The 60,948-nt window shown below is 44.5% G+C and overlaps 1 protein-coding gene and 1 long non-coding RNA gene across 2 annotated transcripts in view; one reads left to right on the top strand and one right to left on the bottom strand.

Moving 5' to 3' along the window:
* The window catches only part of LOC148002828 (uncharacterized), a 29,831-nt gene extending 25,062 nt beyond the window's left edge, over positions 1–4,769 (bottom strand). The window contains exons 1-2 of the long non-coding RNA XR_015631199.1: positions 4,652–4,769; positions 3,059–3,195 (exon numbers count right to left, since the gene is read on the bottom strand). This is a non-coding gene — a long non-coding RNA (uncharacterized LOC148002828). The remainder of the gene's footprint in view (positions 1–3,058; positions 3,196–4,651) is intronic.
* Positions 4,770–42,556: 37,787 nt separating this feature from the next.
* On the top strand, positions 42,557–57,587 carry Il12b (interleukin 12B). The gene is given in 8 exon segments (NM_022611.2): positions 42,557–42,612; positions 46,783–46,870; positions 50,430–50,696; positions 51,073–51,190; positions 52,955–53,172; positions 53,764–53,942; positions 55,458–55,582; positions 56,157–57,587. Coding segments are annotated over 7 exon segments (1,008 nt in total). The 5' UTR covers positions 42,557–42,612; the 3' UTR covers positions 56,170–57,587.
* The last annotated feature ends 3,361 nt before the right edge of the window (positions 57,588–60,948 follow it).

The raw sequence follows: 60,948 nt of genomic DNA on the forward strand, positions 1-60,948 counted from the left end.
TGATAATGAATGCCACCACAATTAAAACAATAACCTCTGCAGATTCTATGCCTGCACTCGTAGGACTGTGGAAGCCATTGTTGTACACGACAAAGGGGATTTTATAAATGAGGTTCAGTCTGGAGAACTAGAGATGATCCCAGAAGATCCAAATTAGCCCAATCAAGTCACACAAGTCTTTAAAAGTAGGGGACTTCGGGTGAGGGTTAAACTCTTTGCCATAGAGAGCTTGAGTTCCTGCTCCCCAACACTCACATAAAAATAGAACACGTTGGCACATTATATATATTTTATATAGAATATGTTGTATATTATATAGATAATGTATTGATATACAATAAAATATAGGCACACACCTATAACTCCAGGACTAGGGGGGCAGAGAGTGGTAGACCTTGGTGACGAGCCATTCCAACCCAAAGGGCAAGGTCCAGCTCCGAGCTTCAATAAGAGCCTGTCTAGGAGAATAAGCTATAGAGGAACCAAGGAAGACATACAATATTGACTGCCATCTATCAAACCCAACCTCTGCCCTACATGCATATATATGCAAGCACTTACACACACACACCCACACACACACACACATACACCACCACCACCACCACCACCACCACCACCACCACACCACACCACACACACACACACACACACACACACACACACACACACATGCACATGTGTGTTTCAGCTGCCTACAGAGGTTGAATTCAAGGCTTCAAGTTCTACAGAGAGAGACAGAGACACAGGCAGAGAGAGAGAGAGAGAGAAGAGAGAGAAGAAGAAGAAGAAGAAGAAGAAGAAGAAGAAGAAGAAGAAGAAGAAGAAGAAGAAGAAGACAGAGAGACAGAGAGACAGAAAGACAGAGACAGAGACAGAGAGAGGAATTAGAAAGCCCACTTGGCATCAAGGACCTCCATATCAAACCAGATACACTCAAACTAATAGAAGAAAAACTAGGGAAGCATCTGGAACACATGGGCACTGGAAAAAATTTCCTGAACAAAACACCAATGGCTTATGCTCTAAGATCAAGAATCGACAAATGGGATCTCATAAAACTGCAAAGCTTCTGTAAGGCAAAGGACACTGTGGTAAGGACAAAATGGCAACCAACAGATTGGGAAAAGATCTTTACCAATCCTACAACAGATAGAGGCCTTATATCCAAAATATACAAAGAACTCAAGAAGTTAGACCGCAGGGAGACAAATAACCCTATTAAAAAATGGGGTTCAGAGCTAAACAAAGAATTCACAGCTGAGGAATGCCGAATGGCTGAGAAACACCTAAAGAAATGTTCAACATCTTTAGTCATAAGGGAAATGCAAATCAAAACAACCCTGAGATTTCACCTCACACCAGTGAGAATGGCTAAGATCAAAAACTCAGGTGACAGCAAATGCTGGCGAGGATGTGGAGAAAGAGGAACAGTCCTCCATTGTTGGTGGGATTGCAGACTGGTACAACCATTCTGGAAATCAGTCTGGAGGTTCCTCAGAAAATTGGACATTGAACTGCCTGAGGATCCAGCTATACCTCTCTTGGGCATATACCCAAAAGATGCCCCAACATATAAAAAAGACACATGCTCCACTATGTTCATAGCAGCCTTATTTATAATAGCCAGAAGCTGGAAAGAACCCAGATGCCCTTCAACAGAGGAATGGATACAGAAAATGTGGTACATCTACACAATGGAATATTACTCAGCTATCAAAAACAATGACTTTATGAAATTCGTAGGCAAATGGTTGAAACTGGAAAATATCATCCTGAGTGAGGTAACCCAATCACAGAAAAACACACATGGTATGCACTCATTGATAAGTGGCTATTAGCCCAAATGCTTGAATTACCCTAGATGCCTAGAACAAATGAAACTCAAGACGGATGATCAAAATGTGAATGCTTCACTCCTTCTTTAAAAGTGGAACAAGAATACCCTTGGCAGGGAATAGAGAGGCAAAGATTAAAACAGACACAGAAGGAACACCCATTCAGAGGCTGCCCCACATGTGGCCCATGCATATACAGCCATCCAATTAGACAAGATGGATGAAGCAAAGAAGTGCAGGCCTACAGGAGCCGGATGTAGATCGCTCCTGAGAGACACAGCCAGAATACAGCAAACACAGAGGCGAATGCCAGCAGCAAACCACTGAACTGAGAATAGGACCCCAGTTGAAGGAATCAGAGAAAGAACTGGAAGAGCTTGAAGGGGCTTGAGACCCCATATGTACAACAATGCCAAGCAACCAGAGCTTCCAGGGACTAAGCCACTACCTAAAGACTATACATGGACTGACCCTGGACTCTGACCTCATAGGTAGCAATGAATATCCTAGTAAGAGCACCAGTGGAAGGGGAAGCCCTGGGTCCTGCTAAGACTGAACCCCCAGTGAACTAGACTGTTGGGGGGAGGGCGGCAATGGGGGGAGGATGGGGAGGGGAACACTCATAACGAAGGGGAGGGGGGAGGGGGATGTTTGCCCGGAAACCGGGAAAGGGAATAACACTCGAAATGTATATAAGAAATACTCAAGTTAATAAAAAAAAGAAAAAAGAAAAAAAGAAAGCCCACTTGGCTGTTTTCACAGCTGTGAGGCATTACTCTTACATATAGCAATGCAAGCTCTTTGAGACTGGCTAAAAAAGTCATGCAGACTAAGCGATGCAGCTGGACTTTTGAAATTATGGTTGAAAAAAAAGCAAACATATAACATAAAATCTGCCCCCTTAGTCGTCATTTAGCATGCTTCAGTGTCTGTCCACGGTATTGTGCAACCATCTCTAGGCTGCTTTGTGTCTTGTGAAAGTGAAACTCGGCACCCATTACACAGTTCATTTCTCCCCAATTCCAGACCCTAGTAACTCAATTCTACTTTTGGTCTCAGTGAACTTGACTCTCAAGGTTCATCCCGGTCTCAACATATATCAGTGCTCCCTTCATTTTTGAACCTGAACAATACTCTGTTGCCTTAAGGCATCCATTGCAGTGATAAAACGTCGTGGCAAAAAGCAACTTCAGGAGGAGAAAAGGTTTTCCTCTGCTTACCCTTCCACATCAAAGTCCTTCACTGGAGGAAGTCAGGAAAAGAACTCGAAGCAAGGCAGGAAGCTGGAGGCAGGAACTGAAGCAGAGGTCGTGGAGGAGCACTGTTCATTGGCTCTCCCCTGATGTTCTTGAGTCAACTGATAAGAAAAGAGTTAATAGTGTTAAGAGTTGTGACTTCTGTCTAGTTCTTCAAAGACATCACCATACTCCCTGCACAAGGCCTCTGTGCTTGGCCTGGTCTCTTCTCCCTTAGTCACGTGTTGGCTCATCATTGCTGTCTGAACTCAAATGCCACCACCTCAAGATGATCTAGGCTCCCACACTCACCATCTTCATTTTCCTATTTACCGATATTCATTTGATTTTGTTGTCTTTTAGCTTAACAGTCTCTCACACAAGAATGCATGTTATACGTTATACAACCATTACCTGTTTATTATCCCCAACACCCCCCACCCCCACCATGCACAGAATCATACCTGACACTGTTGGTGCTTACTACATGTGTGTAGATAAAAGCATCATTTATTGTATCTAGAAAATAGAAGTCAGGGGCCATCAAGATGGCTCAGCAGGTAAAGGAGCTTGCCATCAACCCTGCAGATCTGTGTTCAATCCCTGGGACTCTCCAAGTTGTCCTGTCACCTCCACACATGTGCCTTAGCATGCATGTTTACAGCTACACCAAAGATTATATATATATATATATATATATACATATATATATATATGTTATTTAGTTCAAAAGTTGGAAGTGATGTCTACCACTAAGACAACATTAAACGAAGGTGTATAGTGTGGAAAATCCTACACTCCTTTTAAAGAGATTCAGATCACTTGTGGTTATCTACAGGAAATAACGCCTTCAGAGGAGGGTTGAATTTTCCAAAGATAAAGTGGAAAAACAATTAATGTGCTATAATTTCAACTTTACAGTGCATCAAAGATAGCCAGGAGTGATAGCTCACACTTCTGATCTCAGAATTAGGGAGGCAGAGGAAGTAGAAGCACCTCGAGTTCAAGGCCAGCATGGGGTACAGGTAAGACTCTGCCTCCTGGGAAAATACAGATTAAATACATGTATTTAGATGGCTGTTGGGAAGCACAGGCACCAGCACTTAATACTGAAGATAAGACTGCAGAGAGAGAAGAGAGACTCCACCTTTCACTTCATGCATCAGAGATTGTCAAAACGTATTGCAATTGGCTCTGACTACTTTCTCAGTTGGGGTGGGGGGAACTCACTATATTATCTGAAGGGTGTTTGTGGGAATAGTAGCCTGGTGTTTTCTGTTTACTTTGAAATTTATAAAGCTAAGAATGGATTAAAAGATGAAAAGACGATTAGGTAATTACATGGAAATGTGAAGAAGTTACTATGGCAAGATACTCTGTGGACTCCCAGTATAACATATCACAGGGGTTCACGTGAAAGGGAGGCCAAAATGTCAACTAATCGGCAAGGGTACAAGTTCCAGCAAAATCCAACTAGCACACTCCACAGGGATGGCTGAAGATTCGATCAAGATAGCACCGAACCCCAAGAAGTAAGACATCACTCAGGTAGGAATGAACAATGTCCCCAGAGCTTACCTCCATGGACGCCACAGGCATAAGAAGTCTTTACACACAATAGTTCAGCAAAGACAACAGCAGGATTAGCACCCTAGTGCTCTCTTTGTCAATAACCCCAGCTTCTGCCCTTGCCACCCTGAGAAACAAGACAGAAATATTGGTCATGTGACCATCTGTGGAGATCAGAAACCCAGGTCACCGGTGACAAACTAGGAGAAGAAGCTAGGGATGAGAAAGGACAGAATATGACAGTGGGAGCTAACTCTCAGCAAATCCATCTCATCATTGATCATTTAAAACAAGTCACATAGGGAGTGAAATAAATTATTAATGATTAAATTAAGTCTCCATGTGGCCATAACCCCAGACAGTATGGTACCTCTACCTTTATCAATTCATACCCCTTCAACTTGACCTGAGGCGACTAAAGAGACACAGAGGGGCAGGGTGACTTGGTGATGGTCCACAGCGAGGTAAGGACAGAGATGGATGGACAAGGCCATGGCCACTGGCGTGATGATTAGTCACTGTTTGGTCTCTCTGAGGCTGCCGGGTCTTCCTCACTTTTGGTTATGAACTCCCCTCCTTCTGCATTCCACAGGCTTATTCGAACTCCACTCCCAGTGGGCTCCCGCGGTCCTGTCACATGGTTTTGAGGGAAGTCCTTTTCTCTCCTAGGAAGCATGGGATCAGGTACACCTTCTCCTCTGTTTGTTCTTCCTCTTCTGTGATGAGATGCTGGACCAGATGGAGGAGAAGGACCTACGCACCCCTGGGGTTTCTCTGCTGTTTTATGATATAAACAAAAGCCTGGTGAAAAATGGAATCCAGAGTAGAGCATGTGACAAAGGTCCCACCTGGTCTCACAGGGGCTCCAGGCTGCCTCAGTCACCCTCCCTAGCCTATCTTATCTCTGGGGGTGGCTTTTGAAACTCCCAGGAAATACCCATCTGGAGAGCTAGTTCCTCTTACACCGCTTATTATTTGAGTGTCTCTAAGGTGGCACACATCATGCTAGGCAAACAATGTATCAGAACAAAGGAGAAACATGTGGCTACTCTCTTGGGGAAATTCTCTTATATAAGGGGGTAGATGTCAGATAATAGACAAACAAATCAATTTACTTCATAAATGAAGGAGGATGATCTGACAAACAGCAATGACAGACAACATCTACTCTTGCTATAATCTTCCCAACTGGTACAAAGGTACAAGGCCTTCCTTTTGCCTATTAGACTCTTAAAACAGTGGGTTCCAAGGAATTGGAATTTCCTGAGGAATCTCACTAGACAAGAAAAGTCTAGGTAGGGCCCTGGTACTAACCAGGTCAGTTAACTTTTCTCCCACAGTTCTAACAATTTGTCAGACTACTCGTAAGAGATATTGGAGTCAAGACAATGATTGGCTATGGGCAGGACCATGTCTTGATCAGGACTCCATAGTTAATGTGCACATGTTTGCTTTCTGTTTTAAGCCACTTAGAGGTAATGAATACTGGATCTTCTTCTTCTTCCTTTCCCCCCCTCCTCCTCCTCTTCTTCCTCCTCTTCCTCTTCCTCTTCTTATTCTTATTCTTATTCTTATTCTTGTTCTTGTTCTTGTTCTTGTTCTTATTCTTATTCTTATTCTTATTCTTATTCTTATTCTTATTCTTATTCTTCCAGTGTGGCTACATTGACTAAACCTTTGACAGAGGGGGAGACAGCTGAGAGTAAGACTTGGACTTACAGATATTTATGGCTGCTGTATAATAATAGAACGTTTACCTGTCTTAGTCTAAGTCACTTCAGTAGCCGAGCTGCCTTCTGTGAGTTCCTCCCCAGGTGAGAAACTGTTTAGCTCTCATCATAAAACAACAGGGGATTAAATGAAAAGATTTATTGCTGGTGCTCCTTCCTCTAGTGAATCAGCCAAAAGCCTCTCTGGCAAAGCTGGTCAACTCTAAAGAGCAGGAAAGGAAAAGAATTAAGATGTTGAATGCAGGTAAATATGCACAGACACACATACATTCAAACACTCACACACCCACACTCTGGCTAGGCCTGACCATTGGTGCCAATCAACTCCACAAGTATGCATGCATGCTTACATACATACACATATACCTACACACAAACATATAGATAGACAGACATATACATTTGGGTGGATGGATGGGTAGATGGAGCAAAACTCCCCAAGCCAAACCATTCAACCAACAACTTCATTTCTTTTCTCTACTCGTCTTTTTATGCCTTCTTAGATAAAAAGCTCTTTAGAAAACTATTTCAGAGATAAAATACTACATAAAATTGGGGTTACAGAAAGATGTTGATATTAAGTTCAACGCAGTGTTTTGTTATAACATATTCATTAAAAGTTCAAACAACAATTTTTACACGGCCTTGCCTTATCATCATGCACACCAGTGACTTTATCCTTGGACCTAAATGTTTTTCCTTGAACACAAAATTGTCCCAAGTCTATTTCTCTTTTTAGGGTGATTATGAAAGCCCATTGTATTTCTTATTAGGCAGCCTTTACTTACTATTCTGAGGAGTGGGCACATTCTATTCCAGCTTCTAACTTCTTTACATCTTTCTAGCAACTAAGACCATCTCTAAATAATTCCTTCCTAAAATTATTTGAATCAAATCAGGAATTCTATAGAATTATTATCTATTTGTCTATATTGCAGCACTACAACATAGTATGTCTTGGTAGGTCTGCAGAGATCACAAAAGGGTGAGCTAATATCTAGTGATTGTTATATATGTCTAATAATATATTATTATTATTATTATTATTATTAAAAGCCTATTAATATCAGGAATCTTTCCAAAAATGGATTTCTACTGGGCTTTGCCTGATTTGGGAGCAAAACTGTCATAGATTTTTAATTCAAGATGGACCCATCTCAGGAAGATCACCTGCTAGCTATTAGCTTCTCCTATGATGGCTCCTGACGAACCTCCTTTAGAAGTTCTTCACTAGCATGTATCTCTTTGATTGATATACCGAGAGCTGGTGGTAAAGCTTACATTGTTAGGTCTACTAAGGGCCAGGCTCTGAGCCCAACAATCTCAGTAACAGGCTCCTCTTTTCTCTTACAACAACCCTCTGAGAGGGATACTGTTACCACCTCTGTCTTACAGATAGATGGGAAAACAATGGCACAAAAAGGTTAACTAGTTGCCAAAGTCGGTCAATATGTGTGAGATCCACACTTGGAGCTGAGAAATTACATTTCAGAGCTGATGTACATCACTAGCTAGACTGGGGAGTGATGTCAAGGAAAGCCTTTCTGAGAAGATGGCCTAGAAGCTGAGGCATGTAGGTCAAGGGGATAATTATCTATGAGAAAAAGGAAACAGAGTGTGTCAGTGTGTGTGGGAACATGTGAGGTGGGAGAGCCTGCATGGTCTATGATCCTTTAGAAGGCCTGGGAGGGTGGGGAGAGTTTTATATTATTCTTGGTATTCTTTAGAAAGCCCCGAGACACCCTGTTTATGCTCATCTGATAGTTAAACAGTCTGATAATAGCAATTGAGTAGATGTTATGACCCATATCTTGGAATCAGCGTATGTTTCCAGGAACTTATGAATGGAGATGAGTCTGGACTGTGTCAAGTGCTCTCTCTATTCAGGCTCTCTGCTGAGAAGCAACTTGCCACTTCATTATTGTCCCTGGGGTTGGGTATTCTAACATATCACTATGCACCCCCAGACTCTCTTATTTTCCTCTCTTCTTCTTCTCCCACGTCGGGATGTATCACTAAAGATGCCTCAACAACTTCACTCTTAGCGAAGTGTAGTAATCAAGTTTCCCCTCATCCTCTGAAGTGATAAAGCGGTATTGGAACTGTAGCCAACTTGTCTTTACTTCCCTGTAAGAACTTCCAACTGTTTCCCCTTCCTCCACTCACAAGACTGCCTCAAGCTACTAGCCTTGCCTTCTCTGCCAAAGCTGAAGTCATTAGTTGATTAACGAATGGCATGTTCCCAAAGGAGTCTAGCCACAGTTGGAGCCTGGGGCCCTTGGTTAACAGGTAGAGGTTTGCAGAGGCAAAAAAAAAAAAAAAAAAAAAAAAAAAAAAAAAAAATCTTATCTGTGGAAATGATCTCACTTGCCTTGGAAAGCAACTCTGGGAGAGTGGAGCAGTAAATCCAGTTTCCCCAGAGCTATCAAGTCCTCATCGTGAGCTTCAAACAGTGCCTCTCTGCATCAGCTTGTTGCTTCCCTGCTCTGACCTTGGCTTCCACAGCTATCGTAGCCTCCACAGCTCAGAGCTCACCGTGCAGTCTCACAGACCCATGTTACCTCTCTACATCAGGCTGACCCCCTCCCTGATGTCCAAACAACTCAGACACCACCAGCCCAGGAAGCTATCCATGCCCGCCCACATCTCACTAAGCCCATTAGACTCTTCTCAGTTTCCATAGCTACAATGAATAATAGTCTGTGTGTCCACAACACAACAAAATCACTTAACCCCTCTACATGGATCATCTCAGTCTGAAAACGACTCAACTGGGCGCCGTCTAAAATCCTTCCCAGTGAGAAAATAAACAGGATCGTAATGTTGCAAAACTTGGGGTCACAGTCTGTACCCCAGGAACCCAAATTTCACCACCAGTCCTCAAAAAGCCAACAAATTGCCCAAATTAATAGCGAAGAACAGAAAAAGAAAGATTTGTTCAATGTAGCTTGTGGTGGTTTGAATGAGAATGCCCTCCCTCGCCCCCTGTCAAGCTCAGATATATGAAAACTTGGTCTCCAGGTGATGGCCCTGTCTGGAGAGGTTGTGGACCCTTTAAGATGTAGAGCCTTGTTGAAGGAAGTGCGTCACTAAGATATGGGCTTTTGAGTGTTTAACCTCCTTCCATTTTCAATTCATACTCTGTACTTGCTTGCGTCTTGGAGATGTAAGCACTCAGCTTTCTGCCTCTGCCTCCCCTGCCTCTGCCTCTGCCTCTGCCTCTGCCTCTGCCTCCCCTGCCTCTGCCTCTGCCTCTGCCTCTGCCTCTGCCTCTGCCTCTGCCTCTGCCTCTGCCTCCCCTGCCTCTGCCCCTGCCTCTGCCTCCCCTGCCTCTGCCTCCCCTGCCTCTGCCTCCCCTGCCTCTGCCTCCCCTGCCTCTGCCTCCCCTGCCTCTGCCTCCCCTGCCTCTGCCTCCCCTGCCTCTGCCTCCCCTACCTCTGCCTCCGGGCCTTGTTACTATGCCTCTCTCCCACAATGAACTCTTGTCCCTCTGAAATGATAAACCAAGGAGTTACAAGCTATCATTTCCTCCTTAAGTTGCCTCTGGTCACAGTGTTTTTTCACAGCAGGAGAAAAGCAACCAAGACATCAGGAAGAGAGACATCAGGAAGAATTCATGTGCCCCTCTCTAATGCCTTAGGGCCTCCTTGGGGTCCTAAAGTGAGACTGAAGTTTAAATAAAGAACTAAGAATACATACATCTAAGCAATACTGGTCAAAAACATGATGCTCCCTACTTTGACCCATCATTGTCTGGATCCCAGAGTCCAAAGATGCACATCTGACAAGCTGTCAACACTAGGTGGAAACTCTTCCCAAGACACAAGTGCCCACTCTGGCTGGCTCTAGACTCACAGTATTTTCCTTCTCCTAGCATGAGATTCCTGGGGAAATTCCCATTTTGTTGGGATCAGTTTTTCTCAGTAGTCAGATTGAGAGACACAAGTGTCTGTCTAAATATCTTCACGTCTACCAGGGCAGTTTCAAAAAGGGCATGCCAATGACTTAGCATCAAGCGCAGCGGGGTGAGATTCGAACCCAGGCAGCGTGACAAGCAGGAGGCGAACCATCGCAAATCCCCACCATCTGCTGACACTCATTAGGCACTTCCGGTGTACCTCCCCGAAGCTCTCAGTCCTCACCACACGTTCTCACGGAACTTTCATGAGAATGGGGTGCACTATAGAACTACAGGGCATTTGCTGCTCCGATCTCCATTTAGGGGGAGGGGAGAGAAGTGTGATTATTCACAGATTGCATCAAGCTTCACAGACACCGCCCGGGTAAACTGAGACCTCTCCTCTTCTCATCCTGACCTCTACCCCTTTTTGCTTTTTTCACTTTTTTTTTTTTTTTTTTTGGTTCTTTTTTTCGGAGCTGGGGACCGAACCCAGGGCCTTGCGCTTCCTAGGTAAGCGCTCTACCACTGAGCTAAATCCCCAGCCCTCTTTTTTCACTTTTTTAAAGATGCATTTTCTTTTAAGTGATGCATATGGGGAACAGGGGTGTGCATGGGAGTACAGGTGCCTACAGAGACCAGAAGAGGTCATCGGAGCTTCTGGAGCTGGAGTTACAAGCAGCTGTGAGTTCTTCCGTAGGAGCGCCGGCAGTGGAATCCGAGAGCAGTGAGTGCTCCCGAGTGCCCTGCCTTCTCTCCAACCATCCCCAAGCTCCACTTACTCTTCTTCATACGAACAAAAACTGTGTCGCTGGAAATAATGTGCCCACCGTAAAAAATAAAAAGAGGGCAAAGTTTAGACAACATGGACATCTCCCTCCCTCGTAGGTAGCTTAGAGGATAAATGTCTGTCAATATGGGTGGGTGGGGCTTTCCAGGGAAGTGGTCTGAAGAAGGTGTGCTCAACTAACACCACTCTGTTCTTGCTCCTCTTTTTCTCCTGACTCGGGATGCGAAATCTGGATCAGCAGCCACCTTTTAGCCAGGAAGCGAAATTACTGAGCAGAGCAGAAGCAGCAAGATTCCTGGGAACCTATCTCACCAGTCTACCGGCCCAGCTCTGAATTCCAAGGAATGAAGAGCAAAAGAGGTTTTTAACATCTCTATCTCTTGGACTCTATTACTTAAAGCCCAACACCATTCTTCACTCATTTGCTTTGCTGTAACTGGTGATCAGCTCTCCTGTGTAGCTGTGAGTTCTTCATTCGCTCTGTGTCTGCAAGGAGGTCCCTAATATAGCATCTGGTCACCACACTCGTGAGGTAAACTCTGACTTCTGGCTCTGAGTCACTCACTCTCTAACTCCCCCATGGGTAAAGGAGGTTAACTTAAGAAAGTAAACATCTGCCCTTTAGAGGCTTTAGACGCAAACCCACAAAAGTAATGGGAGGGATGAAGGATGTGTGTAGGGGCGTGGATCCAATCTGTGCAGCACTGGGAAGATCCAATGTGCCAAGAGATGTTCTTGGTTCTCTCTTCTCTCTGTCTCTGTCTCTGTCTCTGTCTCTCTCTCTCTCTCTCACCCTCACCCCCAGTCCCCAAGACAGGGAGCCTCTGTCTCCAGAAATAGTGGTTTCATCCCAGTGTCTGAGAAACCCAAAGTCAGGAGTCAATTAAGCATGAGGGGTGAAATCAGCAGACTGCTTGAGCCAGAGCTGGCTTAAAATTTCTATGAAGCAACCAGTTTCCTAAGCATTGCCATCTGAGACACTCTGGAAATTGCCTCACACACCATCTCCTGTTCTTTCTCCAAATCTGGATTCGCTCCACAAGGTCACTGAGGCCCTGGAGGTGTGAGGCTTCCCCAGGCCTAGGCTGTTGGATGAATGCATTGGCTACTGAGGAAAGGAGCCTCCTGGAGCCTAAGCTCCCTCATCTGCACAGTAGAATTAACACTGTGGCGTTCTGCCTCCCTCCAGGGGCTGGCAAGAACATCAGGGGTAAAGAGGAATCGGAGAGTCATCTTGTAAACCATCACCCACACCCGAGTCATGTGTGTGTGTTTGTTTTTCTCAGGCCTCTGCCTCCACAAATGATAGAAAGCTCCTTCCTAATCCAAATGTGTGTGTTCACAGATATCCTTTCAATGCTTGAGCATCAGTCACTGATAAAAGGCTGGGTTTTTTTGTTTTGTTTTGTTTTGTTTTTTAAAAAAGGCATTTTCTGGCATGAGGTTCTACAGAATCCCAGGGACTATACCCAGAACTTTGGTGGGAAAAACCAGAAGAAGGGGAGCAACATGAGAAAACACTATTGGTGGAAAAGCAGAGAGGAAGTAGCTTTGTCTTTTTTGGTTGCTTGATTGCTTGCTTCAGTTTGATACTTCTGAGGACAAAACTACTCCAGCTGCAGGGGCCTTTGTCTAAGACGGTTACTTAACAATAAACTAACTTAACAATATGTTAGTACGATTTGGGCAGCATTAGGTGGGATTGAGGGTGGACAAGAATCTTTTGCTCTTTATTCTTTTCTAGGATTTTTTTTGGGGGGGGGGGTGGTTCTGTTTTTGTTTTCTGTTATTGTTGCTGTCGTAGTTTTTTTCCGAATGTGTGTCTATATGTTTGTTGAGAGCTCAAAAATTACCTGTGATGAAAGGTCTTGAAGACTGTTCTAGTTTTCACTGCCCTGTTGGTTGATTTTTCATTATCTCAGTGAAATGCCTGAGGCTGGATAGCTTTTAAAGAAAAGAAGTTTGTTCCGGTCTTAGTTTTAGAAGCTGAAGGGTCAAGTGGCGTGGCACAGGCTCTGATGAGGGCCTCATGGCTGGCAGCATCATGACATGGGAGAATAAGAGAGATCGCACGATACAGAAGGAAGGCAGACAGGAGAGGCCAATCTGGCTGCTTTTAACCACGGCAGCAAGAACTTAGCACCTTGAATTTATCAGAACTACCAATAACCTAACTACCTCCTACTAGGCCTCAACTCTTCAAAGTGCCCCTCACCTTCCACACCATCACATTGGAGAGCGAGCTCCCAACAGGTAAATTTGTGATGGACACTCTAAAGTCCTCATCGAACTAATAGCACCCACCAAGCCCCTTGTGAGGCCATCATGAAATTAAGGGATTTGAAGATTTCTGTCCAATAACCAGGCTCTGGCCTTACTATGGATGTCATTCTTAGGAAGGTCAGTTGACAGCTGTCATCCTGCTTTCCCTCGGGCCTTTGGAAGATCAGGAAGCCAGAGCTTGGGTGTGGCTGCAGGAATGCTTAACACAGTGTGAATTCCCACCATTTGTCAATCAGAAGGGAAGCAGTGCTAACCTAATAGCACCATGTGGCAGGAGGAGTTGACCATTAGCCAATTTACCGATTAGCAATTAGCTTAGCTGCTTAGCTCATATCCCCACCCACTCCCACCAACAGAAAGAAGAACCCAAAGAGAAGGGCAAAGAAGCTTTTGTAGTAGTAAAAAGGACGAAGAAAAAAATTTATTTCTTGAACATTAGGCTCAAAGAAGCTAAAGGGCGAGCCAGTCAGGAGGCTGGGCATTAAAATATTCTGACAGTGTTTATTTTTGTTTTCCCTTTGCACTGGCTAGTTTTGATACAAGCTAAAGTCATCTGAGAGAAGGGAACCTCAATTAAGAAAATGTCTCCAGAGGCTGGAGAGATGGCTCAATGGTTGGGAGCACTAACTGCTCTTCCAGAGGTCCCGAGTTCAATTCCCAGCAACCACATGGTGGCTCATAACCTACTGAAGTCAGATCTGATGCCCTCTTCTGGTGTGTCTGAAGACAGCTACAGTGAACTAGTGTACTCATATACATTGAATGACTAAATCGTTTTTTAAAACGCCTCCATAAGACTGGGTTGCAGGCAAACCTGTAAGGCATTTTCTTAATTAGTGATTGATGTGGGAGAGCCCAATCCATTGTGGGTGAGACCACCCCTGAGCTGGTGGTCCTAGGTTCTATCAGAGAGCAGGTTGAGCAAGCTATGAGGAGCATCCCTCCATGGCCTCTGCATCAGCTCCTGCCTCCAGGATCCTGCCTTGTTTGAGTTCCTTTCCTAACCTCCTTCAGTGATGAACCATGATTAGCCAAATAAGTCCTTTCCTTCTCAACCTGATCTTGGTTGGAGTTTTATCACAATAATAGTAACCCTAACTAGGTCATCAGTGTTGTGATGCTTTCAAAGCACAGAATATTTCCACGCAAACATCAATCCTTCCCTTCTCTTTGCTATTATAGATAGCAGTCCACCCGGATTCAATTTCATCTTGTACATCTCTAGATGTCCATAGTTAACAACAGTCCAAAATCAAGCAATTCATAAATTTCAAAGAACTTATAGCATATTTTTTACAACTGTTCTACTATTTATTCTCATAAATTACATTCTGCCATGGGTGTGTATGCATAGGGAAAGCAAGGTGTGTATAGAGTTTGCTGATACCTGTGTTTTTATTCATCCACTGAGGGTCTTGGAATTAATTCCCTTTGGACTCGAGGGGATCATTTATACCTAACTCCCTCTCATAATCAGGTTAACTCCTGGGCCCTGGAATGGACCATGCCAGAGATCCAGAACTTTGGTCCCTATTCTGATGTCCTTGGGTGAGGGGTAAGCATCTAAATCAATTACCACAAAATGTCCTCAAGAAGGAGGGAACATCTAAAAGAGAGGGTATACAAAATAAATAGATAGATAGATAGATAGATAGATAGATAGATAGATAGATAGATAGAAAGAATAGATAGAGCAAGTAGTCAAAAGGATTATGACAGATACAACTTCTCTTAATCCTGGAAATCTCTGAACATCTGTTATAAAATAAAGTTGATAGTATCCGGCTCAGAGTTGGAGGAACATCTGATAAGAGTGTGTATGTGGTCCAGGATACCTGAGGCCTTTAATGAGTTTCTGCTTTTCCCTTCTCGGAAGACTTGCAGTACAACACACACACACACACACACACATACACACACACACACACATATACACACACATACACACACACACATACACACACACACATACACACACACACACATACACACACACATACACATACACACATACACACACACACAGACACACACACACAGACACACACACACACACAGACACACACACAGACACACACACATACACACACACATACACACACATACACACACACATACACACACACATACACACACACATACACACACACATACACACACACATACACACACACATACACACACATACACACACACATACACACACACATACACACACACATACACACACACATACACACACACATACACACACACATACACACACACATACACACACACACATACACACACACACACACACACACACACACACACACACATTGTCTTAAACGTCCACATCCCAGTCCTGGCTTGGGAAGTCACAGGCTCCGTGTGTGAAACTACTACTGTTGTCTTGCTAAATGAACTCATCCATCATCTAGCTGCCTCCTATGTGTTTCTATTTGTAGCCTCAGGTTAGCTCTGCTCTCAAAGTTGGCCACAGAGTCTTCTCTCTGAAGTGGCCATCAGTTAATGAAGAAACCGTAGCTGATCAAAATGCTGAAGAGAAATGTCTAGTGAGTGCTTGGCCCTAAGTGGGAACATGGAGTAGGAGGGTGTAGAGAGATCTAGAAGACCTAGGCTTGACACACACATCTATGGTGACTCACAACCTTAACTCCAGCCCTAGGGAACTTGATGAACTCTCCTGGCCTTTGAAGGCACCAGGTATGCATGTTGTACACAGACATTCATGCAGATAAAAATAGAATTATAAAGATAAAAAATGATTAGAACTCATCGGTGGGACTGGGAAGATAGCTCATTGGGTAAAAGCTTGCCGCCCAAGTCTGCTTTTAATCCCCAGAATCCACATAAAAAGCAGGATGTGGCACATGTATATGACTTCAGCATCCCTATGGAGAGACTGGAGGTTAAAAACGATGGAAAGTGCCTAGAAGATCATTGCCCAGCTAGTTTGGAGGAGAAAGTGCAGTAGCAGAAACAAGAGAGACCTTGCTATAAAAAAGCAAGGTAGGAGACAAGAACCAATGTCCAAAAGTTCTCCATGCACACACACATAACACACACATACACACACAACACACACAATGCACACACACAACACACACAATGCACACACACAATACACACACACAACACACACCATGCACACACAACACACACATAACACACACACTGCACACACAGCACACACAGCACACACACACACACACACACACACCAATGTTTCTCTTTCTCTGAAGACATAGAGGACTTAAGCTTCCCTGTCAGACCTTCTCATAAATTAGCTTATTTTCATGGGCCTGACTATCAGATAGTGAAAGACACTCTTTGGGCTCCTGGTTTCATTTCAAGAAAGCTGGTTGCCCATTTTCTTCACCATCTGAGAAATGTGGTTACACTCAGGATTTCACACACTTACTTATAGTGGTGAATTGGACCTGTCAGTGTAGTTTCTGTGTTGAGCCAGGCTATTTCACAATCTGAACACTTGATGTTTGAAAAAAAAAGAAATACTGACCTTATTAGAAACATAACAGAAATAAAGGAAGTTTGTATGACTGGTGGCTCCCCAAGGAGACTTCCAAAAGGGTAGGGATCCTGTAGCTCACAACCGTGTCCGCCCAATTCAGTGGGATTCTACACTCCTGACAGACTAGTTCAGGTGCATCCTGTCACTAGCTGTTTGCTGCACATGCTCCCTGCCGTGCTTTTTGCTGAAGGTGGTTCTTAGGAAGGAAAATACACTGTGACAATCTTTAACTGGGATGGCTTCTTACCCAGTGTACGATAACCTGGAGAAAAGGGCCAAGAAACTTCAGATTCCCAAGACTATAGCTTATTTCAGACTTATATAAAGAATAACTTCCCAGACAACACACAGGGGGTTCGCAGTACTCCAAGGCAAGAAGAAAGGTTTTACATGCTAAGCCATACAAACGGGCCCTTTTAGTCGTTACTTCTCGTAGCTGTGACAAAGCACCTAAGAAAGTCAACCTAAGGGAGAGAGGGTTCATTCCGGCTCACATTTGAGAGCACATTCTGTCATGTGAGGGAGGATGTGGCAACAAGAGTATGATGCAGCTGGTCACGCTGCATCTGCTGCCAAGAAGTAGATAGAGATGAGCTCTGGTCCTCGGCTCCCTTTCAAATTCTTTCTATTCTGTCCTGGATCTCAGCCGTGAGATGGCCCTTCTTCAGTTAATGTTTTCAAGTAACACTGTCATTGAAACACCTAGAGATGTGCTTCAATAATGATTCTAAATACAGTCAAGGTGTCATTTGAGGCTAACCATCACACAAGCTGTGGTTAATGGAATGTGCCTAGGAGATATATATATATATATATATATACATATATATATATTACTATTATTATTATGTCAAAGGTTCATCATTTACAGCCTGGAAGCCAGTGGCTAGCATGAAACACTGAGTTGACTAATTTAACAATTTCATTGTACAGGGTTTAGAAAAAGGACCATTTCCCAATGTGTTCCATAGTTTGGGGTATATTCACATTTAAATTTATTACCTTTTTAATTCTAACAGCTACACTTAGAGGTTCGTCAACTTATGACTGCTACTTTCTAGCTAATTAGTGGAAGAAGTGGGTTATCTTAGTACACTTTCTAATACTACAACAATCGGTGGGGCCTATAACATATAAAGAACAGAATTTAATTATTCTCAGAAGTGAGCCTAACACCTGCATCTCCCCATATTTATTCACGAGAGCCATGTACATTGGGCGTACATCCAGAAAACAACCACCGCCACCCCTCATACTGCTAAGATGTCTCCAACTGGCCTCTTGACCTCAAGTACCACACCCCTTCTGTACCACCCTTTCACATCACCAGAACCTGCCCTGTAGACTTAAGGAAAGAGTCAACCACCTCTTCAATACTCAGGCCTCTATGCCTGAAACTGCCTCTTGCTGTGACATAGCCTCTCAGCTCACAATTTCCCTGGCCATAAAGTAAGGAGAATCATTACATCTGCTGTGTCCATCTTCTACGGTTACTATAAGAAAATGCCATTGACTGGGTGGTCTGTAAGCAATAGAAGTCTATTCTTACAGTTGGCAGTTACCCGGGGCAGGTAAGAAAGATGGCAAGCCTAAGACTGAGGTTCCAAAAATCCTGAGTCTGTTGGCAGCCTGCTTCCTCATACCAAATGTGTTCCTAATGTGCTGTCAACACGGTAGATGAGACAGGACATTTCCTGGACTCTCTTTCACAAAATTCCCAATCATAATCATGAGGTTAGGCTCTCAAGATTTTATCACCCCATAAAGACCTCACTTCCTAATACCATCAGGTTTGGAGCCAAGAATTAAACATATGGATTGTGACAGCACACATTTGGATTATAACATAACATTCAGAGCATTTTAAAGACTTATTCTTGACTTTAATGAGGCTTCAGGGCTAAGGTAAAAGTTATGTTTTCCACCAACATCCAGAGAAACAAGACAGCTTCAAATACCATAATCACAAGCTTCTACCCTGCTCTACTGTGAATAGTAATGTCCAATGGGTAAGTAACCTTAACAGTACCGCATTTCTTTTTTTTTTTTTTTTTTTTTTTTTTTTTTGGAGCTAGGGACCGAACCCAGGGCCTTGTGCTTCCTAGGTAAGCGCTCTACCACTGAGCTAAATCCCCAGCCCCAACAGTACCGCATTTCTGATGGTTGGTCATGGCTGTCAACTCGATTGAATTGACAGATACCTAGGGGACTAGCAAAACACACATCTGGATTTGTGTGTGTGTGTGTGTGTGTGTGTGTGTGTGTGTGTGTGTGCAAGTGTGTTTCCAGAAACAATGAGACATGAGAGTCTGACCTAATCAATGGTTTAATCTATTAACAGATACATAATACAATGGTATTTTTGAGAGGCAGAGTTGAGGAACATAGATCATGGGGGTATGCTATAGAAAAACATATCTCATTTCCTGGCTTCTTACTGTCTCTTCTCTGCTTTGTAATTGTCAAACAACGATCAGACTCTGCTACAGGCTCCAAACACAGTGTAATTACTCTGCTTCATCTCAAGCATAAATTAATAAGTCCAGCTTGACTTGGACTGATCCCTCTGAAAATGTGGGCCAAAATAAACCTTTTCCTCACTTACGCTGTTTCTCTCTGGTGTTTGTCACAGGCACGAAACGTCTGGCTCATATATTACCCCCTAATACAATGTTTCTCAACCTGTGAGTCACAACCCCACAGGGGTCACATATCAGATATCCTGCATATCATATATTTACATTACTATTTATAAAAGTAGCAAAATTACAGTTATGAGGTAGCAACAAAATAATTTTATGTATGGCTTGGGGTCAACACAACAAGAGGAACTGTATTAAAGGGTCACAGCATGGGGGAAGGTTGAGAAACACTGTCCTAATATAAAAGGATGAGATTGAGTCTAGCATTAGTCAAAGCCTGGCTTGTTCCCATGAAATGTCTCATTCTGGCTTTGGGAATGTTTCACTTGGTATCCATTTCATAGAAAGGCATTTCCACAACCCCATCCTCATTCTTGGGACACTGAATCGATCCCATCACACAGGTTAGTCCTCCATGGATGCGACAGATAGAAGTTCCTCAAGATAGCAGATGTGGGGTTGGGGATTTAGCTCAGTGGTAGAGCGCTTGCCTAGGAAGCACAAGGCCCTGGGTTCGGTCCCCAGCTCCGAAAAAAAGAAAAAAAAAGATAGCAGATGTATCTTTGGGGGCATATAGCAAGTTGCAGGCCAGCCAGGGCCATGTAGTAAGAAATTGATTGAATGTGAATTATAAATAAATATGAATATTTTTTAATTTGTAGGAAGATAAAAGAATCTTCTTAAGAGATGAATAAAGCAAAAAACATTACTTCTTTTAAAAAGTAGGGGGAGACTTCCATCAAGAACTGGGTCTCATTGGATATGCAGATCAAGACCATGGGTTCATTCACCCAAAGTCACATTTCTGTAAGAGTCAGAAATTTCTTCTCCACACTGAAGTGGCTCAAGGGTTCACTAGAAAGCTGTTGCCAAGGACTCAGGAAGACTCACCCAAGATTAGGAGGATCCTACAACCCTCAAACTCTCTATATCTTTCCAAAAGTGTTCTTGATTAACGATTTTTATTTTTTTGACCAAGAACTACGGTCGAAAATGAAGCCGTTCCAAATCTCATAACTGTAGTGTCCAGGAGTGTAGAAGCCCACCGGAGGACAGTCGTCTTGCCTAGCGAGATACTGGTGAGCCCCAAAAACAATTTCCCTGGGATTTATGGGACACTAGGCAGCAGAGTTGGCCATAGCAGTTGATGAAGCCTCCCTTTTGGGTCCCTCATGTGCCTGACTGTCCTGCCGCCTCTGGTTCTATGGCAGGAGAGCACTGACACAGTCGGACCAGGGCCGGTCAAGGAGTCAGCTGGCCTGACTGAGCAAAACAACCGTCTGTAAACTAATCCAGACGTCAGAACTTGATTTTCAACATAAGACCAGTTTCAATCCTGCTTTGAAAATCCTCTAACTTCAGTTGCCTCATCTCTGGGGGAAAATATCGGCTGTCAAGAGACACTAGCATGCAGTGACATCACGGATAATCAAATGTCAGGGGTTTTTTTTCCCCTTCTTCTCCATACCAGTGTTTTCCAGTGCGGCACACAAAAGTGATACATCAGACCCTTTTCTGTCATAGCGGGCAGGCTTCTTCACTTTAATACTTATAAAAATTTAAAAGGCGACAGAAAATTATAAAGAGGGTGTCTCCCTTTTGAGCTAAAGTAAAAAATAAAGCCAAAATGCTTGTTTAATAATTCTTATAAAGTAGTGAGTGGAGAAATAGTGGGGTACCTTAATAGGATATAAACGTATAAAACAGCAATGGCTTAAGAGAACACTTTAAAATATTAAAAATGAAACATTATTCCAATTTTAATATGTTTTTGCATTTATTTATTTTGTGTCTAGGCTGATTACAGTGTTCATGGCAATGTCAGACTGATTTTTTAATACTTTTTTTCATTTATTTATTTATTTTGTGGATGGGGGGGTGAATCGCATGCCATAGTGTTCGTGTGGAGGTCAGAAGACAGCTTGTGCAATGCCAACCAACCAGAGCTTCCAGGGACTAAGCCACTACCCAAAGACTATACATGGACTGACCCTGGACTCCAACCTCATAGGTAGCAATGAATATCCTAGTAAGAGCACCAGTGGAAGGGGAAGCCCTTGGTCCTGCCAAGACTGAACCCCCAGTGAACGTGATTGTTGGGGGGAGGGTGGTAATGGGGGAAGGATGGGGAGGGGAAGCCCATATAGAAGGGGAGGGGGAGGGGTTAGGGGGATGTTGGCCCGGAAACCGGGAAGGGGAATAATAATCAAAATGTAAATAAGAAATACTCAAGTTAATAAAGATTAAAAAAAAAAAAAAGATAGCTTGTGGCCGTCAGTTCTCACCTCCTCCAGAATGTGGATCCTAGGGTGGAATGCTTTGCAATTAGTAGCAAGCCCCTTCACTCATAGGGCCATCTCGCCAGCCCCATGATTACCATGTGAGGACTAATGGCCCTGGGGTCTCTAGAAAGGAGGACCTGAGGTCTTACAGTGCTTTCTTTCTAAAAGCCCTGGGGACACATCACTTCTAGCCATAGCACCAAATACAGTTATCCTTCTCCTAAAGGTTGGCTGCTTTGCCTTGCAATCTTGGTAAGTCGTGTAATAGGTCGGGTTTTCCTATTTCTGTTCAGAGGAGAAGCTTGAACACAACATGGCACCCATTGTGCAATGTGTATGAATCTGAGTCATGTTCTTCGTTTACTGGGCTTATCCCGGACTCTATTGCTACTGTTTCCAACTTAATTTCTCTTTTCTTTGAATTTTACCACCTTCCTATATGTTCATAATCTCTCATACTGTCCTAAATTGAGAATACGGGAAAACGTGAATTTTTGTGGTCCTAAGTTTCAGTTCTTTTTTATTATTATTCCCTTTTTATTTTCTTAGTGATGTAATTCTCCTAGGTTAAAAAAATATTCTTAAATTGGAGGGATTTTTTTATTTGCAATCTTCCTATGCCCCTACTCTAGTATTATTTGAGTGTGCTTTAGTAAGAGTGAAACAGCCAGTCCCTTCGTGTCATTTTGAAATAGGTCCTTGTCAAATGCATGCCTTTCAATGTTACATAATTATTTAGGAGATCATTATCACCATTTATCTGGGCAACCCCGTGGATTTTAAAGAACAAGAGGAAGTGAGTACCGTGGTAATATTGAACTTCCTCTTTTTTTTCCTCAAAAGCCTAGGTTTTGCTGACAACAACAACGGAAAAAAAAAAAATCCCAACCTAAAATGATACCAAAATGTGGAATCAAAACGTTCAAAATGCACTAATGTCAGGGAAGCGCTTTTGTCCCACAATACACTGAGATGGCTAAGATAGTGGATTTCTCATGACGTAGCTCCTGTACTGTCCAACTTTTTGCCCCAGGAACAAGGCTGTGTGCTTGTTTTGGCTCAACTCCTAATCTTCTTGGTATCTTGGCTTCACTTTTTTCCATAGCGATAATTCTTACTCTATTTATTGTAGCATAAAGTCCCAGATGATTTGAGGATATAGTTACATGTGACAAAAGTCAAACTCAAGGGTCCAGAGAGACAGCCCAGTGGGCAAAGTGCTTTTGTTGCAAGCCCGAAGGCCGAAGGCCGAAGGCCGGATATCAGATCCCTAGCACCCCCCTGTGAGGGCTGCATAAAGAAGGAAGAAAAGGCATCACCAGAGAGAGCTGGCTAGCTAGATTAGCTAAATTAGCAAGCTCTTGGTTGAAGTGAGAGACCCTGACTTAACAATAAAGTGGAGAAAAGCCAAAGAAGACCACCGACACTGACCACTAACCTCCACAGGCCTGCCCACATTCATATGCGCAAGCACGAAAACGCGTGCTCTCACATCGAATCCAGTTCCAACAAGCAAAAGATACAAAGATGGTCCTGGCAGTGGGAGTTATTGGAAACCACTCAGATGGGTCTGGGGGCATAGCCTGAGAAAAGGTCACTAAACCACATCTCATAAACTGAGCATGGTGGTTCACACTTGTAATCCCAGCACATGGGAAGTGGAGAAAGAAAGATCAGAATTTCAGGATCATCTTCAGCTACAAAATAAATTCAAGGCTAGCCTGGGCTACATGAAACCCTGTCTCAAAAGAAAAAACAAACAACAATCAAAAAAAAGCCCAAGTATTCTTCAGATGAAGAGTGAAAAGTGAGAATAGCCTGTGAGTAGACCTGAATGATCCAGAAAAGCGGAAACAGGAGTATGGTCAGTCAGCTTTGTCTCTCTACCTCTTGTATATTCTGCCCCTATCTAGAGTATACAGAAAACTCAAGAAATTACACATCAAATAAATAAATAAATAAATAAATAAATAAATAAATAAATAGCCTAATTAAAAACTGAGGGGTATAGGTGGTTAACATGGCTACCACAAAAGCACAAGGACCTGAGGTGCGTCACCCAGCATTCAACATAGAAAGTCACATGTGGATGCACACATCTACAATCCCGGTGCTGGGAGGTCGAGACAGGAAGGTCTCTAGGGTACATGGACCAGATAATCTGGCCAATCAACAAGTTGAAGATTCGATGGAGACCCTGTCACCAAAACTAAAATGGAGAATGATAGAAAAAGACACCCAAGGTCAACTTCTGATCTTGACTCTGGCTTCCACAACTCCACATGTGCATGTGTGGGGCAGGTACATAAACACACACACACACACACACACACACACACACACACACACGTACACACATGCACACATGCACACATGCGCGCACACACACTTTTTAAGAAGAAAGAAATTGCCCAGTGGCACGGAACTGGACAAACCTTGAAAGAAGAAATGCAAACAACTGATAAATAGTTAAGTGTTCATCCCTTAAAGATTCCATCTCGCTTCAGTCAGAATGTTCATGTTCAAAAGAATAAATGACAGCAAATGCTAGTGAGTGTGTGGGAGAAGGGAAGCCTTTATTCAGTATTAGTGGGATTCTAAACCAGAGTGGAAATAGAATTTCTCTAAAAGCTAATGGTTGAACTACCTAATGGCTATACCATTCCTAGACACCTAAGGAGATCATCTCCCATGACAGGGCTACCTGCACATCTACACTCACTGCTCTTCTTTCCATAATAGCTAGGAAGTAGAACCACCCTAGGTATCAATCAACTGATGGACGTATAGTTAAAATATACTACATACACCTAAATAAAAAAAAAAAAAACAGACTTACAAAATTTTCAGGAGAATGGTTGAAACTGGGAAATAGACTCGGTGGGGTATACCCAGGTCAGGAAATACAAGCACTGCAAATTCTCAATATGTGAGTGTTGTAAAAATATAAAAATAAAAAAGTATGGTTGTCCTTTATCCACTAGGTCCGCACCACGGTGCCCCAAGATATCTGCTAGATATCTAGGCGGAAACACATCCCAGCCGCACACTTTCCTACACTCAAACCCTTACATAAAAGAACATACAACACAATAATATTAGATCCAATTGGTAAGATATAATTGCCCACTTAAATATACAAAGCCCGGTACCATCCATCCCTTGAGAACATTAATAAGCAGAATCTTAACATCACCTGCCATCTTGTCCTGCCACGGCTTCTCTTCTAGTCTCCCCCTCTTCCTTCAAACTTCTCTCCAGCCCATCCTTCCTTCTCCTCCAATGACAGGCCTCCTTCTATCCTGTATCTGCCCCTCACCTCTACTTTACAAATTCAATGGAGAGGTGGTTCTGGTGAAGTCACCTGAGTCCTGAGTACACGACTAGGCAACTGTCCTTGGGGCAGTGGAATTAGCATCAAAATACAGTAACTTCCGGGCAAACCACAACTTGTGAGTCCTCACTTAGAATGCTTATGTTTCCGTATGTTTACGTTGGGTGAGTGTCTGTAGAGGCTAGGAAGCCAGAAATGAACTGGGGGGCGTCTTAAAGAGTAAAACACTCAAGACCTGAAAATCCAGTGGTAGATGGGCCAAACCAGCTGGCGATGGGCCGGTTTAAACAGGAATGGGGTGAGTGTACCGGAAATGGGAAAGAGTTAACTAAAACTAAGAGATATGAAAAGGCCATACAGAGACCCTGGCCATATAAGCTAACTGAAAGTATAATTTACAAGAGAAGGAAGAATGTTTTCACGGATGTATCCTGACTGTGTGCCCGATGTTGCTCCCAGAAGCAAGTTGTGAAGTTGAAACCCCAGAGTCAGATGTGGAATATTCCTTGTGAGTGTTTGGCCATTTAAAACCCCTGATGTCCCCAAAATAATACAGGTTATTGTTATTGTTCTTTTTTGTTCTCCACCAGAACCAGACAGTAAAACCATATTACTGAAGACGTCAACCTAGTTTGGTTGCAGGACATTAAGGAATCAAACTGGAGCCAGGCTGGAAGCGGCTTCCCCTACTAGCTGGTTTTCATAGTGTTAGAACGTGCTAGAAAGCTGTGGGGGCAGAAATGACATCAAATGTCTGCAACCCCTAAATGTTAGAGGATGTGTGTCAGCTGGATGCTAGCATAGTTGTAGCTGTTTGTGGAGCAACTGATCACTGGGCTTGAGGCCCAATCCACTGGAGGAACTCATGCGTGGGGTTGCCAAACCTGGCCAAAAGGTCATAGCTGGAGAGGTCATAGGCCCTGATAGTCAAGCTAGTGCCATTGTTATGCTAAATTGACACGCTGTGCCTGGGCAGTTGTCTTAAAAGCATGCCCAGAGATTAGTGCTGCCCCGGGCTTTGCTCAGAGAGGCTTCCTCTTGGTTACTACATAGACTCAGAGCTGGTCAGAGAGCTGAGAATAAGTGACTGTTGAGTGCTCGCTCCTAAACAGGACACCTGTATCACCCTTTCCAAGAAGTTTTTGCGTGGGGATCCCCGCAAATCTACAAATGCCTCAGCCAGCAGAGGAGTGACCCTAGAGAGGCAAGAAGGAAATCCGGTTCATCACTACCTGGTTAGCTAGTGTTGGGTCAAACTCCAGAGTTTATTTCAGACACATCTCAGGGGCGCGGGGGGGGGGGGGGGGGAGGAGTTTCCTCTTAAGAATGATTTCAATCCACTCCACAATAAAACTCAAGGAGTGACTGCACTAAAACTCTTTTGCAAAGTGCACATGACCTCTACCATGAAGGTGGATTCTGTAACTTAAGGGCTTAAGATCTGGTGTAGCCTTGCTCATGAAGATAGCGTAGAGGTCTCCAGGCCATAGAGTACCATTTGTGACATCTCCTCTCAGGTTGGGTTCTATTGACTGAGAAACAAAGCTATGGATAAAAGTCTAGGGAGAGAGCAAGAGGGTCTGGGATAAATGTAATGGTCTCGAGGATTAAGGTGAGACTTGGTCCTACAGATAGCACAGATCACCCGACTATTAAAAACGCCCACCCCAGGCTTCGAGTGGAAAACGGGTGTATACATCCCTTCCATTGAAGAGACAAGCCCACGTGCTTAACATTCCTGTTTTCCCTAGCGTGTATCTGTGAGCACAAAGGCCTCATGCCCCTCTACATGTATCTACACACATGTACAGAAATGAGTGCATCATAAGGCTCATGTGATTATGGAAAGTGCCAAGTCCCAAGATGTGCAGCTAGCAGGCTGGGGATCCGGGAGACTAGTCTGACATCTGGTCTGTAAGTCAGTGGATGCACCACCCAGACAAAGCCCATGTTTGGGTTTGAGTCAACAGACAGGACAAAGTTGGTGTTACGACTCTAATGATTGTAACAGCGCTGACATCCTGAGGCTGTGCAAAGATTAAATGAGATAATAGTTTCAAGGCTACAATTTATGAGCATTGGCTCTTTATAAATGTGAGTCTTTATTATCAGAGAGCCTCGGGGTAATATTCCATTCAGTGGGTAGTCAACCTCGGAAAATAATTTCTTTCACTACCATGAAGTTACTCTTAAATTAGTTACAGGGGCTTACACCTCTAGTCCTAGCACATGGGAAGTTTGAAGCAGGAGGATCACCACGTGTCAAGGCCATCCTGAACTTCATAGAGTTCCAGACCAGCATAGGATCCAGAGGTGTTAAGGAGATTCCCGAACTGATCTGTCCCCATGAGCTCTAACATCATGTGGCGCTTGCCCTTTGGAAAACACTACACTAGAAGCCGCAGGAGACCTGCTTCCTTTTTCTGGTGCCTTTCACTCAGGATGCCAGCTTCCCAGCCGAGGATTCCAGCAGGGTAGGTGGAGAGCCCCTATTCACCTCCCTCCTCTCTTGCAGAGGGATTCCAAATGCTTGTATTGACATCACACAAACAAGCCCTTCTTTCTATTTCAAAATGAGTCTCCCCCACAGCTCACAGTTGAAAGTCTTAAGAGAAAACCACATCCGTCTTCTTTCACTTCCTCTCCAGAAGCCCCTCTATTTTTGCCTACCCAAGAGTGTCTGGCCTCGGAGAGAGGTTAGGTCAGCCTTGCCCTTTTAGCTCATAAGTGAAGTATCAGCAGTGGATTCAAAAGAAAGAAGAGAAGGGACAGAAAGGCACATGACTTGCAGGGGGCTTTCTGCCACTCCCTTTCTATCTTTTCTTTCCCTTGGCTGCGTGAGCTCCAAGCCGCAGGCTGTCAATAGGGGGAATCAGGGAGTGAAGACTGAAAGCTGGGGACTCCTGGTCACCCAGATATTGGGTTTCTTTCCCCTCTGTCCTAGCTGCCACCAGCTAAGCTGGGTGCCTGCCCACATGGACTTGGATATGAAGATGTCCCGGAAGAACGTGGCAGCAAGAGCAGACAGACCAACTCCCCAAACAGAGAGCCGAGAAAGGCTCCCAACCCTCACTTTCTGTAGTTAAACCTCAAATGCTGACAGTAGCCATAGGCAGACAGCAGGAATTTTTACCATCTCACCAGCAAGTCTTGTGTCTCCTGCTTCCCAAAAAAGCTTTTCATCCATGTCCAGGTTACCTCACTGCTCTCAAAGAGCATTAGATCTCACTGCACCCCATAGTCTAAAGTGTCCTTCTGCCCTATTCCTTATCTCCAAGTCTACACCCCGAAAGCCAATTGCAAACATAGCCTATGTCCCAGTCAAGTAATGATAATATGATTGATTAAAATGTTCTCAATGCTAGCTGTGATCGAGTGCTTCTCTAAGCAGGCACTGAACTCAAGGCTCACATACATGAGCTCCAACCATGTCACAGACTAGGTGATATCTCACCATCTCTGCCTAGCAACTCTCATCACCGTGATCTCAGTCAACTCACCCGTTCTCTCTACATCTCACCAGTCATCAGTGGGGAATCAAAAAACCACTGTAGTCTGGCTGTCACATGGTATGACAACCCTGAGACACATAGTACCTCAGCACACAGGTTGCGAAAGCATGGAGGTCTATGCTGAGGACATCCCAATTTACACGTGAAGAAATGAAGGCAACAGAGAGATAGAGTAAACAGAGCATTCAGAGCAAAGCAGCCCTTTTACTTCCCTCTTATTTGGACTTTGTTTACACTGCCCAACCACCCTTGTCAATAAATTATACATATGTCTACCTATAGTTTCTCCTTCACCATTCCTTAGGTAGATATCACGCCCCAGGGCACATTATTATCTCCCAGACACTCAACCCTGAATTTTCTTGCCCCATTGTTTCCTGCCCAACCATACCCTCGTCTTAGGATTTTGATGTAGTCCAGCCTTCCAACCCACAATGACTATCTCAACCATGGTATCTGCCTACCCACCCAACCGGGTGTGGTCTCCTTGTCTCTTAAATGCCCCCAGCACATATCTGAAGTCCGAGCCCATCTTGACCTTGCCTGTTTCATGGTCTTAGGAGTATTTGATTTCTTTATCCCGATAAACACTAAAGTTCGGATAGAATTAGTTTTCCTTTCAAGCAAATAGCACAATGGACTGTTTATAAAAATGTTTTGGGTAAACGGATGAATCGATTCATTTGTTTCAATTTTTTTAGATTCCTGGCCTCCCAGTAATTACAGTTCCAGGTGCACAGACATCATTGTCTTCTACATCCCCTCAAGATTATTGTATTTGGACTGAATGTTCTTTTATTCAAATTCTTTTGTTTTTCCAATCAGAACTTTCTGGAACGAATAATTGGAGGAAAGACCCTTTGTCATGATAAATTTACAGGGATGGCAAATCTCCCACCCTTCAGAAGACGGGACCTGTAAGAAGTGTGATGTATCTGACACAGAGTGGCCCTGGAGGAATAGCAGGAAGTCACATCCCACATGAATGTACTCTAATTCAAAAAATTGTTTAAAAAGACAGTGTTCTCACTAAATAAACAAACATGTTTGTGAGTTGACTTAGATGGTGCTGACTGGTGTATCCAAGTTATATTTATATTACACACACACACACACACACACACACACACACACACACATACAAATAAACTTTTATAATCACCAAGGACACTGAGAGGTCACAGCTTTCAGAAATGCCTGAGTATCCAAGTGAAATATTCTCTCATGTGTTTTAATCAACAGAGTGTTTCCTTGGTACCAACTATGTGTTCGACATTGCTCCAGACACTGAGGACAAGATAGCAATAAAAAAAAATAAGAAGAAGAAGGTTCAGGCTCAAAGAAATTTACAACCTGTTCATTCTGGGGAACAGGAATACTTATGGCAATAGTGTGTCTGTGGGAGGCAGACTCGCTGCTGAAGTTCTCCCTCTCTTAACCTTAGAAACAGCTCTTTGTTGTGGGGCCACCCCTTTAACACAAAGAAAGAGCAGCATCAAATGATTGGTTAGCCTTACCCAACCTCCTATAACAATACGTGACAGAGTTGATATTTAAGCATCTGGGCTACTGGAAACCTTTCTATTTAAATGTGCTCTACATGTACCCAAAAAGCTGGCACTCATACATAGTCAGGATATGAAATCCAAATGTTATTTGTTTACCCATTTACCACAACACTCTTGATGACAATCTAGTGTACAATTGTATGTGGTTGTGAGCAAACTTCCTCAGACAGGAGTTTTCAGCTCAGCAGAAAAACACTCAGAAGGCATTAAGCCAGACAGGGAAAGAGAGCTGACTCAGGGTTAAAGTAGATAGCTCGATTATATACCACCATTTCACACACACACACACACACACACACACACACACACACACACACTGACACACACTGACACACACACACAATCAAGTGTTCTTTTTCTGCATGGCTTAACCATCACAGCCAATTTCTTCATGGCACAGTGTGGCAAAATTAAGTGGTACCAGATGGCCACACCTTTCAAAGAGAACTCAGATCATCCACTGTGCTAAGTTTCTAACTTGAAGATTTGTTTTTCTCCCTAAAAGAAATGTTTCTCTCTTTGGTCATCCACAAGACAGGAAGGAGGGGTCTTAAGCCAACCTGGTAACTCACCCTCACTCACAGCATCGTCCTTATGCCTGAAATATTGACCAATGAGCATATACCTTACATTTGAGTGACAGACTTCTCCAACCCCATCAGCCAGAGCAAGCAAACGATGGTGTAAGGAAGAATCGCCCTCTGGTTTCACCAGTGACTCCACCAGCCAGGAGGATTTGCATACATTATGTCACACAGAAAGAAAAAGTCGAGTGGACTTAGAGTCAACTAGTTCTACCAGCCATTGTCCTTTGAGAGTGCGGTTGTCACATTGCATCATGACAGTGGGGTATTCCATCAGGCAGAGGTCTGATTGCTAACCCACACTTTCTCTCACCAAGAATGGGAACCAACCGAGGAAGCAGATGAGAAGAGCCAAAGGAATGTGCTGAAGAAGATGGGTGTTAGATTTCTTCTGTGCATTTCTACTCTCCTACTCTTCGATTTCCTCCCGACAGGATGTTCCTAATCACAAGGGCAACGCCTGTACCTTGCCAGCTTAACTGCAGGTCTGACCCAAAGGCTACCCTTAGAATCGCAGTGTGTTTCATATTCATTTCCTCTTGGTTCCACCTCATGTGCTTACATGCTGCTGCTAGAGAGTTGTCAGGGTTCACACCCCTCTTCTTCGTCTCCATCCACGTGAACCACACTCAATCCAGCACTTGCTGTTGATTTTGTGGCAACAGTTTCAAAGGGGGTGATGACTAGGGCTGCTCCAGCCCCTGGCTGACCTGGAAACTTCTCTATATAGACTAGGCTGGCCTTGAACTCAAAGATCCACCTCAAAGATCTACCTCCCGAATGCTGGAATAAAAGGTGTGAGCCACTACCACCTGGCTACCAGATGTGTGTGTGTGTGTGTGTGTGTGTGTGTGTGTGTGTGTGTGTGTGTGCCTGTGTGTGCCAGCGTCTGTCTATTTGTATATGTGTGTGTCTGTGTGTCTGTGTGTCTGTGTGTGTGTCTGAATATGTGTATGTATCTGAGTGTGTGTGTGTGTCAGTATCTATTTGTGTATGTGTGCCTATGTGTGTGTATCTGTTCCTCTCTGTGTCTGTGTGTATCTGTGTGTGGCTGTATGTGTGTCTGTCTGTCTGTCTGTCTGTCTGTGTTGCCATGGATGTTTGAGTTCTTTGTGTTTCCTATCTTCCCATGCTGTGTGCCTGCTTCATGGGGCCTTGTAGTCTCACATCTCTGCATTGCCCATCTCAGCCTCTCTGAGCATCATTCTCTCTGGTCTGCTCGCACACGCTGGTCTGCTCGCACACGCTGGTCTGCTCGCACACGCTGGTCTGCTGGCACACGCTGGTCTGCTGGCACACGCTGGTCTGCTCGCACACGCTGGCCTTCTCGCACACGCTGGTCTGCTCACAGACACTGGTCTGCTCGCACAAGCTGGTCTGCTGGCACACACTGGTCTGCTCACAGACACTGGTCTGCTCGCACACACTGGTCTGCTCGCACACGCTGGTCTGCTCGCACACGCTGGTCTGCTGGCACACGCTGGTCTGCTCACAGACACTGGTCTGCTCGCACACACTGGTCTGCTCACACACGCTGGTCTGCTGGCACACGCTGGTCTGCTGGCACACGCTGGTCTGCTCACACACGCTGGTCTGCTCGCACACGCTGGTCTGCTGGCACACGCTGGTCTGCTCGCACACACTGGTCTACTTGCACACGCTGGCCTGCTCACACACACTGGCCTCATTTCAGATCCTCAAACGCCCCAAGCTCTTTCCCATCCTCAGAGCTTCTTGCTGGTTCTTCTCCTAGTCTACCCTTAGGGCTAACCTTAGATGTCACTTCATCAGAGAGTGACATTCCCTGCCTCTCAAAGGCCGACTGCTCCTGTAGTTCTAACATTCTCTGCATGGTGGAAACTCATTCGTTTCCTTCCTAGGACTGCCTTCTGAGCATGCACCTGACCCTCAGTACGGAGTGAGGCAGATGATTCTAGGTCTCTTCTCCCCAAGGATGCACAGATGTTCCAGTCCTTAATAAATGTTTACATCATGTTTGCATATAATTTACACCCATCTCTTGAACATTAAATCATCATGGGGTGGCATACTATACCGAGTACAATCTAAGTGGTACCCAAATAGCTATAATTTTAGAAATAAATGACCACTCAAAAATGTCCGCACATGGCTAGCCAATATTTGCTTTTTCCCCCTCGGATATAACTCATACCATTCTAATGTAATATAGTTCAACAATCCGATATTGGTTGAATTCGTGAGTGGAGATCTACAGATACAGAGATCTTTTTAAGGGGGGAGGAGAAGAGATCGGGCCGCTCTTCCCAAGGCTGTATTCTCTGTACCTTACTTTGGTGCCTGGTGCACAACCAATGCTTAGTGTCAGGTCCAGAACGAAACTCAGGACAAACGGCTACCTGTGGTTATACCTATTAGCACAGCCAAGCACATGCTGGCCTCCAGCTCTCTCAGGTCACATGTACCTATTACATGCAGGCATCCTGGCCCCTCTCAGCTCTTATCACACCTCTACCTTAAATTTCTTCTCATGGCCTTCCCTTCCCCCCCAGCTTCTCATTCCTGTAAACCCTGCTATTTCTGCCATTCATTCTTTGAGACCTTAGTTCTTTCTCCTCTTTGCTCTCTTCCCTTGCTCTCTTGCTCTCTCCCTATAGCCTGGTTCAATCTACTCGTCATATTCCACAGTACTTTCTCCCCCAGCTCTGACTCTTCAAGATGCCTCTGGCTGTGCTCTCCCTCATCTCTACAATAAAAACCTTCCCCTCAACCATACCTCAGAGAAGTCACGTCCTCACTTTAAACAGTAAGTAACTCTTAGGACCAGAGAACAGAGCAGTGGTAGAGCATTTGCCTAGCATCTGTGAACACTGGATCGGATCGGATCACTAGCGTCAGGGGCAAAGAAAAAAAACCTAAATGGTGGTGCGGGGTGGGGCTTAAAAGGAAGAGTTTCAGTTCTACACTTCTCTCTGTGGGCATGCCACAAGTTACTGCTTCATCTCTAACTTCTCTGTGTGTGTCCTTGCCTGTAAAGGGTAGCTATGGGACCCTCTCAGGCACTGTCTGACAAGATACAAGTATTCCGAATATGTTAGCTGCTGTGATTAGGACAGCCTTCGACGTCTGACCCCTTTGTGCCCACGTGCCACTCTTAGGGGAAGTCTCTGCCTCAGAAACTGACAGAGGCATGTGCCTTTTGCTAACCTCAGAATGCAGGGCTTACTACAAAGAGTAACTGGGTGAGTCCCAGGCCCATCTGTGTAACAGGCTTAAGACTGAGAAGCCTAAAGGCCTCTGCTTTGCCCAGGTAGGACTTTGATTGCCCAGGTGAACTAAAGAAATGTTGGACAGTGTTAGATGGCCACCAATACGTTTAAATCACTTGCCTATGGCCACAGAGGTAGGAGTCCTTTATGGAACCTCTCCCCTTTCAACATTTTGCTCCCTTTCAGTCAGACCTCTCTTGGATTTGGCCTATAAGCAGCCCAGTTCACCCTGGTATCTTTCCACTAGTATCTGGGCAGCCCAGGGACCCCAGTGTCACTCGGAGTTGAAAAAAAGAGAAGAAATGTGGCTCCCCTCTGCTACGGGAGGAAACTCGTCTGTTCACACCAGACTATGTCACACCCTTCCCTGCACCTCATTCTCACAAAGGTCTGAAAGGACATTCTCTCCAACATCTCTTACCACCTCCTGTTGTTTCTAGTTTCCACATCTCAGAAAGCCACTTAGTCCTGAGGTCTTCTGTGTGTGCTTTAGTTGTCTGCACTCCTCTTTCATTAACATGACAAAGGGGGGCCTCTTGTGATAAATGGTGTGGAGGGGCTTAGCCCAGGCTGTGGCACAGTCCAGGCTTCTCTATTGGCTAACTGCATTTTCTGGGGCAAGCTGGCTGATTGATTTTATACTCCCAAGCCTCTGATTCCTCAATGCCTGAAGGGAGCAGGATTGCCCCTAGCTCATGGCTGGATTGTGAGGCTTGGTGAGAAAGTCCACCCAAAGCGCACACACATGCTGTGGGAAGCACACTTTATAAAGCTAGCTGCCGTGTTCTCTCATAAAGGCACCTCATCTCTCATTTCAGCTTAGACATCTCTCCAGCGCTTCCCTGACCACATTCCCCAAAGAAACCTGTGTTTCTTTACAATCCCCAAAGGTCACAGTGCAGGGTCACTGTGTGGTCTCTGTGTGGGGTCCTGGTGCTCTGAGCTCACTACTGACAGAGACTGTATTCCTTCTCTGTCACAGAGCAAGTAATTCCTAAAAATCTTGTCCACTGAGAAAAATTAGTTAGTTAAACAGACAAGTGAATAAAGTCAAACTAATTATCAAAATGTTGCTGTGAGGCCAAGAATGGTGGTCCATGCTGACAAGGCTGAGACAGGAGGATGAGAAGTTTGAGGCTAACCTGAGCTACATAGAAATACCGTGTATCAAAGAAACCAAGCAAAACATGTCACTGTATTGACACCACAGACCCATTGAGTGCAACCAACTGCACACAATTTTATGTTATTTAATCTTAGTAAGCATTAATACATAATTAACCCTTTAAATGGAATAAGTGATTATTCTGTCTATTCCCTGAAGTAGAGATGCTTAGAGTCTCATTATAGGAAACAGATGACAAGAGAACTGAGGTCATTTACCTATGGTAGGTGTTGGATCAGGCAGGGAACCAAGCCGAAGGCAGGTCCAGCCCCAGTGTCTGAACCCACTGCTGACTCCAGATAGAACTTCAGATTCAAACCTTCCTGTTTGCTAAAATTTCTCCAGCCTCCCCGTATTCCCACATATCATTTAACGGTCATCATTGTTGTCCATATACGAACCACAGCGAGCTTCACAGAAAAACCTCATATCCCTGCATCAGAGAAACCGAGCACAAAAAACTATTATCACATTAACACTGTAGACAAACACTGAACTTGTGGGTGATCGATCACACTCTACCTTACCTTGGGCTTCCATAGATCACCCCAGCTCACTGTAACCTCCTGGTGGCTGTATCTAAGCTTCCCGATTTTCCTATCACCCAAGATCGAAGAGGGATACCTTTTTCTTACTGAGCAGTGCAAATAAGGCCGTGCGCTAACTGGCGGTAACATATCCAAGTCAAGGCACGAGCTCCCGATAGAGTACCATCAAGGGTAAATGAGGAGACTGTAGGGACGGCGATCGCCTGTAATCCCATCTATTGCACAGGTGGAGGCAGGAGAAGCTAGAGTTCAAAACCAGCCTGGACTACATGGAGAGCTCATGCCAGCCTAACATACACAGTGAGTCTGTCTCAAAATAAAACTTAAGAGAGCCAGGGATGTAGTAGCAAGGTCGGTGCCTAGCACGCAGGAGATCCAGAACTGGGGACCACAGTGATGATGTTGGGGATGGTGGTGATGCTGATGCTGATGCTGAAGATAATGATGATGCTGATAAACATTTTAAAAAGAGCGAATAATAGTATTACATAGAGATAAATGGGATCTTCAGAACAATATGCCATAAAGTCAAATGGGGAGGGGGGGCTTACTGAATTTCAGAGGAACCGACTCAACTGTGCATACCACGCCATCCGCCAGGGGAGAAGATCCTTAGGTCGCAGGCCCCAATGTGGGGTGAAGCTGCTTCTCCCGCGGAGAATCCTCTGGGCTCCAGGACAGTGAAATACTCTGTCGGATGATGGTTTAATATCCCATTAACACAGGCACACAGCTGTTTATTTAACCAGAGTGTGGTATGTAGATGAGAAGTAAAAGGAGAACTTCAGACAACCCAGGAGAGGTCACCCCCTGGTACCAGCCCCATCCACCTGCTGAGTTAGCATGGTCCTACCCAGACCGGTTGTTCCCACACACCTCCCTTTAGTAACAGCATTTCTACACCTCGGCAGGTAGAGCGCCTAGGACACACCCACTTCCTTCCTGTTCCCACTACACCCATCCCTTTCACTAGGATTAACCTAGAGAGGGAAACACTAAGGTTTCCACATGGTCACAGCGACAGCCGTGTCCATTTGGAGTATCAACTTCACCCTGCAGTCAGTCCAGTTGAGCAGGCCCAGGTGCCCACTGGGATGATGAAAGAGCCCTGGCCCTAATGCCACACCCTCTGCCTTCCTATCATGGGCCAAGGGAGGAAGTAGGACAAGACAGAAATATCCTCAGAATCACTGTCGGGAGGAGGTTGGTTTGAAGACACCTTGGTCCCTTTAAGAATGAATCTAATTCTACATATTAGTCAAAGCATTAAAGGAGCAGGCCTATGTCGGAAGGACACATAAAAACCTAAGTGAGCTCACGTCAGACAGTACGGGCTTCTCCATCCTCACTGTATGTCTGAGTAACAATTTGATGACGTGTGTGGCCAGAAATGTTCTCCCCAGGAGTGTGCTCAATTACATGTGAAGTGGAATCGTGATCTGATTCTGTCTGCTTCTCAAGTCTACGTGACTTGAGAACATTTCTACGTGACTCAGACAATTTTTTTTAAATGAGAAGCAAAATACAAGGGACTGGGGAGACGCCTCCGTGGGTGAAAGGGGTAAGAGGTTGGCACAACAAAATGTGCCAGTAATTGTGGTACAGGGGAGGTGCGGATAGGAGTGTCCCGAGGTTCAGTGGCCAGGTTACAAACACACCCTAACAAAATATGATTTAAATTTTTTTTAAAGCACCAAGGTGAAGAGCAATTAAGGAAGCTACTCCACACCAAACCTGGCCCCCATACACATCCGCACTTGCACACATGTACATACACATGGATGTACATGTGAACATATATAAAACATATAAATATATAAAACATATGAACATATATAAAAAGAAACCCAAAAAAATTTTTAAAGAGTGATAATACATGTTAGTTGTAGGCATTTGAGGGGACATAGAAAGCCAAGCCATTAAAAAAATAATTAAATAAGCAAACAAACAAAGCACAAAATAATCATCTAGTCACACACCAACACATACACTCCGGGTGTTTTCCCTGTCAAGCATCTACATCTGTAAGGAGGCAGGCAGGAACAACAACCATAGCCCGGGGCAGGCACATCTCTTGTAAATGATGGACTAAGAAGGAAGGTTTACCTCTAATTGTCTGATTACCCAATTTCTTCATTTTATGTCAGCACTAACTACCAGGCTTACCTGACCAATACCCATGATTCCCTTTTGCTCGCCTAATGCCCTCAGTTGGTTTACCCATTCCTCTGTGATCAGGACTCTAGACCTAGCTCAGCTTTAAGTCACTGTAAGCACATTCTCCTCCAGAAGACTGGATTATAGTTGGCCAGATTATGGGAGCTTCTAAGACAACTTCGCTCTTAAGAGAGATGCACAGACCAAAGCTCTCTCCTCTCTCCTCTCTTTTCTTTCTTCTTCCTTCACTCCCTCCCTCCCTTCTCTCCTCTCTCTCTTTCTCTCTCTCTCTCTCTCTCTCTCTCTCTCTCTCTCTCTCTCTCTCTGACACACAGACACACAGACACACACACACACACACACACACACACACACACACCCTGAATGTCATCCTGGATTGCCTTTTACCTGGAAATGCAGAGCCATCTGGAGAGAGAAGCTAGTTGGAATACTAGGCCAAGTCTCTAACTGATCCAGATGTGGAATCTATTCAGTTGGAACCAGCAAGAGACTACAAGCCGTGGATGCACTCACCAAGGGCTGCTGAAGGGCTGCAGATCTGAGTGGTAGAGCTATTGACTAACATGTGGGAAACGAGAGCTCAAGAAAACTCTCGTGATGATTTTTGAAACTTGGATTGTGATATAATTCAGGCCTGTCCAGTTCCCAATCACTACATAAAAGGAATTTTCAGAATCATGCATACAAGAAGATCCTACTCAGACAACCAAATACATAAATATTTATGGGGCACGGGAGGCTCTAGAGGAACACGCATCAGAACACTGGCAATGTCTACTGCTAGGGGTCTCTCTAGCAAAGCTTCTGCTTCTTCATCAAGGTGTATTTTGACAACAGCACGGATGCATGTTTTGCTTTGTCATTGTCTAGACACTAATGTTTTAAAGCACACATGATTTATACTGTATTTGAAAAGTATACAAAGCCTCATAGTCACCTTCTGATAAGGGAAGGGGCATTTTGGTGTGTGTGCATGTGCTTGTGCGTGTGCTTGTGTGTGTGTATGTGTATGCGTGCATGTATGTGTGTGTGTGTGAGAGAGAGAGAGAGGCGGGGGAGGGAGGGAGAGGGGGAGAGAGAGCTCAACCACAGCCAAGTGGCTTCATGAGGAAGCCTGGTTTTGAGCCCCACTGGTTTGTTTGTTTGTTTGTTTTTGTATCACTCTCATCTTATTGCTTTACCTATATTTAAGGCACTACTTGGAGTAAGATTGGAGAGAGCAGATGCCTTTTTCACATACAAGGTCCTGGAGGTAAGGCTCTCAGTTTTTTTCCTGTTGATAATGTTGGACATAGATTGGTTGTGTATAGCCTTGATTATCTTGAGGTATATCTTTTCCATTACTAATTTCTTTTTTTAATTGGATATTTTTTATTTACATCTTAAATATTAGCCCCTTTCCCGGTTTCCCCTCCTGAAACCTGCTATCCCATCCCCTCTCCCTCTGTTTATACGAGGGTACTCCGTCACCCTCCCCCCACTCCCTCCCACCTCCCTTCCATGACATTCCCCTACACTGGGGCATCCAGCCTTGACAGGACCAAGGGCCTCTCCTCCCATTGATGCCCAACAAGGCCATCCTCTGCTACATATGGGGATGGAGCCATAGGTCCATCCGTGTGTTCTCTTGGAATGGTAGTTTAGTCCGTGGGAGCTTTGGGGGAGGGAGGGGCAGGTCTGGATGGTTGATATTGTGATCTTCTTCTTTTTTTTTAAAGATTAATTTATTTATTTCATGTATGTGGGTACACTGTCGCTGACTTCAGACTCACCAGAAGAGGGCATTGGATCTCATTACAGATGGTTGTGAGCCACCATGTGGTTGCTGGGAATTGAACTCAGAACCTCAGGAAGAACAGTCAGTGCTCTTAACCACTGAGTCATTTCTCCAGCCTGATATTGTGTTCTTCTTATGGGTTCCAAACACCTTCACCTCCTTCAGTCCTTTCTCTTACTCCTCCATTGGAGAACCCATTCACAGTACAATGGTTGTCTGTGAGCATCTGCCTCTGTATTTGTCAGGCTCTGACAGAGTATGTATGCAATCACTGATAAGTGGATATTAGCCCAAAAGCTCGGAATACCCAAGATACAATTCACAAACCACATGAAGCTCAGGAAAAAGGAAGACCAAAGTGTGGATGCTTTAGAACTTCTGAGAAGGGGGAACAAAATACTCACAGGAGGAAATATGGAGACAACATGTGGAGCAGACACTGAAGGAAAGGCCATCCAGAGATGGCCCCACCTGGGGATCCATCCCATATACAGTCACCAAACCCAGACACTATTGCGGATGCCAAGAAGTGCATGCTGACTGGAGCCTGATATCGCTGTCTCCTGAGAGGCTCTGCCAGAGCCTGACAAATACAGAGGTGGAGCCCCACTGTTATTCTGCATATCATCCCCTTGTGTCTTGTATTCCTCTAACTGTCTTTGACCTAGACCCATGATCTACCTCAAGTCCCCCCTCTCCCCCAAATAAGCCCATGGAGCTATTCTTTGGTCCCATATTACTTTGTTTGGTTCTCATCATGAAATCCCTTTCATCGTCACAGCTAGTCTAAGCTCAAGGGACATTTATTGACCCTACACTACAGCCGTGAGGCTAAGAGGAGTTAAATAGCATACCAAGAAGGTGATAGATCCAGGTCTGGGAGAGTCCAGAGATGGTGCTCTCCCTCTGTCCTTGGGAGAGAAGGGCAGAGGTGACCCTGAGCTTTGAATGTAGCATTGGTCTGACCAGAAATCTTAATCATAGATGTTATGGCCTCAGAGTTTCGCCATAACCAGCAAATTATGTTTTACTGAGATTTCATGCTGTCAATCATGTATCTCCAAAAGTCTGAAGATGCTCTTATGAACACATAAATAAAACATCGGTCGTTTACAGAGGGATTGTCTTAGCTCATGGTTGTGTGTATTTTTTTGTAAGGGAGGGATGTGAGGGCTCAGTTATAGTGTTGCAGTCACTCTAAATTGTACCATGTCAATTTCATACCACCTTAGCTGTTCAGTACCCTCTAGTGATTGGATGAGGGGCATTTCAAACTTTATTGCAGAGAGATTCACATACACCCAAATTGCTACATATCTAAATATTTATTGTAACAATCGAATATTGAAAACCGCAGAAAATCCCTCCCATGTCACTGGTGAAACACGGGCGCCCGCGCACGTATACACACACACGCACACACACACCACACACACACACACACACACACACACACACACACACACACTATACAGCACTACCAGTATGCAACGAAACCTACTTTGTTCACTTAAGAATAATCTTTGTTCACTTAAGACTAATCTTGTATATAAAACCAGTTTTACTCGAAGCCTAGGAGTACAGGGATGCCACTAGCTACCTTACTGTGACTGATGTCTCCACCCTCCATTCGAGGCCGGATCAGGACCAGAGGAATTGCAGCTGGGTTGCAGGAGTGCGGAAGTGTGTGGCTGGGAAGCTCCGCAGTTCTCGCCCGAATTTCCTGCCCCCTCCACCTCCCCGAGCCCCAGGCAGGCTGACACTTTGAAGAAAGTTAGGCCGGAAACTACACCGCCCGAAACCTGACAGGGTCCAGCCTCAGCCCTAGGAACTTCCCAGGCGGCGGGAACCCAGGCCAGGGACAGGAATGGAGAAGCTGCCGGTGCGTCCCAGCCGCGAGGATGTCTTCGCTCAGCGCCCTCTATCGGCGGTTCTGAGAATGACCCTCATCTGTATTTGAACAGGATGTGCAAGAGCTAATGTTTCTGAGCATGGATGAGGCAGGGAGGTAACATCAACTTACAAGATTGCACACCTCTCTGCAATTTTAAATTCCTGAAGAGGAGTAATTACACAGGGTTTCTAGGACCACAGATACGTGATTACTGAAGTGAGAATACAGTACGGGTACCCAAAAGAGTGATCTTTGAGTATGGCGTAGGTCATCTGTTCCCTCGCCTATGGCGAGCTATCCATCCATGAGTAAGGACCTATAAGCATAGGAGATGCCCTCAAAACAGAATGAATTTTATTAGTTGTTCGCCTCCCTAGTGCTGCCTCTGGATACAAACAACATAGTATGGGGCGGGGCAGGTGGTGGGGGAGGAGAGGCACGGAGCCAAACAGGAGGTACTAGCTTCTGAAACTCAGGTGCTAGCAAGAAACATGGGGGAAAGGTGGTCCAGATGCACTAAGCTCTTTATTCTTCGGGCCCCATAGTAGCACCTCCTTGTTTGATTGTGGCATGAACCATCAACTCGGTTTGGGGCAAGACCTTCCTTTTTCCCCAGTCTGTGGAATCCGGGGAGGTTGGCCATTGCGGCCTCTCTTCACCTTAGGCATGATGTAAACAGAAATTAGCATCTCTGCCTCCTTCCTTTTTCCACACCCCGCAGTCATTTCCTCTTAACCTGGGATTTCAATGTCTATATTGCCTCTGTATAATAGATGCACCCAGAGAGGCAAGAAAAGGGGGAGGAACTTCTTAAAATTCCCCCAGAATGTTTTGACACTAGTTTTCAGTGTTGCAATTGAGACTAGTCAGTTTCTAGTTTGGGTTTCCATCAGAAAGTTCTGTAGGAGTAGAGTATATAAACTCCAGAAGCACCCACAGCAGCAGAAGGAACAGTGGGTGTCCAGACACATCAGACCAAGCAGGCAGCAGCAAAGCAAGGTAAGTTCTCTCCTGTTCCCTGTCACTAATCCCCGGAGTCTAGAGGCTGTCTAGACACAGCTTCCGGGGTACAGGCTACCCCTGACCTGGGCAGGACGTGGGGATAAGCGGGTTCGAGAAGCATCCCAAATGGCTTTACCTGCTGGTGGAAACCAGGTGCTTTGAGGACGGGGACTTCAAATACTCATTTAAAAAGTCAGCTAATTACAGGTGCACACCTGTAATACCCACATTTGGGAGGTGGGAAACAGAATGAATAGGAACTTAAGGCAAGCTTCAGCTGTGTAATGAGTTTGAGACCCTGTCTCAAAAAAAAGTGAGCTATTAATACAAACGTTGTGGACAGATATGTATCTGATTGAAAGGTTTGCTTTGCCTGTACAGACACATACACACATGTGCATGTTCTTAAGTATTAATGCATGTGTGTTAAAGAGTGTAGTTAAAGTCTGTTCTTGCCTTAATAGTGAGACTTTTAAAAAGCCTTTCATGCAACCCCTTAAAGTTAAACTCATAACTGAATGTCCTACCTGTGACGGCCTTGAGAATCAGCTATGAAAATCAAAGTGGAGAGCTGAGTTCTGGGCCTCCTTTGGCTTTTTAACTGACTTTGTCACCTCTTCCAAACTGAAAAGCCCTAGGCATGTTCAAAACTACTCCCTAAAGGGTACTAAAATATGTGAGAGAGGGGAAGAAAGATTGTCTTCACAGTTTGGCTCCTGCTGCTTGCCCAGGTGAAATCTTAGGCACTGGAAGGGGCAGGTTTATATCAGCTTCAGCTGATGGCTCCATTTGTTCAAACAAGGCATTTCAAGATGAGATAAGGCCACCCCCAGGAATTCATTTTGCTGAGATCTGAAATACAATGATTATTGCACCAACAGTCCATGGAATCTCTCTAGGCTAGAGTCTGGATATAAGACCAGACAGACATGATGCCTTGCACGCACCTCGGTATAGGGGAAATAGACATTAAAGATGTAATCAAGGGGTTGGGGATTTAGCTCAGTGGTAGAGCGCTTGCCTAGGAAGCGCAAGGCCCTGGGTTCGGTCCCCAGCTCCGAAAAAAAAAAAAAGAACCAAAAAAAAAAAAAAAAAAAAAGATGTAATCAAACCGTTGGCATTTGTATTTCAGTAATGCGGAAGGAGAATAGTAGGTATTCGGGGTTCTGTTTTCATTTGGGGATCAAGCTGGCACTTTCTAGGGATCATTTCATCAACTCCTATCCTGACAGGGTTCCTATTTTTAGTCCAGGAGTACAGGTTTGAAGACGTCAACACAACTTGTCAAGGTCACGTAACTAACAAGTGACAGATCGGGGTCTGTTTGGCCGTAGCACCAGGGTCCTTTGCCCATGACATTTTTGCCATCCTTGACAGTCGTGCCATCTGTACTGTGTATTATTGTTTCTGAGCATTTTTATTTTCACCTATCATTTCTCATTTTAATTAAAAAAAAAAAAACAACCTGAATGAAACCTGCAAAAGGGATGTCCACTTAGGCACCTGCTGGCAGCAATGTTAGGAGCATATGCATGCTCTAAGGAGCTAGAGTGTCTAACCCGAGGTTCCTGTGTTCTTTGCCCAAGACTTTCGGGAGTTAAGAAAACTAATGAAATCCCATGAGAACAAAACAAAACAAAACAAAACAAAACAAAAAAACAAAAAAAAAAACCCGAATTGTTAAAAAGTATCTTGTGGAAGTATTGTGGAGTGAGAGGGATACATCTCCCAGCTTCTGCCGATCAGACAGAAAGCCAAAACCTGGCTACATACTGCACACTTTTTGCTTGTGCAGATTTGATTAAGAGGCAACCCCCAACCCCCCTTCTCCACGCCTCGGCTGGTCTTCTATGATCTAAGATGTAGGTGATGAGGAAATGAAGATCGTTCCTTGGACCATTGCCAGGGCTCCCTTCAGCCTGAAATACGGTTCGTGTGCGATGCTCACATGCATCTGAGGCTGACAGAGGAAATGTTTGGCATGTAGCCAAAGGGGAAATCCCTGCGCTGAGAGCATATGAAGAGATCACCAAGAGATGCCAGGAATCTCTGCCTTTTTCCCTTCCCAGAGTCCTCCTACTATCTGGGTGTCACGGCCGTGTATCATTGCACCACCTTCTCTGGGCATTTCTCTCTACGGCCTGGCAGATTTTATTTTCCAATGTACTGTATACAAAACAGAAAGAATTTCAGTGTTTTTTTTTCCTTAGCTTTTCTACTAGTTCCCAGCAGTTCTTTAAGACCACATTATGTCTTTTTCATAAGACAGTAGGGCTCAGAGGCACTAGACCAATACCACAAAGCTACTGAGTAGGAGGGCCAGAATCCAAGCTCATGTCTGCTTGACTCCAAGCCTATGAATGTAGCAACCAGCACCCTTTCTGCTAAGTACTTGGCTTGGCTATATGATAATTTGGACCTAGACAAGGCCTGGCTCCTAATCCTGTCTCTGTCATTGATAACATATGTAAAGAAAGAGAAATCATAGCAAGATCCTCAGAGGTTAGTAGTAATTCTATTCTCTAAAATGTCATGATCTCTAACCAAGGCCTGTTTATTTTAAGGTATTTGCCCATAACATTTAAGTCTTAATTCATATGGGTTAGACCTGTGGTCTCTCAAACCTTGTTCCTGCCAGACAGTGGCATCCTCCAAGATAGATGGAAGTGTTTCTGAAGAGAATTACTTAGACACTAATGATCGCAACCACGCTTATGAGTGAGGTATAATCTTTACAGGCGAAAGGTTTCTATTGCCCTGGATTAGTTTACCGTATAAGATGTTGGCCAATTAATCTATTTCATGGAGGGTCAATCAATACGTTATGGTCTTCTGCCAAAAAACATCTTGAATTTTAGGAGTTCTGGACCCTGAAACCTGGCCAACACATTTGCCCTCACAATGTGTCAGAGAGTCAGCTTCTAGCACCTTCGAGAGATGTTAAATCAGACACTCTGGGCTGAGACCCAACAGTCTTAGCCCAGTCTTATGCATACACCCAAGCTTGAGAAATGCTGCATTTTGTTGTGAGGCAGAGAATTATCTTAGAATTTGGAGTAATTTCTGCCTAGGTTTAAAAAAAAAAAAACCTAATCCACTACAGGTCCTTGTCGGAACTTGAAAGTTTGCCCTGTATTACCTTCCGCACACTTAAGCTGTCCCTTTAGCCTGGGGCATCCCAATGTCTGCTGCACAGCAGGGTGGTACAGATGCCCAGTGACACTGTTCTAGTAAGTGTTGGTAGCATGGCAGTATTTTCCCATTCTGTTCAATGCTCTTTAATTATTAATATTGCAGTAGGAACGAAGTATATGACTGATAAAGGTGGACCCAGGAGGTCACGTTCATCTCTAAGCTTATGTTTGTGAGCCTTAAAAAAAAGATATTGAGGGGTTGGGGATTTAGCTCAGTGGTAGAGCACTTGCCTAGGATGCGCAAGGCCCTGGGTTCGGTCCCCAGCTCTGAAAAAAAAAAAAGAACCAAAAAAAAAAAAAAAAAAGATATTGAGCCAGGTGTGGTGGCTCTCGCCTTTAATCCCAGCACTCGAGAAGCAGAGGCAGGTGGACCTCTCTGAGTTTGAGGTCCACCTGATCTACATAGTGAGTTCCAGGACAGCCAAGGCCGAGACTCTCAAAGGTCAACAAAAAGAGGGAGAAGGGGGATGACTGTGGGTATCAGTAAGACAGTTCAGCAGATAGCATTACTCGCTGCACAAGCCTGGTGACCTGAGTTTGAACCCCGAACCCATAGTAGAAGGAGAAAGTCAACTCCCAAAAGTTGTCCTCTGACCTCCACGCATGCTAATACACATAAGCACACATACAATAGTAAATAGGAATCAATATAATAATAGCAATAGTAGTAATAATAGTAATAATAGTAAATTAATATATTTTTACAAACAAAATAGTGCCAGATGGCTGGCCCCTGTGATTATTTCAGCTCCAGGGAGCCTGTAGTTATTTATTTGGAGATGTTTTTACTCAAAGCTAGAACAGAACTCCTATAATCCTAGCCCAACAGTGTGCAGAAAAACAGAAAAAAATCAACAGGCAGGTAAAATGTGGGCGTGGTTAATTGGATAATGATTGACATTCTCCCTCCCGTCTTCCTGCCCCTTTCCTTCTCCTCTGCTCCCTTTCTTCCTCCCGCCCCTCCTCCATACAGATGTGTCATCAGAAGTTAACCTTCTCCTGGTTTGCCATGGTTTTGCTGGTGTCTCCACTCATGGCCATGTGGGAGCTGGAGAAAGATGGTAAGCAACGTTTGGCCTATTTTCTTTGGAGCTCCAGCAGCTGGGCTTGACCTCCAGGCAGCTGCTGGGAAGGGGGATTGAAGCCTGAAGGAGGCAGCCACGCCTGGGTTTTCCTCAGGGAAAAGTCCTCAGGGAAGATGAAGGGCTAGCCTCTCTTCTTCTTCCTCCACCTATCTCTGCCTTGTTTGGTTTTCATGTTGGGTGACAGGAAAAGAGCTTCGGGAGGACTACGATGGCAAGCAGGATATGACCTTTGCCTTAGATCACTGAAAATGACTTTTCTAAACAACTGGAATTCCCTGAGTAGAGAATTTTGGAAGAGAAATAGCAAGACGGCCTTCTGTTCTCTCCTGTCCTCCACATTAGCACATCTTCTCAGTGGGCACCATGATGGTTGTCCTCTGGCTATTTTAGGATTGACATTCGCACTGGCTTAGTTTCGGGTCATGTTCCTGCCAGGTACTGATTCTGAACCTTTGAGGTTGGGTAGCCTCCGGATGTCACTTTTCTTAGTTGGGTGTTCAATATTGCACAGCCCGCATGGGCTATTGAATATGTTAATGAATACAGAGGACAGCATAGGGTAGAGTGAGCATCCATATTAGCAAGTACTATGGTTTAAAACAAAGTCTCTGAGCTTTTCATTACCCCAATGGCAATAAGATTATTAGTAGATAAATAATGAAGACATAGCAAGGGGCACTCTCTGTCCTTGTACCATCTCACAGCTAGTAAATGTCCATCAACTCAGTCCTCAGATGTTCCTGACAGAACCTCAAATGTTTCACAAAATACAAGGTAATCGTGTCAGGAACTTCTGCTCTTACAGCTACACTACAGTAATAATTAGTATTTACTGAGCACAGAACCTCACTTAATGTCACAGCAGCCATGTAAAGGAGGAGCTTTCTGTATTCCATTTTACAGATGGTGAAAACTGAGGCTCGAGAGATTAAGTATCTTTCCCACAAGGCCCACAACAGAACTCGATCCCAGTTTAGTCTCACTTCAGAGCCTGCGTGCTTCTGTGCTAGATTTTTACAAGTAAGGCATGAAGCAACTGTTTCCTGTGGCCACAAAGAGGAAACGGGTATAAATTAAAAATGGAAAGATTTCTCAGCGGCTGATTAGAAATAATCTTCTGAGAACTTCAGAATCTTTCATTCTGAAGAGTTAGAAAGATATTTAGCAGGTAACGGTGCTTGCCACCAAGTCCTGATGACCTAGACTTAAGCACTGGGATCAACTTGACAAATGGAGAAAATCAATTCCTCGAAACTGTCCTCTGCTCTCCAGACATGAGCTGTAACACATGTTCACACACACGCGCGGAAGAATTAAATGCAACTTTAAAAAGAGTAATCCCAAGTCTGGACACCCACCCCAATAGAATTTTGGGCACTTTCCTAATTAAAGCTTCTAACACAGCCAGATCTACAACTTAAGGATTTTTTTTAAAAGACAGACTGCTTATGCAGGAACTAAGGCCCTGGCAGGGTTAACCGCTTAGATACTTCTGACCTGGTAAACCACAGAAATTTCAGAAAAATCAACATGAAAAACACAGAGAGAGCTTATGTTGGAGCCACAATGGTGGCCTGAAGCCCAGCGGATATCTAAGCTCTGATTCCAACATCCCCAAGAAGTCCTTTCCCTGCCATGGGACCAAGGTGTTCTGAGGTTTCTGAATTCAGGTTCTAAAAGGAAAATAAAGGGCAGGTCTGTTTTGTGGCCTAGAAGACAAAAAGAAATTGGAAGCCAAAGGGTCCTATGGGTTAGTGTCAGCTCAAGCTAATGATTTCCAAAGACTTTGGGCCTCAAGTGATTTGCACCTCTTATCTTTCCTCCCCATTCAGCAGCTACAAATCCCACCATGGATGTAAAAGTAAGAACTTAGCATTTCACAAGGCTTTAAGCTCCAATGCAAGTCACAAAGCCACCATTCACAGGGCACTTCAGGGAATGGTCTTAAGCTTGCATTCAAATTAGTTTAGCTGTTACCTTCGAAAGAAAGCACTAATATTTCACTTTCATTTTTAAAAAAAGAATGACATCAGACTCAGGCATGGTAGCATTGCCTGCAGTCCCTGAACTTGGTAGGTCAAAACAAGAAGATAGCCCTGATTTTGTGGCCAGCCTGAGCTATAAAGTAAAATTCTAAAGTAGCTCGATGTCCCTTCCCACGCCTGAGCCCATAGCTCTCTTGAGGCCTTCTGCTGGCTTCGATCCATGGCTGTGCCATTCTGAGCCCCAAGCTGTGCCCTCCAGATCCAACCAGGCATCAGATCACTGTGGGCGTCCCAAGATTTCTGACTCAGCGACCAAGAGCAAACAGTATCACTGATGACTTTTCGGGTGATGTTGATAATGGAGGTTGGGAGACAGCCAGGCTTCAAGGGCCACTGAGTTAAGCTCGTCTTTCAATTAATAATTCGTATGTAGGTGACCTTTGAAGCTTTGTCACATGAAGGTTTGATGTGACACGCTCCAGAATACCTTACGGAGGCTCATTTAGGAACTGGCATCAGATATGCATTGTGTAACACAGGAGACAAAAGATCTGAACTACAGCATTTGCTACACTTCATACTTGATGGGACCTTGGCATCAGCACAAACAGTTCCTTCAAAAAACTGAGAATATCACCTACTGCTTCATAAAAGTGTAAAATAGCTTTTCAAAACAAGTAGTTAATGACAATCTCCATTGACAAATTTCATGCAGAAGGGACTAAAAAAAAAAAAAAAAAAAAAAAAACCTAAGTCTTCCTGGATAATTTTAAGGGTTTTTTTTTAGTGTATTTGCCTGCCTCTTCAATCTGTGGACAACAATGATGACAGTGATGATGATGATGATGATGATGATGATGATGATGATGATGATGATGATGATGATGATGAAAGGCTAGCACAGGGTAAAGCTGCAGTAGCTTTGCCAAGGTGCATGCTTTCTACCATCTATCCTCACAGCTAAACCTATTAGCATAGACACTATTGTTCCTATCATTTTGCCAGGACTCTGAGGCTACTGGTGGTGGTTCAGGACCTTGCTCAAAATCCCCTTTGCAATTAGAGAAGACAGGATTTCCTGATCTTTCTTTTTCCATGCCCATGCTTTAAGCCATTGTGCTCCCCTGCTCAATGCTGCGCCCTGTGTATTCCCTATGAACTACAACAGGAAACTTTTTCCCCCTCATTCCCAACACACTCAACACACACACACACACACACACACACACACACACACACACACAGGCATGCATGTGTGCACACACGCACAAGGAATCCTGTGCTGTTTGCATCTTTCTTGTTTCAGGGTCTTCCCTTGCTAATCAGAGACTGATTATTACAGGCCACCTGCCAGCTAATGACTTGGTGGCAACTATAAAACTGCTTCTCTGTTCTGTCCCCATTGCCCTGAGATTGTCTCAGCAACACTTGCCAAATTCTTGTGAGCTATGATGTTCCAAGGGCAGTGGGCATGTAAAGACACTGAATAAAACCCAGGTCCAGAGTTTGTGAGGCTCCTGGTCCAGGTCCTCACTACTGGTGCTCTCCAGTTTATGTTGTAGAGGTGGACTGGCGCCCCGATGCCCCTGGAGAAACGGTGACCCTCACCTGTGACAGTCCTGAAGAAGATGACATCACCTGGACCTCAGACCAGAGACGTGGAGTCATAGGCTCTGGAAAGACCCTGACCATCACTGTCAGAGAGTTTCTAGATGCTGGCCAATACACCTGCCACAGAGGAGGCGAGACTCTGAGCCACTCACATCTGCTGCTCCACAAGAAGGAAAATGGAATTTGGTCCACCGAGATTTTAAAAAGTAATTCCATGCCCTGGGATAATATCTTTTCTTCTACCTCTCCTTAAAAATAATAATTATGAGTGTGTGTGTGTGTGTGTGTGTGTGTGTGTGTGTGTGTGTACAGGTCTGTATGTGTGTGTGGAGGTTCAGAATCTTTCTCATATCCTTTGAGACAGAAACTCTCATTGGCCCATAACTCACCAAGAAGCTGTTTTGGCTGACCAGTTACACCCAGAGACCTTGTCTCAAAAAAAAAAAAAAAAATCTCACCCTGGTACCATTTAATGGCCAGTACTCCATCTACAATCAAAACTCAAACGAAAACAAAAACAAATTTCTTTATTGAAAGAAAACTCCTAAATATTTCTCTTTTTTTCCCCCTTTCCAAATGCAGATTTCAAAAATAAGACTTTCCTGAAGTGTGAAGCACCAAACTACTCCGGACGGTTCACCTGCTCATGGCTGGTGCACAGAAACACGGACTTGAAGTTTAACATCAAGAGCAGCAGCAGGTAAGGGAGCCGTCGAGATTCCTCAACGCTTTGCTACTCCATAATGGAAATAAGTACAAACCGCCCGTGGATTATCCGTGACTGGTAATGGAACAGCAAAGTCAATTCTAGATTTTTCTTTTTCGACTCCCCTCTGCTTGCCTAAGGAAATCGTGAGGAGCTTTAAGCCAACCCTCTGAGAACAGTTGTCTGGGGAGTTTGAATTCACTCATCCGAATTGCCTGGCCGGGCTTCATTAAGGCTCACAGCACCGTGGGGAGAAATTACAAAGAACCCACAGCTACAAATAACTTGCCAAAGCTCGACCTTGTATCCAAAACAGAATCAAGTACTCCAGGGCCTTGCTTGTTGGAAGCCCTGGAACAGATTCCAGAACCCTCTGAGGCCTTTTGAGATTTTCCTAGAGCCTTTTCAAATTCTTTCTGACCCATCAAGACTGTTATTCTGGAGTTCAGTTTCTCCAACACACTTGGGCTTTCTCTGAAAAAAAAAAAAAAGGAAAAATTTCCCAGGGCTGCAGACTGGTGTGTCAGACTGCTCTACAGCTGACTTCAGTCAGCAACTAGACCCCTGAGTCGTGTGGAGGGCAGGAGCACCCTAGCACTCCCACTATTTAAATGAATAAACGGGGGGAGGGGGGGCTGGAGAGATGGCTCAGTGGTTAAGAGCACTGACTGCTCTTCCAGAGGTCCTGAGTTCAATTCCCAGCAACCACATGGTGGCTCACAACTGTCTGTAACGGGGATCTGATGCCCTCTTCTGGTGTGTCTGAAAACAGCTACAGTGTACTTATATATAAAAATAAATAAATCTTTAAAAAAAATAAATAAATGAATAAACGGGGGCCACGGGGACTCATGTTTTCGTCTTTAGCATGAATTTGCTATGACTTAAACATAGCTAAGGAAAATAATGGCCCGGGGTGACATCAAAGTCCTTGCTGCTTATATGAGAATTTTTTGAACTGGTAAAGGTGGCCCCAAAGGAGACCTGTGTATATGTTGCTTGCACAGAGTCACATGCCAGACTTCTGTGTGCTTTAAAAAAAAAAAATTAGACAAGCATGAAAAATTTTCTTGCTAGAGACATCTTGCACATGTTCCTGAAGAAACTGGCGCACAGATAAGGGACACTGGAATATTTTGCATAATTAGCAAAAGAATTCTCAAATGGGCTCCAATGTGCATTATTGAAATGAATAACACAACTTTCATGTTCTGCTTAGAGAAGTCCCCACCATACTTTCAGAGAGGAAAAAGATGTTATAAACTCACACCTATATAATGTTCGTCTGTTTTTAAAGTCGTGCTACTATTTGGATAAACTACATATGTACAAATATGTGTGTGTGTGTGTGTGTGTGTGTGTGTGTGTGTGTGTGTGTGTCTATCTTAAATACTCATTTATAAAACTCTAGAAGTAACAAGCTGTGAACAATGTCTCTATGTGGGACTCAGATTTGAGTTAAGAGGGGGATTGCATGCTTTCTTTATAATCATCTTTTTCATTATAATTTTTTATAATTAAGTGGGTCCTCTTGCATTAAAACATTTTTCAGGTTCATTTAGGCCAGAGATAAAAGTTTCAATCTCTTACAGCTAAACTTCCACTCTGGAAAGGGCTGGGGTGTTTTTGTGGTTTTCTTTCTGTTGTTTTATCTCACAGTAGAAATCTAGCCAGCTAGGCAGTCTGTCCTCAGATTGTAGTCACCAGGCAATAGATCTCCGATCTATAACACAGAACTCTTTCTGTCTTTGCCATCAGTTCCCCTGAGTCTCGGGCGGTGACATGTGGAGCAGCATCTCTGTCTGCAGAGAAGGTCACACTGAACCAAAGGGACTACGAGAAGTACTCAGTGGCGTGCCAGGAGGACGTCACCTGCCCAACTGCCGAGGAGACCCTGCCCATTGAACTGGTGGTGGAGGCCCAGCAGCAGAATAAATATGAGAACTACAGCACCAGCTTCTTCATCAGGGACATCAGTGAGTTTCGCATGGGAGCATGCGCTTGGGGAGCAAAGGTGCCGTTTGCCACATGTTGGTGATGCCCCGGGGTATAGGATTGGCCTGCATTCTCTTTCATTCTGCACTTCCTGAAAAGTATGATATGGACCCTACTGTCTGCATCTTACAGATGAGGAAATTAAAGGGTTAAGCTACCTTTCTCCACATCGAAAATCTCACTAGCAGCAGCCCAGACCCAGCTCTGCCCCAGTGGTGGCACCTAATGGTTTATGGGTTACCTACATGCTTAGTATAAAGCAGGACCCAAACACAGGGAGGGTTCCCTAACCGCAGGCCCAGATACGAGGCTTTATTAAGCAGACCGACTCAACCAGCTGGGACTTCCGGTCTGTGCAGTGAAGAAAGGGCTCTAAAATGTAGGGTGTGGCCAATAATGGTGACTTCCTCGAGCGAAGGAGCATGCTCGGTATTTCCCTCACGGGGCGCTGCCATGATGCTCAGAGAAGTGAAGGAGCTATCTTAGAGACTAGAAGGTGGATGTCTCAGTCACTCAAGCTCCGAAGTCTAAACCCTACTAGGATACTAAAGGATGCCTGTCTTTTTCTGCAGTCAAACCGGACCCACCCAAGAACCTGCAGGTGAAACCTTTGAAGAACTCTCAGGTGGAGGTCAGCTGGGAGTACCCTGACTCCTGGAGCACTCCCCATTCCTACTTCTCCCTCAAGTTCTTCGTCCGCATCCAGCGCAAGAAAGAAAAGACGAAGGAGACAGAGGAGGAGTGTAACCAGGTAGGACTTAATGCAGCCCGTGTTGGGGACAATGGGAAGATCCTAACAACCAGGTACTTGCTACAGGAACAGAACTGCGTTCAGGGCTCTCTATGTGTATCACACACAACCCACGCAAAGGCCAGAAGGCAGCCAGTATTGCTGTCACCTCTACACAGAGGACGGAGAAGTTCAGGGAGGCTATGGCTTGCCCAAATTCACCCACCTAGAGCAGTAGCAGAACCAGGACCCAGAGTTAGTTTGATAGAGGCAAAGGAAGTTGGCCCGACCACCTCAATTCCTCCAATACAATCGACCATAAATCCTCAACTGAAATTGTCCATGATATAGAGACCTGGGATCCAGGAGCCTAAAATGATTGCTTCAACTGAGTAAATATAATAAATGCTAGAACATTGGTGCTGGGTCTCATCAAATGTGGACAATCCCTGCTTCTTTAATATACGATGCAATTATTTCACCTTACAAGATTCCCACACTTACATGGGCTAATATGGTGGCTTTCTCCATTTCTGGTCCTTAACACAGTTATCTCTCACAAGGTTTTGGAGGACAGTTTTACAGAGCATTTAAGTCACAGATCAAAGGCTTTTCCCTACACAGCATTGAGAATGTGTTAGCAATTCAGCTCAGACACTCAATCACTCCCCAGAAACAGGAGCAGAAAATGGGATGATTTTGAAACAGATTTCAACTGTTACCTAAAATCCTGCTAAGTTTCATGCCTGTGTATATATATTTAATATACCTATCTTAAACAGGTAACATCTAGTGCTTTCTACCTGCTAGAAGCTTTCTAAGCATTTTTTTTTCTTTTTTTCGGAGCTGGGGACCGAACCCAGGGCCTTGCACTTGCTAGGCAAGCGCTCTACCACTGAGTTAAATCCCCAACCCCACTTTCTAAGCATTTTACATAAATGTATTTAGCTGCTGCAATTCCTAAAGGCAGGCATTATCATGGGACCTATTCATAAATAAAGAGAGACACAGAGAGGCAAAGACATTTTCCTGAAGCACCACAGCTGTTTAGTAGCATTGCCAGGATTTGAAGTCACTTTCGTAAGCTGACAGGCATGGTGTTTCTTGATGTCCAGAGGACAGTTAAGGAAAGCTGGTCTCGGTCCCAACATCAGCCTCATATAGGAGCCGTTGCCCATGGATCTTCGGGCAAGGCTGCTATTCAGAGAGGCAGAAGGTGGAGCAAACTGTTTCTGTTGGAACGTAGTAAATAGAAAAGTGAAAATGGGGAGACAGATGAGTCATGTTGAATAAGTATGAAGACCTGAATTCTAACTCCCAGAAACTGAATAGTAATGCCTGCTACCCCAGCTCTGGGACGAGATGGGACACACACACACACACACACACACGCACACACACACACACACACACACACACACACACACACACACACACCTCTGTTTACAGCTTCTGCCAGCAGGTGGTGCAAGGGGAGCATCCATGCCAGCCTGCCTTATATTGCCTAAAGCCCTTAAATTTTCCTCTCCTTTGCAGAAAGGTGCGTTCCTCGTAGAGAAGACCTCTGCCGAAGTCCAATGCAAAGGGGCGAATATCTGCGTGCAAGCGCAGGACCGCTACTACAATTCATCATGCAGCAAATGGACATGTGTACCCTGCAGGTAGGTGAGCAGGTCCGTGAGGCCCAGCCACACCCCATTCAGTGACCTTGGTGGAGGCTAAGAGGAGGCTTGTGAGGGAGGTGGGGGGTGGAGTTCCTGGCATGGGGATTCCAGAGTCAAAAGCACATTAATTCGTTAGCAGATATTAATCTGATGTGTGTGTTAGGTCAGGCACTGTCCTGGGCCAAGGGTACTGCATTAAAGAAAACAGGCATAGGTCCTACCCTTGTATTAGGAAAGGCAAGAAAGACTGGATGGGGAGGAAATCAGGAGTCAGAGTATGGAGAACTTGGAAGTGAACAGAACTTGGAACCTTGTCCTAGAGGTTCTGGGGAACCACTGAAATGTTTTTAATAATGAAATATCCCCGTTAAAGCCCTTTAAAGAAAAATCTCTCAAGAGAGCCCCTAGCAAGCATAAGATCAGCTGAAGTCTGAGCCCTGTAAGGAAGGGCTGGACCTTCTCACACAGAACTCCCCAAGACCCAGTGTCTGGGGATAATGTGTGATGAGAAATAGGAGGATTTTGAGGCTATACCTCCGACCAACATGACCTGACCCATCTTCTTTTACAGGGGCCGATCCTAAGATGTAACTCTGGAAGGAAAGAAAAGTGCAAGTCGTTAGGAAAGAAAAAATTTACACTCGTGATGGAAGAGACCCCCAAAAGCTATTTTCTGCTTTTTTTTTTTTGGCTTTTTCCAGTTTTTCTGAGTACATAATGACACCTTTGCTACATTTCTACACTTAAATGTTAAATGCCTGCAGAGACAATGAGCTAATTTATGCATAGAGGTTTTAGCATTCTCCACGGCCTTATGCTATTGAAATATTTAAGTAATTTATGTATTTATTAATTTATTTCTGTATTTAACATTTGTGCACCAAGATGTATTGAATATTTCATGCTCGTGGCCTGATCCACAGGGACCACGGGCCCTATTATGCAAAATGTAAAGTTGTTATCCTCTCCAACAACCCTTCAACCAAGGCTCCCTAGGTACCTTGGCTTTTGTGACAACCAATAAGAACACAGTATTCTGACACAAGCAGTGTTATGTATTTGTGGCCAATAAAGACATAGGTGGTGTTTAGAGAGAGGAAGAAGCTGTAAGGCAGACTATGGAGAGTTTAGCATAGTTTCAACACCAAGAAGTGATATCGATAAGAAATCAGGGCCTTCTTTGGAAAGGAAACCTTTAAATACCTAAATTTAAAAGAAGTTTAAAGGCCACATATTGGTGGCATGTGCTTTTTAATCCCGGCACTCAGGAGGCCAAGGCAGGTAGATCTCTGTAAGTCTGAGGACAGCCTGGTGTACAGAGCAAGTTCCAGCACAGCCAGGACCACACAGAGAAACCTTGTCTCAAAAACAATTAAAAAAAAAGACTAGAACTTGAAATGCAGGTTTGGGTATATAGCTCAGAGGGCAGTGTGCTTACCTAACATTCGTGAAGAGCTGACATTGGTCCTCAGCACTGCATAAACTAAGCTTGGTCTAATCCTAGCACTGGGGGAAGAGAGGCAGAAAACTCAGAGGTTCAATGTCATCCTTAGCTACCTAACAAGGCCAGGCTAGGCCTCATACTAGCATGCTACAATATCTCAAAAAGAAGGAAAGGAAATAGGGGTGGGGAGATTCAATCGCTTGCCTCCTTGGCAGTCCCCACCCCCAACACTCTGTAAGACAGGGGAGCAGAGACGCCCTGGGTGTCTGGAAGAATAGAAGCTTTTGGAAGTTGAGGGGCAAGATAGTGAAGCTGTGATGAAAGGACCTAAAAGCCTGGGCACCTTAATAACCACACAAATGGGTGCAAAGAAAACCATCCGGGATCGCCATGTCAACAGCCCGCGTGAACCTAAGGTGCGGATTGGACCATGAAGACCCTAGTGCTACGTAAGAACACAAGGGCCACGCTTCTAGTAGTGACTTGCATATGCTTTTCACGTGTTTGATTGTCTATTTGTGCTTTCTGAGACCAAATAAATAAAACCTCTTCCTTGCAGTCACTTGCTCAGCTGACTCAGGCATTCAGTTTCAAAGCCTATTTGGCTGCGTCCCCTCCCCCGAGCCCCATCATCTAAGAACTGCTTCTCCTTGAAGTGATTTCACTTCCAGTTGTGCAGAGTTGACCCTTCCCTTTTTAGTATTTCCAGCATCAGCATCTTGCTGAGCTCAGGGACGGTCCCCGCAGGCTTCCCAGAAGGAACTACACCAGGGCACAAGACTGCACTGTGCCCTCTTGAGGGGTTGGCTGTTCCCTCATCAATCCTGAAACGATTCTCTGCTTTCCCCTCGTCTTAGTTTGCTCTTATTGCTGTGATAAGACATCACGACCAAAAGCAATTCAGGGAGGAAAGGATTTATTTGTAGTTTACAGCTTGTAGTCCCAAGGCAAAGGGAAGTCAGGGTAGGAACTCAAGACAGGAACTGAAGCAGAGACCATAGTGGTCTGGGCCCTTCACATCAACAATTGACCAAGAAAATGCTCTGCAAGCTTGCCTTATAGGCCAGTGTGACAGGGAAATTTTCTTCCTTGAGGTTCCCTCTTCTCAGATGACTTTAGCAAGTTGACAAAAACTAAGCAGCACACCCCTACACCATGAAATAAAACTCTAAGTGTGATGGATGAACTGTGTCTCTCATATACCCATATATGCCATCCATTCAGCTCCGATATTTATTGGGGATCTGTATTGTGTCTGGACGTGCTTTATCCCTTCATGTTTGGGGTTTCTGGTGACTCTCATGTCATTTTCCCCTCAAAGAGTGCTCTCCCTGACATTGCTTATAAAATAAGACTGAACACATTTAACCCCCATGAAGTGCTAAGACGCTCACTGTATATGATGTCCCAGGATCTCAATAGACTGAACAGAAAAGACAAGTCCGCTCTGTTCAAATCATGTGCCTATTGTATTCCCCTACTGGCTCACATGGAAAGACTTAAGTGCAGAACTTAGGGAGAATGAAGATCAACAATCCGCCCTCTGCTACTCTGAAAACCCGATCAGGCACATTCCAGCCTCCTTGCAATGGCAGGATGGTTTTTGGTAGAGTTATTTGCTTAGAGTCCTGGTTGTACTTTCTAGAAGGGTAGGAGGAAGTTGCTATCCTCCTATGCAAACCTTTGGAGCATCCTGTTATGAGCCCACACTTGAGAGCAGGGAATGGCTTCTAACAACTGTCAATCTTCCTAGGAGGTCTTTCATCCAGCAATAGCAAAACATTTATTAGGTACTAAATGAACAGTCCCAGTAAGGAAAAGGATAATCACTTTTTATAAGCACAGGGACCTAGGACTGTTTTCCCAAACTTTCAGCAAGCTTAGGACCAGCTTAGCTGTTCTGGTCCTCACCACATAGCTGCTTTTCAACCATGACCTCTTAACATTCGATTGAACATTCAGCATACATGATGTAGAGTTTAAAGGACAGACTTTCTTGAAAGTCAAGTCACCAGATGAAGTGACGGTGCTGGGTGCCAGCCACTAGGCCCTGGGGCTATTTCTGCCTGCTCAAAGGCCTGAGGTCTGCTACGGGTATCCTGCTGAGGACAAGGTGTGACAGGTGCTTCTGGTAGTGGACACAGCGGGTTTTTTTTGTGCTGGTGGGGCATTGCCAGCATCGCCAATAGACCATGAAGCACTCTAAGGCTAGAGGTCATTCTTGAGGTACAGAAAATGCAGAAGCCCGAGGCTGCAGTCCTAGTGGCGCACAAGACACAGGGAGAAACCACTGAACATTGGGAGCTGGAAGTCTGGAGTTGAGTGGAGAGTCAGTAGCTACTGAAGCAATGAACGAGAGAGAAGGCAGGCCCACCTGACCAGGAAGAACAGGCTAAGACACAACCGAAAGAGAAAGGACCTACAGGAGAAGGTAGAAACCCTTCATTCCCAGAGAAAACATGGAGGTCCCAATAGAAGCATCGGGCTCCTGGAAGAACCACAACTGGACCATCCTCAGAGAGGGCCAGGTGGTCAGATCTCAGTGCAGATGCCCTTAGGAACCCAGAGTCATGCAGGTAATTATATGAGGTCAGTTATGCAATGGCCATTTCTGGAATGGGGCATCTCACAGCACTCCTCCCCATTCTGCAGCTCTTATATACTTTCCACTGTCCCCCCCCCCCCCCCGCAGGATGTTTGTTTAGCCTCGGGGAGCTTGATACAGATGTCCTGTTTAGAGCCAAGCATTCGACCATCATTCACTCTCAGCACTTGGACCAGTTGTGAATCTCTGCATTGACTTCTGCTCGCTGCAGAAGCTTCTCTGGCTGGGATTGAGAACAGCACTAATCAGTGTGCACTAATCACCATACATATTTACAAGGCAGCTTGACAGCACGTCCATTTGGCAAAACAATAGTGGTAGGTAGTGCCACGGCTTCACAAATCATTGCCTTTTGACCAAGCTTAGACTAGGCCTAAATCCCTCTTATGGATCTCATAGTCAATCAGAAAGTGGTGGTCAGTTCTTTCCATGATATTTGTGCCACGGTTGCACATGGTACAAGGCAGGATGGTATTACAGCTTTCTGGGTTCTCCACTGGGCAATACCTCCGATGACTTCTCTCTTTCAGAGGCCTGTGTGGTTTCTTCCAACACTGTGAGAACTGGCCAGCACAAAGTTTTCAGGTCCGTTTCAGCTTCACGTTTCTATGTCCTGCCCTCAGAGTGGTCTGCTTTTATAAATAAAGTTTTATTAGAGTCCTCCACCCTCAAAATCAAGCTTCTAAAAAAAAGATCTATTGAAGATCTGAACAAAAAAAATCTCAAAGTGGAATCAGAGGGCCAGGCCCTAAGCCAGAGCTGTTATGTGATCACATGACCTTGAGCAGAGCATCCGTCATAGCCTCTTGGCTGTCCAATCAATACTCACTCCAAAGTCCTTGCCATCTGATGCTTCTCTTCAATTCAGAAGATTAGAAAGCTAAGCAACCACTTTCCAGGCACTCTTCATTGCAGGCTTAGATTTTTCAAAACATACTAAGATTTCTCTCTGCACATTTACAGGTTGTTGTGACTATTCTTAAGGGATGGATGTTTACAGGGCTTTGTATGTCTTGATGAGCAAAATATATCTTATGTAGATGGGCAGTTTATATCCTTATCAATTGGTTGTAAGTTAATTGTGTGGATGTATTGTACATTGAACATTTAACATATAATTCTGGTTGTTGGGTTCCGATTTGTTGACTCATGACTTAACTGGGTTGTTGGGAGCATGAGCAGAGTCCATGACAGGAGGCCGTGCTATGCTATAGAATGCTTGGGGCTAGTGTGGTGTGGGGCCTGCGGAAGGCGACGTGTGTGTCAGACGTGGTAACAACCCGCCAAGGGGACAGTGTGTGGAAGTGGCTGACA

This window comes from Rattus norvegicus, chromosome 10 (genome assembly GCF_021556685.1).
Source record: "Rattus norvegicus strain SHRSP/BbbUtx chromosome 10, alternate assembly SHRSP_T2T, whole genome shotgun sequence".
Lineage (NCBI taxonomy): Eukaryota > Metazoa > Chordata > Mammalia > Rodentia > Muridae > Rattus > Rattus norvegicus.